Below are 60948 nucleotides of genomic sequence, written 5' to 3'. Positions count from 1 at the left end.
CATGCATTTTAGTGCAAAGATAAAAATCTGCTTTGATGATAACATGATGAAAATATCTGCAATCATGTTCCCAGAGCATAATTTTCAATTAGATGATTGATTATTCCTCTGATTGTTCATCAGCCTGATTACTCATCTTTTGCTCTTCTACTCATGCAGATATTGCCCCCACATCAGCCTTTCCATAGTGGTAAGATTGATTGAAAAAGCTCTTCATATAGATACTTTGGAAAAACAAGGGTACAAATGACTTGACTTTTTTAAAGAAAGATGATGTCATGTAGACTGCTGTGCTTGGATGGGGCAAGACAGGAGATCATCTCAAGTCTGATGATCCTCTAGAACTTCATAGAAAACAAGCCATGATCTTCAGCCTTTCACTTTAGGCAGAGACCTGCTGGGTAACGAAGTGTTTCTGCAGGATTAATAATGTTAATTAATAATGTCAGTACCTAACAGTCATGTTTCCCTACAGCAATGCCTCTACCTATCTCCAAATTGTCTGGGCTGCTGCTGATGTTGAAACAAAAGGTTCTTTCCCGCCCAGGGTATAAGCGTCACTCCTGCTATGGATAGTCATGGTTTTTGTGATCTTTCCAGTACAAGGCTCTGCTTTTTCAGCATGCTGCAGTAGTTTTTGAACACCAACAACCTCCTTGGCAAAGAGGGGCATTTTTAGCCCCTGGTGCCAACCTCTCTTGTTCCAGTAAATACATTTGTTAAGAAAAGAAATGCCATCAGCAGGGCAACAGGTGGCATATTACAGCCAATCATTAAATGTTATGATGAGGCAGAGGCAGCATGTGTGAGAGTGAGAGAAGAAGAAGTGAAAACAAGGTGGACTAAGCTGAAGGAAAATACAGTGGCAAGCATTTTTTCCACTATTGCACATATAGGGTACTGAAGTAAAACCCTGGTGACTTTGCAGTGTTGGGTAGGGTACTGCCCTGGAAATGCATTTGCCTATTGTGCTCCTTTCTGTTTGCTTAGAAGGAATTCAGAAGGGATTTGCTTTCTCTTGTTTCACAAGCCCCATGCTTTCACACTGACCGAAGTGGATATACACCAGCTGGCCACGTCCATCACGGCCGCCGGGTGGGAGAATTCCTGATTATACTTAGATCCTTGCAGACCCTGCTCAGTCACTATCAGAGAAGCTCTGCTCACACACCACTGTCTGAAATGCAGCCCTCCAGGAGTCCCACACGCCTTGCCTGAAGGAGACAGATGCCTTCTGGATCAAACATGAATGACCTGCTGAAGGCGTCTCTGGTGCACGTCCTCACGCTGGCAGCCCTCAGCCTGGCTGAAATGCTTCCCAAAGGTTTGCTTGGAGGGATTTTTACCCTGCTCTGCGTCTATCCCTTGCTGAAAGAGTTTTTGCAAAGGGGAAGGTGTCTCTGGTAGTGGTGGGGTGGGTTGTGTGGTAGAGTTCCTGAAGAGGACAAAAAATGTGTTGCTTTTGGTGTTTGCTTCACTGCTTTTAGAAAGATATTAGTGGAAATAACCTTACATTTGTTTCTGGAATTGAAAGGTCTTTGTCTAGGAAGAGCATGTAGTCCCATTGTAATGGTCAGGGGAGAACTTTGGGTTCAGCCTGGGTGGGATGGACATTTTTCCCTGTACTCAAGGGAGGATGCAGGTTTTAACAGTTGGTAGCACCCATTGCTGCATAGCCCAAGATTTGTGATGTTACATAAATCACATAGAGAAAGTAAGTAGCTATAATGTCTTTACAGAATGCATGCGTAAACAAATACGTGTGGTTTCTAGTGCATATGACATGGAATTTAGTATACCTTCTTCCTCTTGTGTCACACATATCCACAGGGACACACACACACACACTTATAGCAATGACTAGAACTGAAAAGAAACTGTTTAGAATTTTGAGGTACAAAGTGCAACAGTGGTCTTCCGGATGTACTGCCTGGTAACCCTGTGGACAAAAGTTTTTGCTGCACACCGATTGTCAGAAGCCATTTATAGCATACCAGAAACTTTGGAGTTTTAGAAAAAGAAGAAAACACAAATGAAAGAAGATGCTAGTACTTACCAGTTAGGTCAACATCACTGTTGACACAGCAGGGCTGTGGTCTTATAATTGTTAGTCAGGTTGGCCTCAAAGTTGGGGAAAAAAAGGCCTCTTCTTTATAAAAAACCTTTTAAAAAAAAGTTCATTTTTTTCCTAAGTTACTGAAGTAAGTTGGTGAACCCCTGTCTTTTTGAAAACTGTGGTAAGATGGGGCTGGAGAGACAAGAAAAAACAAAGAGGAAGGAGACTGATTTTTTCTGGTTGCACAGTGCAATGAAGAGATATGCATCCTTTCCTAAAATGTTACAGGCGACTGAACTGCCTTGTTCTCTAAGAGAGGTTGAAACACAACTATAGTCCTGTCAAGGTTTTGCAACATGAACTGGAAACATGCTTAAGCAGTTTTTGACAGAGGAACTGCCATGTCTCCAGGCACCTGCAGTGATGCAGGGCAGATTGGCTCTGCTTTGTTTGCCTGGTTTGTCTCATTTTGAAAGTGTGAATCAAAAACCAAACCCAAGCAATTTGGGAGCTTCTGATGGACTGGGAATAGAAGTGGTTTTAGCTTTCTCCTGGGCCCTGTCACTGGTCTTGGGTCATTTCGCTATTTCAGGAAACCATAGCTCAAGTAGCAGAAAACTGCACCTATGTCGCTTTGTAGTTATGTAAATTAATTGATTTGTAATGTTAATTAAAACCACAAGGCTACCTAAGAAATGTCAGAGAAGCCCAGTGGGTGCACACAGAAAGGTCTGGACCCATTTCTGTATGCTGACAGATACGTCTGTACGTTGTTAGGATTTTATTTTCCTATGTTAAAATCTGGTAATGAAGACATCATAGTTTTTGATCACTTTCCTGAGAAAACACAGACTGGCAGCAACACCTGAGCTTTTCAGGTGGCTTTTAGAAGCAGGTAATATCTCAGCCATTTTGGGGCTCTCTGGTCACCTCATGAGAAAATGGCGATACGCTCTGCCGCTCGCTGTCTCTGCAGGCACACTGCGTGTCATGAAACTGCTTAGCTGCTGCTAGAGAATTTATTTTTACATACATAAAAATGTATAAACACATACATTTAAATCTGACAGCCCTTTTTTGCCCAGAGAATAAAATACTGTTGTTATGCATATCGGCTCTTGGTACAAACCAAACGTTACTCCTTGAGAGAATGGCGATGCTTATCGTGACAATGCAGCTATAAAACTGCTTGCTTTGAATTTTGGTTACTGTAAAAATGTACATTTCTCAGGGTCAAAAAAGGTTCCTACCAGAGATCAAGGCATGAGGACAACAGCAATAAAAACATATTATATAAAATAAGATTGTAAAACTCCCTTTCAGCCAGGCTTAATGTCACCAAAGCCCAATAAACTCTGTCATGAAATAGCAATGTCCCCTTTGAAGTAGACAGGATGGCCATCAGTGGAGGTTATTCTCCTAAAACAACCTTCGCTAGCAAGGAAATTTAGACTTTATGAAGATTTTCCATTTGGTTCCACTGATGGGGTTTATCAGGGATTCAAGACTGGTGATTACTTTCTACCATCTAGTGTGTCCCAAAACGACCCAATAAATTGAAGTCTGATACAACTTGAAGCAATGGTCTCAAACAACATGTCTGATAGGACAATTTTAAACTAATGTTTAGTCAATATAATCTCTAGTGCTACCTTAGCAATAGTTTTAAGATTTTTATATAACTATAGTAATTATTGATTATGCAATCTGAAGTCGTGTTACCTAGAAATGCTATTGAGACAGATATGCTCTAATCACATTTCTAAAGTGTTAGGGCTTTTATATACACCTGATAGTGGAAGCCAATCCTATCTTTCTCTAACTTCATTCAAGCTGAATTCCAATGACATTCTAATTTTCACTGCCATGTAAATTCAAAAAGCGTTACAGCAAAGGCTTTCTATTATTCTAAGTCACTTAAACTGAAGTATCTTGAATTTTCCCTTTCTGTATTTTTGGTGGGGAAGGGAAGGTAAAATTGATGAAGGTTATTTTTTGCTTGTATCTAAATCTTATGATACTTAGGAGGGCCAGCAGATACAGTGCGGGCAGAATTTTTCTGTGAAAAGGCACACAATGTAGATACTGCTGCAGTCAGTGAGGAACAGGAAGATTATTGCATCCGCTCTACATTTTCAAGGTAGTATTTCAGGAACATGATATGAAACTAGTTCATGTCAGCACAGCTGTCAGTGAAATCTAGTCCAACAAATATTGGATGTGTGTCCCTTACAAACGTAGATTAAAAGTCAGGTAAGTGTCTTTGGAGGACAGCAGCAGTGGCTGCAAAACTTACCATACACAGAAAAAAACATTAGTTAGGCATATCCTTTGATCCCTTCCAGCTGTGCTTCAAGTCTTTTATCAGAGCAACGGGAAATTTTTCTAAAGATACATTCAAATAATGTATGACAACAGGTCTCCGACTATAAGCATCAGACAAAGGTACTAGGCCTTTAACCCTACTGCTGCATGATGAAGAAAGGAAGAGGATGTGTGTTAGTTACGCCACAGATCTGGAAGACCTCAAGGGCCTTTATGAGACTGGCTTTGAAACACATAGTGCTGCATAACAGGCTAATTTTTAAAAATTTTTTGTTTTTTTTTTTAAAAAGAAGAAATACCGGAAAGGAACAAATCCCTTTTTAGCATTGAAGAAGCCCAGATCTCATGCCCTGTGCATCAGCAAGAAGACCAGAAACCCACTCCAGGGGATGGTCAGCTTGTCTTCAGTTTTTCTGTTGTTCCTTACACTTCCAGCCCATGCAATGCCAGAGGGGACCACCTGACCTGTATCCTTGCGTTATGACACCTGGAACCTTGCAGGAAGGGAGGGTTAGAAATTGGGTATTGTTGGACCTGCCCCATGGTCAGGTTCCTCTGTTTTGCCCCTACTGTGAGAGCACAAGGGAAATGGCAAAACCTGCAACACCAACCAAAGGCTGCAACTACCAATGCAAAAGGACCTGGTCAGAGTAAATGCATGGAAGGGGAGAAAAGCACCTCTGCACAGGGGAAAAAGCCTTGGGGTGATGCTGCAGGGACATGGCTGCCTTTGATAAAGGGGTCTGGCAGGCTTGGTGCCTCTCTCCAGGAGGCATGAGGAAGTTTTGTCATTTGCTCTTCCTTTGCACAGCTCCATTGATCAGCACTCCTCTGGAAACTGTGGATGCACTAGTAGAGGACGTCGCCAAGTTTGTCTGTGTGGTGGAGTCCTACCCTGAGCCGGAGATTACGTGGACACGCAACAGCATTCCCATCAGGTAGGGACCAGCCCCAGTCCTCTCCAGCATCTCCTGCCAAAACCATCAGTGCTTTCCTTCATGACAAATGACATAACTGGAAACACCAAAATGGTCTGTGGAAGGGAAGAGGGTAGGTGGCTGTAATCATACAGGAATCTCTGTTATTTAGGAAGAGGTAGCAGCACCTGGGGCTGCTCTTGCAGATTTAAACACCTGAGCTTGGAGACTGTTGGTTTCTGCTGAAATGGATTTGCTCTCTGGCTTCAGACAATCTGCTCTGTTCCTCAGTTTATGCAGTTGTGAAGGAAGAGAATGCTGTATAATATTCAAGAGAAGAATTGACAGATTTGTTGCTCAAGTGTCTGTGATGTCCTGGAATACTTTGCATGGAAGGTGTCGTATCATGGCATTCTTGTTTGCTTCTACTTCTGGAGGTGACCATAGGACCTTGGCTTCAGCACCAAGGTGTCATGGAAGAAGGCAGCCTTGGAAAGCTGTAAATTGCTATCACTGATTTGGCTCCCCATTGCAGTAGATAGGCAGGCTCTTGCAAAGCGGACTGGGGCTGGTCATCCAGCTCTGAACTAACACTGCATCTGTCACATGGCTTCATATCAGTTTCTCCTTCTAGATCACTGATAGTGACTCCCTCAGTAAGGAAAAACTACAGAACAATCTCTGTGTAAGATAGTTCATGCTGTTTCCCACAAGAGATGTCCTTGTTAGGCAGATGGTCACCTGAAGGATTGTTCTTGCTCTCAGGGTTAAGCATTCAAAGGGTTCTTGAACCATTGTCTCAGAATACTGCAAAGATGTCAGCAGCAGCAGTAGGTCTTACTGCTAGGAAGATTGTTTTAGAAGAGGAGAAATGCAAACTGCTCCACATATGCATGCTAGCCTTTGGAAATCCTTTTCCATTTCCTGTGACAGAATCTCAGCAACACCCCCCTCCAGACCCTCTGTCCCTGAGGAGATCTGAATTTCCATGGATGTTGTATCCAAATCAGGTCACCATCCTTCAAATTCTTTCCTCATCAGTGACGCCATGTCTGCAAATAAAACTGGCATAGGAAGCCATTCATACAGGACCACAGAGGTCACGTATCGTTGATCTTTAAAATTTGACTGTGTTATAATACAAAAATCTGTTCCTCACCCTGGTCCTCACTTCGAGAAACCCAACACACCTTTCTCAGAGTAATCTTGCAATGAGACACAGTGTCTTTTTCTTAACATTGACCCAAAAGGAAAACATTGATCGAAAAATCATAGAATAATTTGGGTTGGAAGAGACCTCTAGGTCATCCAGTCCAACCCCCCGGCAATAAGCAGGGACACCCTCAACTAGATCAGGTTGCTCAGATCCTCATAAGGCCACACTTCAAATATCTTCAGGGATGAGGCCTCAGCTACCTCCCTGGGCAACCTGCTCCATTTTAATACTACCCTCATGGTAGAGAACTTTCTCATAACATTCCATCTAAATCTACCCTTTTCTAAATTAAAACCATTGCCCCTCATCCTATCACTACAGGCCCTTGCAGACAGTCCATCTCCAGCCTTCCTGCAGGCACCTCTCAGCCTGTCTTTGTAGGAGAGGTGTTCCAGCCCCCTTATAATTTTCGTGGTCCTCCTCTGGACTTGCTGCATCAGATCCATATCCTTCCTGTATTGAGGGCTCCAGAACTGTATTCCAAGTGAGGTCTTATCAGATCAAAGTGGCAGAACCACCTCTCATGATCTGCTGGCAATGCTTCTTTTGATGCAGCCCAGGATGTGCTTGTCCTACTGGGTGCAAGCACATCCTGTTGGCTCATGTCCAGCTTTTCATCCACCAGCACCTCCAAGTCCTTTCCTAGAGGGCTGCTTTCTAAAACCTCATCCCCCTGCCTGCACTTGCAGGATAAGGGTGGATTGTTCCAATCCAGATTTAGGACCCTGTACTTGGTCTTGTTTGAACCTTATGAGGTTTGCTTGGGCCACCCTCTCCAGTTTGTCCAGGTCCTTCTGGATGACATCCCATCCCTCTTGCTTACTGACAGCACCACTCAGCTTGGTGTCATCTGCAAACCTGCTGATGGTGCACTCTGTGCTGCTGTCTATAGCACTGATAAAAATATTAAACAATACAGGCCCCAGTATGGACCCCTGAGGAACATCACTTCTCACTGGTCTCCATCAGGACTTTGAACCATTGACCAGTAACCTCTTGATGTGAACATCCAGCCAGCTCCTTATCAGTTCACCCATCAAATCTGTATCTCTCCAACTTGGTGAGTAGGATATGGTGGGGGACTGTGTCTGCCTTGCAGAAGTCCAGATAGGTCTTTTCTTGACTCGTTTCAAGTCTCCAGGTTGAAGCCTGCTGGCATTAAACTGTAACTATCCTTGTATTCTCTTATCTTCAGATTGCTTCTTTTCTTGGGCAAATTTCTTTTCTTGGTTGGCTTTTTTCTTGGTTGTGTATTTCTGTTACCCCCTGACAAAAAAAAAAAAACAAACAAACAAATCCCTCAGGAACACTCCTGGATGCACACACATAAATGCTTGTTGTTTTTTGGTTTGTATCTTTTTTCCACTACAGTAAAAATCTTTGCATAACTACACTTTCACTACACTTCATCTGTGTAGTGAAAAAAACTTTTTTTTTTTTTTTTTTAAATATGAAGAAGTTTTTTTTAAAAAAACTTCACCCAGTTCCCATATAGACAACCCTTCCTTTGCACCGAGTGATTACACCTGGAAAAGGATCCAGTTGGATAAGGTTACTTATGCTCATGACTGCCCTTGGCCAGACAGAAACCCAACCATGGTGGCTACTTCCTTGAGCAACACCTGAGCACTGAAAGAATTCCTACCACACCAGTGGCAGTCAGGCATGGTCTAGTGAGGACCAAACCAAATACTAAGTTCCAACTCAACCCTCTTTGCTGGTTGGAAATAAAACTGATTACCATTTGTTGTGCTGGCAGTGTCCTGCAGATACGAAGGCAATCCCCCCCTGCAACGTCCTGCTGTCTCCTATCCCTTGACAATCTGTGCTGTGCCCTGCAGGCTGTTTGACACTCGGTACAGCATACAGAGGAACGGGCAGCTCCTGACCATTCTGAGTGTGGAGGACAGTGATGATGGGGTGTACTGCTGCACGGCAGACAACGGGGTTGGAGCGGCAGCACAGAGCTGTGGGGCTCTCCAAGTGAAAATGAGTAAGTTGGAATGTAACTTCTTCCCAACATCACGTGAACATGTAACCGATAGGATGAGCAGACCAGGCCACAGGGGTCCATGTTCAGGGCAGACACATGTTCCCATGGGGCTGTGTGCAGTCTCTTGGGGCAGAGACATGGCATGTTGGATTGTATCTTAACTAAAAGCTGCTGTGATTATTCACTTCCAATAACAAACACTTGTGCTAGGATCAGGGGAACTACATAGCAGAGGAAAAAAATACTATGCTCTGAAGAAAAGCCTTTGTACAAAACTTAGTAGAAAGGATTCTGATAGACTTAGACCTCTATAGCAATATTGCATAAATACCTTGTGAATTTTAAACATAAGATTTTAATAATCAGGTTTATGCCTGAGGATGGTAAAAACAAGCAAATGCCATTCAGCTGTTCTTAATAGAAGCCTTGAAAGATCTGGAGGACTGCTATGTAATTCTCATCATCCCATGTGGAAGGCAGAGGACTGGTTCTTGCAAAGGGCTATATACGTGCTGAGCCTGGTGAAGCTGAGCTCCCATGGCTGCAGTTATTTATGCAAACACTTAAAAGGGCAGCTGAGATATCTCCTGGCTAAAGCATCTGTTTGTAGAAAAGGCTTCATTTGAGCTAGTGAGCATAACCCTCCAGGTTTGGTAATTCTGGGCCTCTCCAGTACCCTGGTTGCCTGCACATGGGTGCCAGGAGGTGCTGTTCTTTTAAAATCATTTTTCTGTTGGTTTGGTATTGTTCAAGGGAGGCAAAACTTCAGATCTCCATAACAAGAAGGTCTTCTTCCACCTCAGACTAAACCAAGTCATGGTTTCCTTTAATGGGACTTTTCTTTAATTCTTTAAAATTTTCCTTTAAATTAAATTATCCCCGTATTAGCTTTCAGGCATATGTTTTTTTTTCTACCTCCTTTTCTACGAGCATTGTTATAAATCCTTTAATTAGCGACAGTAATTGAGTTTATATTCCCTCTTGCTGATCTAGAGAGAAGCGTGGGTTAAAACTATTTAAAAATGAATTCAATCCAGGTCTGAGCTTTCACACAATACTCTATGCACTGAAGAATGTCAAAACCTGGAATGCAAACATTCTTCAATATTGGAAATACTTTTACCTGGATTTAGATTTCAGTCCAGGCCCTAATTCAAATGAATGTCAAATTCCACTCCTGAAAAGATATAGCTTATGCCAGTTAGCTGCTTTTATGTCGATAAACTGAAACTTTGAATGCTGTACTGAACAAAGATTTTTCTTTCCAAGGCAGCACATGACCTACTAAGAACATTTGCAACAATACACAGAAAAAGCAGCAGAGATTTTTTTTTATTATTTTTTGAAATTGTCTTGTACTGGTATCAGTTAGCTTCTGTTCAAATTTAATTTTTGACTTTCAAAATTTTAGGACCCAAAATAACCCGCCCGCCTATAAATGTGGAAATAATAGAAGGCTTAAAGGCTGTACTTCCATGCACTACAATGGGGAACCCAAAACCTTCTGTTTCATGGATCAAAGGAGAAACAATTATAAAGGTGAGTAGAGAATGAAAGTTAGGCAGTGCTGACTATTCACTAAAGGTACTGTGTTAAAATCTTAGCACCAATTACTGCATTTGTAAATTCTAGTTTGCTAGGAAGCTAACATTTGGGAATCCAGGCCTCCTCTCATAAATGTCTGCATTTGCAATGACTCTGGCTATAAACCAAACAATTTCTGTGTATTTATGTTTTATATTATATGTATTTATTACTACTAGGTGTGGCCAAATATTGCTGCATGCACTTTTGAGTGTTCTCTTAAAAAAATCCAAAACAAACCTACTGAGCTGCTTGGCTAAGCAGAGGTTTTGAAGATGTAATTCACATATCTGCAAAAAGAGGTATGGATTAGAGGGTCATAGAGATGCTGAGCAGGAAGAGCTGGCCCCAAATCCTTCAGCTGTAGGACAACACAAGTGATTTTTGTGCATATAAGCCAAGCCTGTGCAAGTGGGTGCTTGGTGCTGCCTGCGTGCAGCCTGCATAAAGAGCTCTCACCTCAGTTCCTCCTTCCTTTGGCAGGAGAATGCTCGCATTGCTGTCCTTGATTCGGGAAATTTAAGGATCCATAACGTCCAGAGAGAAGATGCAGGACAGTATCGATGTGTGGCCAAGAACAGCCTGGGCACAGCCTACTCAAAACCTGCAACAGTGGTAGTGGAAGGTCAGTAATACTTGTACTGGGCTCCAGCTCCATACTCCAGCTCCTTGTTTATTGAATTAATCTGAAGATCGCATTGATTTCAACAAAAACATCCTAAGGGGTGACACAAAATACAGGAGAGGGAAAAGGATAGGAGAGTAGAGTGAGGAACAGGGTAAATTTGTCCACTGTGTCTCCCATTGCTGGCTGATGGTGAAAGGGAAGATCTGTAGAGGGCCATTTCTACAACTGCTGTGTCTCTGGTGGAATATTTGTCTGAGTAAGGATAGGCAAATAGGTTTTTCCTTCTGACTGATCATTTTTAAGATGCCAGCTTGGTTCTTGTTTGAAAAGTCCTACCAGTCCAAGGATTATATATACTATGGCTTGTTGAGATGGAGAAGTAGAAAGCTGGTAGCCCTAGAAACTTCCTGCAAAGAGCTTAATCAGAGAGAGCTGCAAATAGTGAAGTATTTTGCAGCATTATATGTGTGTGTCCCTCTCTCCCTGTCCTCTGATTTTTCCATCTGAAATGGTTGATTCTTCAGGTAAACAGAGCTTTTCTCTTTGAGGACTTGAACATTTTCTGCCCACTAAACCAAACATTGGATTGATTTTTCTCAGTTTCTGGGCTTTTATGTGTTCAGTGTCCATCTCTTATTTACAGAAGGTGTTTGTTTTGTGGTATAAATCCTCACTAGTTTCAGAGAGCTGAGACCAGCAGGCTGCCAGGGAACCCAAATGTAGGCGCTGAAGCATTCAGTGTTCCTGAATCCTGTAGAAGAAGTTGGGCTAAGCAGGGTTCTGTGGAGGCTTAGGAGGGATGACCAACTCAGTAGATGGACTAATTTTTATTTCTCATTCAGAGCAACAGTACTGCAGAAAGTGGAGAAGGGTCTCTGTTTGCCTACTAACCTTCATAAAATTGTTGTAGGCTACATTTGGCCTGGGATTATCAGAGCTTATTTATGGTGCAATCCCATGTCTAAGAGAACCATTGACCTCTTCATGTGACCAGGGTCAGGTGTATCAGATTCAACTACAAATTACTGTAACTCTGTTGTTATCCTAAAAAATACCTCTTTTAATTTTTTTTTCCTTTTTCCAATTAAGTATTAGATGTACAGGCTTCAAGTATTTTAGGAAGTCCTTACATAGCTTCAAAACAGGAAGGCAGCAATACTTACTGCCTTTTCAGAGGCAGTAAGTAAGTACATTCAGAGCTGTACTTCTCTTGATCTAAAAGTGATGAGATAAACTGAAGACACTTGAATCCATCTGTGAACAGCTTGGATCCTGGATTTTGTTTTGGCCTTATCATAGAGACAGTGGTCAAAGGCTTGTCAAAAATTAACTGTGGATGGCAAATAGCTGGTGCCATGCACACAAAGTTCCCCTCTATGTTGAAGGGCCTCAGGCACCAGAGCAACTTAGGCAATCTGAAAACTGCACCAAAATCCAGGCTGCTAAGGTTGATGTCTTCTTGTGTCCCTGTTTCCAGAATTATGCAGCTCCCTGGTAATTCAAGGAATGGCAAAATAATCCACAAATATCCTACTGGCAAAGGAGAGCCTGTGTGTGCTTTTTTTAAGATGAGGAAGATTGGGTCTTAATTAATCAATGGGATCTCAGTCCTCCCACACAAACTATCCTCTCATGTTCCATTCATGTGTTGGATGAACAAAGCAATGCTGTTCTCCAGGCTGGCCTGGGTTTCTCTGGTAGGGTACCCATCCATATAATATACCTCATTTCAGGCTGCCACCCAAACTAGACTGATGTGTGTTTGTTTTACTTTTTTGCCCTTCCAAATCCAAAGGTAACAATCCTGACTGCAGCTTGCTGTGTGTACAGATCCCTTCCTCTCCCAGGATTTTAGATTAATTTTCACAGATGTTTAGCATACAGGCATATACACTTAACTGTGTATGCAGGCAGGTATGGGCACACACATGCAATACCCTCACACACTCCTTTTTATAGTGTTTTTAGTACCCCATACCACCCCCTCCTATCTCTTGTGCCCTATTAGTATCAGCATTTTAAAATAACTCCAAGTAAAAAAGCCAACCAACCAAACAATAAAAACCTACTTGATGCGGGAAAATCACAGTTCAGTCAGTCAGTTTTGAGCCATTCTTCCATGTAACTTATGAAAACATGCTGTTTGTTACTTCTCTGTGGTAACACTACAATACTTTTCCCTAAATCTTGCTGCTACCATTCACTGGAGTTGCCACCTGTCATAGTGTGGCTTAATATTAAAATAAAATGACTAAGCATGGCCTGTTAACTATGAATATTTAATCCCAAAGCAAGTGGCTATTCAAAGAGAGCTGAAAATATTTATGCTTAGCTAAATCTAGGTGATGTGGGGTCATGTCTTCTGGAAGTGATTTCTAATATTCTGTTGTGAGGTTCCATTTTAATGGAATGGTCCATCGTTAGTCCTGCAACTAGTTTCAGGCATTGTTCAAAGTGCAGAGAAAGACTGTCAGACTCTTGAAAGACTAATCCCCTGACTCATGCGTACAGTCAGGCTCCTTAATACATGTCTGGTCAAGGACATACTTAAATGACTTCCTGAAGCTGGGTACAGTAACTACAGCAAATCTCAGAAATGTAAAATTATCTGCTGGATCCACTCATTCAAACTGATGACAATGTTGGCTCAAGCATCGATACCACTGAGGAGCCTTCCAGTCTTACTTGTAGTCTGGTTTCAGTGGTCTGGGGTAAAATGGCTAAATGGCTTGAAAAAGACTGCTATTTAGATTTTCAAAATATTTTTCTCCCTCCCTTGTCTGCTTTACTCAACATTTATAATTATGTCCCCTATTTAATACTTCTGAAGCACAGCTTTGATATTTTTAAAGATTTATTATTTTTAAAACAAAGTCAAAATAATTTGAGCAATTATTTTAGAAGAAAATCTAGGTACTGCTATTGTCAGAAAAGAAAAGCAGTTGTCAAGAAAGCAGTGTGGGCCTTTTTAGTGGAAATGATTTTATTTTTTTTAATTTTTTTTTTTTTTTTTTTTTTTTTGACACATGCCTCTGGCTTAGTGAGGGGACACCTGGGTCAAGCAGAGTTGGCTCCTGCCAACATGTGTTGGGTGGCACTGTGAAGTGATCCTCCATGGGTGAGATGGTTTCCAGCTGTATCATCCAGCTCCATGGCTGTATTTAATCAGCTTTCCCTCATTTGTTTCCTTTGCCAAATGAGTAAGCCCATTCAAGTTTATGGAAAAAAAACTAGTGGAAGTATTGTCATATGGCAGAAGTGCAAAAGAGAGAAATAAGACTTTTCCACACTGCTCTGCAAATAAAGCCAAATGAGCAAGCATCGGTTTGCTGCTTCTATTAAAAACAGTGTGTAAGGATGACTTCCTGTTGCTCATGTATGTATGGAGATGGCTTTAAGAGGTATTTGGTACATTGACACAACAAAAGAGTATTATAATCTTGGCTGTTGGTCAAGAAATGTGATTTTAATTTCCTGAAGTTCTGACCTGCAATTTTATATTAATTTTCTATCATGTTAAGCATTTAGATGACTGGCTGTTTAATTACTACATTATCAGTTTTGATAAAGAACACTTCTGGTAACCCTAGAAGAAAGGAGCATTTGTTAACTTGGTGAAATACACCTTGCAAAATGATTTATAAAAATTTCTTGTTTGCTGTACTGATGCCCAAATTGAATCTGTGACTGAAAGATTCATAGATGAATTCAAAATTCAGGACTATCATAGAATAAAAGCATTTGCTTGCTTGCCTGATCTGGAATTCACACAGATGTCTGAAGGCTGAAGTTTATTGACAAGATGTTGGCTGAGATTGCTGAGTTATTCCACCCAATTTTACCTGAAGATTGCTGCTTTGGAAATAAATAGGAGAGCAGCCATTGGTTTTAGTAATGTTGAGAATGCAGAAATTCCCATTGATGTCAGTGGAAATTGAGGGCAGGGTATAGACTTTTAGGTTGTGCCAAGAATCTATTTCTTGGCCCAATCTGAATATTTGAAAGCTATTGGTTTTGCATGACAGGCAGCATTAGCGAGACATTCATGTGTTTTTTCCTTCATGCATTGGACAGCAGTTTATGTAACATGGGCTGTAGAACAAAAAGAATTTTAGTTTTTATTGCTACTTGCAGTGACATTGATACAGTCAGTTAATTGGAATAGTTCAGCAAGAGCTACGCAAGAGCTCATCAAGTTCAGCCTAGAACTCCACCCCTCTGTGGTCTCCACAGACTGACATGGAACAGCAATATTCTCCATACCCATTACATAAAAATTGTATAACACTGAAAGAATAAATTGAAACCCACAGGCTCCTGCCTGGTAAGAGACATGGCAATATTCCTGTTATGAATATGCTTGTTATGCTTGTCACACAGGAAAAGCTGCCTGATAGGGTTTTTTTGCTGCTTTTTTTTTTTTTTTTTCTTTTTTTTTTTTTTTTTTTAATGTATGTTATAAATTCCACTGAACAGTTTCACTTTCAAGCCCTTGCTATCTTTTTAAGATGTTAGGCTTATAAACAATACTCAGACTATATAAAATTCCTGCATCAAATGAAAAAGTCCTATTGCAAAGCATCCGTAAAATAATACATCTTGTGATGACTTACAGACTGACTCACCTGGATTCTTTGTTCTGGTAGAGTTTTTTGCTCTGTTTTGAGGAAAGTTTACTTCTGTCCTTGGGGGAAGGAAAGAAACACTTTATGAACTGGTAGAATGAGTTTCTCTCCTATATGTTCTTCATTCTTCAGAACAAAAGAAATTGAAAAGTTGACCATAAAATGTGTACAAGAGAGAAGTGACAGCTGTTCATAGATGAGGCATAAAGCTATAAACCATATATTTCTTTATCAGCCTAAATTCTAACTTCAACTAGGGAAAAAGCATATTTCTGGAAATGGACTCATTGCCATGAAAATGTATGAAGGGTTGTAGTAGGCTAAGCACTGATGCAAACAAAGGTAGAAAGGTCTTCTGCAAAATGTCCTTCCATTCCAACAGAAGAAAGCGTGTGGAAGTCCTCTGCTGTAGGAAGACAATTCTGAACAGTCTACTGTGCTTTTTAACTTTGCATACTGGGAGTCTATGTGCAGAATTCCTTTTTAAACAAAACAAAACGAAATGAAACAAAACAAAGTATCTTTTTCTTTCCCTGAAGCTGAAGAACAGTCTTCCTTTTGTGCCTTTCTAGTTGTTACACTCCTTAACTGAAACCTCTGATGCTCCCAATTTGCCCAGTGATGCATTTTAAACCTTGAGTAGGAAAGAGAAGGGCCATAAATGCAGGCACTATGACGTGAATGGAAGGAGTTCACAGACGTTCCTCTTGGTTTTGTATTGAGTGAGATGCACCTCCATGTTGTGATTTACATGAAATTGAGCTTGATCTCCAGCCTGTGGCACCAAAGAGTTGTGGAATTCAGGAGTTTTGGATTATTTTGTGTGATAAGGTTTAGTTTTGAAATCATCACTACACAAAAGCATGTCTAGAAATTAGCAGTGACAAATCTATCAGGAAACATGCAGTCTAATTAGCTAGGACAAGTGCTGCAAGATTCAGTGTGCTCATCAAGAAACTGACTGGACTTTCCATGGATTAAATAGCTTTTTTTTTTTTAATCAGATCATCTCTATAATTTCCATCTGACTGAACAGGGCACTGATTGAGGGCTACTGGTCCTTTTTTTAATCAAGCAGTTTTGGTCATCCCTCTGTCCATGTGTTGCTGCTCAGCTTCTTCCTGTGATACTTTGTGACAGCACTCAGAGCAAACAAATCAAGCACGGAAGCAACTCTCCTCATGCTTTTGTGTCTCGGACTTTGCTTATATTTGTGTTCCAACTCTGGTAGATAGAACTCCTTTTCCTGCCCACAGTTTATTGCTTATTACTAGCTACTAAAATAATACCCTGCCACAGGCCACAAAAATGTTTCCCTACAAGCCACTTCTGGAAACTGCCTTAGCCTTAAAAACAGCAAGGTTTTCATTGGAGAATCATCCTTTCAGAGAGAAAGATCTGACAGGACATGGGTAGAGTCCATTTAGTTTATTGATTTTTTTTTTTTTTTTTTTTTTTTTTTTTAATAATCTTGTGCAATTCATGTAGGCAATAACTGGGACAGTAGACTAGGTGACAATGGAAAGCAATGCCTAGGTTATTTAATTAGAAGGCTGTGCAGACTAATATTAATAAAATTTAGTTTCCTTCAGATGTTTTGCAGACATCTGATGTAGCCTTAGGATAAATTTATGTCACAGATAAATCAAAAGACAAGAAAGTCACACCCTAATTCAAGTAAGAATGAAAGTTTGTGTGTAACCCAGTTCATCTGCAAATTTGGATTGACCACATTCCAGAGATGGCCCCTATTTCAAATGAAAACTGGCTCCAGATGTGCCACGCAGAAAGTTTTCTGCAGTTTTTTGTCAACATGTCTGTACTTGGTGCAGCTGAAAGAGGAATACGAAGAGACCAGCAAAGCAAAGAGTCAGCACTTACCTTGACTCTTGCTGCCTTGGACATAGGTAAGCTACTGATGTGAAACCCATCTGGGCCACCATCTAAGGTAGGATGCTTTGGATGAGATAGATTGCCAAGTGGGAGTTGGATAGGTAAGTTTCTAGTTTTTATTCAAGTGCTAGGCAAAATTTCCATGGGAGAATTCTGATACTGACTGAGGAAGAGGGTTTGCCTCTGCCATGTTCAGAGACAGCTCGGGAAAGAATTGCCTTCTCTGCCTGCAGTGGTGCTGTGTATGTATCTGCAGCAGAGTCCTGTGGCAGCAAATGGTGAATAGTGCTGTGTGCTGTTAAAAATTGCAAAGGCCTTCCGGGGGAGGAGAGAGCATTACAAGGAAAGAAAATTGTACCCAGCTTGCCTGTAATTACGCCAAAGTAATTGACTGACCTCAGTGGGGTGGCATGGGTGTAACTGAAAGCCCAGAATATCTCATTAAATCTCCTCCTACCTACTGTATTCATCATAGTCATCCCGTGGTTCTCACATGCAGCATATACAAGCATAGCCATAATTAGAAGGTAAAAGGGCAAGCCAGAGGAGAAAAAAAACAGCCCCAGAACTTCAGCAAATGAGCAAACAAGCACGAGCTATTTGGTTTATTCCTGAGACTTGTTCTGCTGTCACACAGGTGTGAGGTGCATGCTGCCTAAGTTGCTTTTGCAGGGCAGATTTGTGCCCTGAGAAGCTGCAAAGCAGACCTCATGGGAGAATGAGGTTTCTGACAAGGGACATATGAGCAATTCTTCTTCAATGGTCATTTTCCTTTTGCAAAAACCTCTTTCCCCTAGGAGTTTGGAAAGACACTAAAGCATATACAAATTTCTCACATCATCTCATGGATTGTGGTTTTAATGAAGGAAAAAAAAAGAAGACATTGCTGACAAAATCTGTCTGGCTTGTAAACTGTGTTGGGTAGTGAGTAAGCTGTGCTTCCTGCACAATAGCAAAGAGATTAGAGGATAAAGAATAGCTAACAGATAAGGGGGGCCAGAGCAAACTGAGAGAACTGTCTTAAAGTGGCTGTCTTTTTACACAGAGCAGCCAAGGTAGAGCTGTGGCTGAATGTATGACAAGGAGGGTCTTGCAGTAGAAATTTTATGGATTCTATTTAAAACATCCAGCTTTAAATCTGATGCTGATGCCTTCTCTCTTCCAAAGACCTCTTCCATCTTTCCCATTCAGGTAGCCATGGTGGAGGTGAAAGCCCAGCTCTTATATTTCACTGTAACTGAATCTTCCTTTCTCTGTAACTCTAGGTTTTGCTTCTGGCACTCACCATTTCTAGTGTCACAATATTTCTAGGTCGAGTGTGCCTGTGCTGTTGAACAGAAAGCATCTGCTGCTGTGCCTCTCTGTATAAGAACATAGCCCTCACAACTCTGAAACTGAATGCCCCAGGTGGCCCCAGGAAGACCATCCCACAAAGAGCACCTCAAATTAGGATTTGAGAACAGGGAACAAAGATGGATCTCTATGTTAGGAGTGACAAGCAAAGTTTTCAGCATTGAAAAACAGGAATGCTCACATGAGGAGAGCAGGGAACAGGCTACTTGCAAACACCTCAAAACAGGAAGCATCCCAGCATCTACTGCTAGCAGCACTTAAAAATAGATGAAGGGAATTACTGTTCATATGGTATGTAATTAAATTTATGGCACTGCTGTTACCTGATGGCTGGATGCTGCAGGGTTTATTTCAGTTTTGGGTATCACAGTGATCCCCATAATTTCCTGTTTCATTCATGAGAGAAAGAGAGAAGGAGACTTGAGTGCAACTGTGCAGATTTCAGTACATGCAGGCACACTGGGAGCCTCAACAAAGGTCAAGATGAGTTGTGATAATGATTGGAATAAGCAAAAGGGTTGCTTTTTGACTCAGGACACTGGGAACTTCTTCCCCAGTTTCACATGCACTAACAGGTAAATGCAGAGTTAAATGGCATGTGGTGTTCCTTCATAATATACAAAACCAGAGCATGGGGAGGTTTAGATGATTTTTTTCTTCAAAGAATCCAAACACATATATAAGACCAGTACCAACATGAAAAGAATTTCCTTATTCATTTCCTTGGGAAGTAATTTGAACACATTATCCTCGCTTGTCCTTGAATCTGGTGTTTGCTCTGTATATAGAAATGAATACTAGTACAGAACAGGTTTTATATAGTTACACAGGATATAAGCTATCTACTTACATTTTACTTCTGGCTATTATAGCTTTGCATATTTTCATGGTCTGCTTTTTGGATTCCAGAGACATCTACATGCAACACAAAGTCTTTAACAGCTGAGAAGTTCCTGTGCTGGCTGGTGCATTTAACATTATATGAATTCTTCTGCTGATACAGATTGTCCTACCATATATAAATCTTGGAGCTTGCCCCAGAATAAGATTAACTTGACAAGCTATTGCCTTGCAAAGAAAAGCTTGCTTTGGTGCTAGATGTTGCAGTTTCCTCCATCTCCTTTCCATGCAGACTTTGAATTGTCCCCTCTGTCCATCTCACAGCCTCAGGCTCCAGGTTGACTGTCTGTGTATTTCTGTGCTTTCTGGCCTGTGCCTCATAATGTGTTAGAAAGACTACAAGCACCTAACGTCCCAAATCATGTGACAGAAGCCAGAACAGCTTAGAGATTTTGAAATTTTGTACAAAACACAGATATTTTAAATGCATTGGAGGGTTCTTCTCTCAGATTACCATGGTAACCAGGTGAGAGGTTGGGAGATGATGAAGAGCTGCTTGCTTACATCCCATCTGCAGCTTGCTCTTTTGTGGCCCATACCTAATAGTGGTGTTCTTTGAGAAAAAATACAGTGCTTGTGTGCATTTCCTACTGCATTTGTACATGTTTTTCTTTTGATAACCTGTGTATACGTGGTTCTCTGGCAATAAGCATGTTTGGATGGAGATTAAATAAAAATCAGTAAGCAATCTGATAGAGATAAGTGGAAAAGTATATCAGCTATGATTGTGGCATTTTGCTTCTCTTTGTGATCACTTGGTAGGCTTGCAAAAAGATAAATATTGCAGTTTTGATAAGTAATACTCAGATACCAAAGCCCAATAGACCTGGCTGTTATCACAGGATTTATTTACTGACCCAGAAAATTTGGAAGGGAGTGGCTGAGTGGCAGCACACCTTGAGCAGTGGCAAAGCTACAGCATGAGCTGTTCCCCTACAGATCTATGTGGTGAGCCATGTGCAGAGAGCATCCCTGCTTCTGCAAGAGGGGTTGCTGAGTGTGCTTACTGAGGAATTTGTTTGTTCTCCAAGCTGGGATTTGGTCCTGTCATGTCATCTGTGGAGACTGCCTCTCTTGTTCAGCACTGGCTCTTGGCATGCAACTAGCTGCTGCACACAGCCCAGTATGGCTCTCCAAGACTGCTGATCCAGGAGCACCATGTGGGGCCAGTTCTCAGCCCTGGTATTTAAAAAATGGTTAGGATTTTACACGGATTAATTTGAAATGTCAGAACACACAAATGCTGTGGCTTTCTGTGTTTATAAACGTATTTGTCAGACCTCCCCTGATGTCTCGCCAGTGGGAAGGAAATGGTAGACCCTCTGCTTGTTACCTCTCCTTGACTGCCTGGTTTAGACTTGTCAGGAAGATTTAATGGATGTGAGATGAATGAATGTGAATAAGGATTTAGAAGACTGTGTTTTTTATTGGCAAAAGACTGCAAACATATTGGCACAAGTTCATGGTTCTTCGGAACCTATGGGTGGCAAGCATAAATGATTTTTTACGGATTAGTAAGCAAAGCCCAAGCCAAGAGAACTCCTTTGTAGAGAAGGATTCCTTTAAATCTGTCATGCTTTGGGTACAAAAAAGCTATGGGAACATCAGTGAATGTGCATTAAAAAATTCTTGCAGTTTAGCTCCTAAATGCTTACACATGAACAGGACACAGCACAGTGTCTTTTACAGTGTATTTATATCAGGAAAGTTTCCAGGGCGATCTGTGTCTTACCAGTTCCCCCAGCAGTGTAGAACATTGGGTGCCATTTACACATGGGAGTTACCTTTCCCACTGTGTTCTGCAGCTTAGTGGAAAATATTTTCAGTGTAATACCTGTCCATAATCACACAAGAGGCCATTTTTTGTGATAAAAACAAAACAATCAAGGGAAGTCGAACAGGTTTAGATACTGGACTTGGCAGTATGGATGTGCTGGGTCTGGCTCACGTGTGGGACCAGGTTCAGAGTGAGGTGGGAAGGGAGTGTTCATCCACTGTCACCAGGCAGCTGCTGGCAGAGGTTTAGGTCTTGGTGGCCTTATCTTGGTTTGGTCTATCAGATACTCTTTACAGTAGCCAGGACTAGAAACAAACCTGGACATGAATATGTAGGGATGTTGACAGGCTGGGTTAATTCACATACATGGGCAAATATTGCTTGAGTTCTCAGCAAGCTGAGGTTCACCAAAGCCAGAGGAGGCTCTGGGAAAAAAGAAAACACTCATTCCACACTCCAAAAAACACTGTTTGACAGGGCCAGGTGTATCGAAGCCAATATTTAGGCTTATGATACCCTGGCTTATGAACGTTCTCCTGCAGTGAGGATGTGCACGTCAGGGTTTCCATTGAGCTTGGGGCATCACTTTTTCCATTACTGAGAGCACCACATCAGATGCCATCCAAGGTGCTGTCTGGATGAGAATGGCTCGATCCATCCTGCTTTAACAAAAAACCCCAGACCTTATCCAGTCAGTGGGGCAGTCATCTGCCAGGACTACAGGATCAGGCCCCAAACCCTGTAAATGAAACATAGCTCAGTCAATGGCATCAGGAAAACAAAGTCACCTGGAAAGAGTTATCCATTCAAAATGGGGGCCGGAGCAGGGGGGGGAACCTGCTTTAATCTTTTTATAGTGTAAAAAGTTCGTGACTGAATTAAAGCCCTACTGTTTGGACTGGATGATGTTACCCAATTCTCAGAAACGAGAGCAGCTGGCTGTGGTGTAGATACCTCCTAGCAAGTCCTGCAGAGCCCAGCACATCATTTAGCAGGGCTGTAAAAGAAAGGACATTTATTAGGGAGCTTGGGAGTGAAACTTAACATGCTGGGTTGGCTTTTAGCTGGCCGGATTTAGTTTCCAGCTTCTCTGTTTTATTTTCCACTTAAATAAATAAATAAATGAAGCTTTCTTTGACTGCCTTTCCTAACTGTTTTTTGGAATGTCTTTAGGTAAATCCCTTGCTGAAATCCTGAGAGATCTTGATGTGAATGTTAACCTTTAGGTGATGTATCTAGATAGTACCAGGTCCTGTCAAAGTCCACTTCTGGTAGATCTGGAAAAGGAGGGCAAGTAGTTAAAAATTGCCTTATTGTTACAAAGTGTCACCCTAAGGCAAAATAAAACAAAGTCATGTTCTGTGCCCGCAAAATAATGTGAGTTTTATAAACATTTATTGCCATTTCCTGTTCCTTTTCCTGCCTTTCAAATGCCTCTCCATTCCAGATGCTTAGATTGGCACCATCAAAGTTGCCATTTATTTCTTGACTTTTCCTCTTGTCTTTCTTTGTTCAATGCAGTGGGGGAAAAAAACCCCATATTTTTAGGCTCCTCCATGTAGCTACAGGACAGACTTGCTTGCTCTTGAGGTTACCAAAGTAGACCACAACTTCATCCTTTCTGATCTTGCACTGGTGCAAGGTGACTCTGGCTGCTCTCACACAGCCCATCCTCGCTTTCCTACATCACCTAAGTCTGCCAGCAAAATCTGTGTGTTGATTATTCACCCAAGATGGTAGGGTTGTGAAGTAGCTCATGCTACCTTTTTTTTTTTTTTTTACTTTTTAAAAATTTCTTTCTTTCTTTTTTTTTCCCTGTTTCCCAAAGCAAGAAAAAGCCTTTTGGAAAATGTGCCAGCCAGTGGTGCTCCCAAGCCCATCTTCACCTAAGGAATTCAGTTCTAATCCCAGGGAACTTCTTGCTTCAAGATAACATAGTGTAAAAAAAGCCACTTTATTCTAATCACAGTATCTAGAGCTAAGTGTGCAAGGTAAAGAGCTAAACTTCAGTAAAACAATTTTTAAATACAATTATTTGAAATATTAAATGTAAATATTTGAAATGTTTAAATGTAAGTATTTAAAGTGTTAAACCTGTACTGTCAGTTAAGAAAGTTCTGGAAATGCATATGATGATATGGAGGGTAGCAGGAGCTCCCATTCTTCCAGATTTTGGAAATAAGCTTATTTCCTTAGAGGTTCACTTTCATTAACCATCTCTGCCTGTGCTAGGTAACACATCCACACTACATTCCATGAGAAACATGTGAATGCTTAGCAGCTGTGGTTGAATTTTTACCCATGTATTTGGTCTTTTAGGCTTGAATGGCCTGACTTTTTCTTTCCCTCTGCTGCTGGATGAGCCCTCATGCCAGCAGTGTCCTGCGCTACTACAACAAATGCTGTGATCACCTCCACCAAGGGGACCCCAGGTGGTAGGATGCAGCTTTCTGGTCATCCCACAGCCTCCATGTGTGAGCTGGACCAGCCACAGAGCTTGCCATGGTCACCTCCACAACTACCACAATTTTCAAAAAGTGCCTTCTTTTTTTATCCTGGTGGGAAGACCCTTACAGATTCTGGGAAAGCAGGAGGTACAGAGGAGGGCACTTGTGCCTGTGTTCAGCACCAGCTAACGGGGTGCTGTTAATTCGTCACTTGGGTATTAATTAAGCTGTGTGAGTTCCAGCAGCACACTGAGAAACCAACAGCAGCATGAGAAAAGCATTAGGGACTGTGTTCCAGCCCTGAAACATAATGTGCTGACTTGGAGCCACGTACACATAACTACTGCCAGGGGACAGACCAAAACTTCAGTATTTCTCCAACTGAAGTATAAAAGTAATTATGAGCTTGGCCCAGGGAATTCAGGGCTGAATATGTAACCATCCATTGCTCCCCTATTTAAGAGGGACAGGGATTTACTTGAGAGTATAACACAGGGCTATGAGGATGATTAAGGGACTAGAAAAACTGCCTTATGAAGAAAGGCTGAGGGAAGGCTGAGAGGGGATCGAATTAAAGTGTAAAAATCTATGAGGGCTGGGCATCCAGAAGGAAGGGAAAATCCCAATTTACTTGTGCCCTGGGATGAGAGGCAATGGATTCAAGATAGAGCACAGGAAGTTCCAGCCCAACATGAGGAAGAATTTCTTAACTGTAAGGGTCACAGAGCCCTGGAACAGGCTTCCCAGGGAGGTTGTGGAGTCTCAATCTTTGGAGACTTCCAAGACCCATCTGGGTGCATTTCTGCATGACTTGCCCTAGTTTTGGTCCTGTTCTAGCAGTAGGGTTGGACTCAATAATCTTCAGAGGTGCCTTCCAACCCCTGACATTCTGTGATTCTGTAATGACCTGGAGTGAAACTTCAGGCAAAGGCTGCATTTCATTTAATTTAATTTCATTTAATTTCATTTCATTTCATTTCATTTCATTTCATTTCATTTCATTTCATTTCACTTATCATCCATCAGGAAAGACCCTGGATGGCAACTGCAGTTTTCCTTGTTAGTGGTGGAGCTACATACCCACTGCCTCACTGCTGGGCAGGGGGGATGCAGCAGTAGCCAGGCTGCTCTGCTTTGACTTTTAGCAACTGCCAGCAAGCATTGACATAAAGAGACTGCTCAGAGACCACAGAGGAATTAAGAACCTGAATATAATATGTATCCTCCCACCCTTTTCACTTTGCTGACATTAAATTTGATCTTCCTAGAAACCTCTGCCCAGGGACATGTCGAATAGCTGTCATCATCATCATCATGGCTTGGCTTCATGAACAAAGATTTCAGAAGGGCTCTCCCCACTCTTGCTGATTGCTGATGAGGCCAATGCAGGACTGGAGTGAGGTTGCAAAAGGCCCAGCAGAGTCTCCTGTGAGGGGACAGCCAAGGCAAGGCTCTTTCTCTGCTGTCTTTTCTCCTCCAGACTGATTCTCCCTGTGTTCTCAAAGGAGGCAGCAGCATTATGGATGGTGTCTCCATGTCTGCTGACCACTGATGGCCAAAGCTGAGGAATTGTTTCAGGGAGTCCTTGTATCTCCTCTCTGGGGCTCCTCTCTTGCAGCAGCCGGTGGCAAGTTTACCACAGAGCACAATCTTAGGGAGGTGGTGATCCTCCACCCTGGAGATGTGCCCTGCCCAGGACAGCTGTGTCCTCAGTATCATGGCCTCAGTCCTGGTGCCCCCTGCTTGTTCAGGGACAGGAACTTTGGTTACTCAGTCAGTCCAGTTTAGGCGATTGTACGGAGGCAGCACTGATGGAAGCATTCAAGGAGTTGCGGGTGGTGGTGGTAGATGACCCATGATTCAGACCCATATAAAAGAGTAGACAGTGCAATGGCTCTGTAGACCAATCTTTATACTTTTCTTCAGTTGTTTATTGCTCCAGACTCTTTTATGAAGTCTTCTGAATGCTCTGTGTGCCTTTGTTAATCTGTTGGCTATCTCTCTGTTGATCTTGGCATCTGAGAAAGTAATGAGTCCCAGAGAGCTGAACTGCTGGGCTAACTTAAGCTCTGATTCACCTATGGTGATGTGGGGATGATGGAAGTCTTCCTGTGGTGCAGGCTGGTAAAGAACTTTTGTCTTCAAGTTGACTTCCATCCCAAAAAGATATGCAACCTCTGCAAAGCAAGATGTTATGCACAGCAGAGCTGCTTCTGTATGAACAATGAGGGAGGAATTGTTAGCAAAAAACAAGTCTCTCCTAAGGAAAAAAGTCTTCTGCACAGAAATGTGCTCCTAGTGTTGCCTACCCACAAGAAAAAGCTGGTTTGGGGCCCTTTGTTGAACAAGTTTCACCCCCTGACCAGGCCAGGACTGGGTGGAAGGACTATGTGGAAAGCACATACACTTTTATTTCAATTGAAATTTTGCAGATTAAGCCTTCCCATACCAAGTGGTGGGGGTGTATGTTCAGTTTCTGAAGGGGCCCTTGTTGGTCTCCTAATTGCTTTGTACTTGAAGGCTCCATCTGGGAGCAACCAGTGGCCAGTGCCAAGAGGTGTATTGAGCAAACAGAGACACAGAAGATTGTGACATGATCAGATATGCTGGTAAGGGGAGCCATAGAGGCAGCAAAAGTGGCAAGCAGGATGCCAGACTTATATGAAGACTCCAATAGAAAAACTGGTACTTACTAAAATTTCTGATGGAGACTGTCAGTCATTGCTTTGCAGCCCAGAAGATAGACACTGAGCATTGCTAATTAAGCATGAGAAACTGGAGTAAGAAACATCACACAGCTATCCAGCCTGCTTCTACACAGATGTTCAGACATCTGCATTAAAAATGTTGGGTCAAAACTCAAATGTGCCACCTGGGACATGTCTCTCTTCTCTGGTTTCCTCTGTGTGGTCCAATTTCAGCAGCTGAAATACAACTTGTGAAGGCCATCAGGGAGGAAAAGTCTCCTAAAAGCCCCACTTTCTGCCTACTATCTCATCTTCCCAAAGTCTTTGCCAGCCATTTCCCCATAACCTAATATTAGACTCTCTCCCCTCAGGGTATCTTGTTGTGGCATGGAAAATGCCAGGGCTTGCAGGTCTCCATGGTAGGTCCTAATTGCTGCAATCATACCAAGGAACTTATCTGACCCTTAACCTTCACTGTATATGACCGCTGCTGGTGACTCCCCTTGATGGCTCTGAACAAGTTTCAACTTGTCAACCTTGGCAGGGCAGTGTGGTAACTTGCTATATATTTACTGTCATCTGTCCCATCTGCACACTACCAGGGAGTTTGTCCTTGGCTTTTTGCACACTGCTTCCTCTGAGGAGTCAAACTCAGATAATGTAGAAATTTCCAGTGGTAAAATTCTGGTATGTAAGGTGCAGAGCACAGCCATGATGATCACTTTCTTCTTGTTTCTCCTCAAAGACTCACTCACTGGGAACCCTGAGTTATGATTTGTTTCTATTCATGGGGTTGTGACTTTTTTCAAGACCTACTGGAGAGGAAACAAGTTCTGTGAACACAGCCCTCAGCTTTACATCACTGTTCAGCCATCACCTTTGTTTTCTCCTGCAGTATTTGCCAGAATCCTGAAGGCTCCTGAATCCCAAAATATCACCTTTGGGTCTGTGGTGACATTGAGGTGCACAGCAACTGGCCTGCCAGTCCCCACCATCACCTGGCTGGAAAATGGGAAAGCTGTAAGTGACTCTTTTTTTCATGCTTTTGTCCCTGAAATGTTGCTAGCATCGAGACTGCAGCCCAGGAATTACATGGGGCTGGGAGCCAGCAGCCATGATTTCTATTCCTGCCTTGCTTAGTGCTTTGCTATGCAATCATGTTGAGCCCACCTTGCTTCCCTGGTGCAACTTTCTGCTCTGCAAAACACTCTCCTCCTTCTTCTGGGTGCTGTGAATGTTAATCTGTTGTGGTATAGAAAACCCTAGATGAAGGATGTTTTGGATACTTACAACCTTCCTCCAAGCCAAGGTTTCGAGAGAAGCATCTTGGGCTTGAGTATTTCTGCACCCCCTTTTCCTCTCTTTGCTCCTAATGTGATAACAGCTGCATGGCAAAATTGATTTTTTGATAAAATAACAAAAACTGAGGTAGTCAAATAATACAACATGCCTTAAGGCAAAATACCTGTGAGACAGCACATACACACAGTATATTTGCAAATGAACAGATCTTCAGTTTTCTAGACTGACATAGGTGACACACTGAAGTATGTCATCAACTTAGCAGGCACTAAGAGATACAATTCCACTGCTTCTCACAGGAATTGTTCCATGGTCTAATTATCCTGAGCTTTAAAATAGGTGCCTGCTTTGAATTCATCTGGCATTCATGCCCATGTGTGTGTTGTTGCTATGGCTTCTCTTCAGCTGGACTGAGGAGCTACTTGCCACCCAGTACTGACTCCCTAGGTGTGAGCACTGCACCACAGTCACAGCATCTCTGCAGCCTGAGCCTGCCAGGGCTTTCCTCCACTCTTCACACAGTTATGGTCGACAGATTTTATACTCTTTGTGAGCTTTCTTTGAGGATGTGAGCCCCAGGGCATGGTGCTGTGGAGATGTGTGGAGTAGCTGCTGCCTGCAGGCTGGCAAATTGCCTCTGAACTTTCTCATGATCCCTTGTCAACACAAAGTCCTTCTGACCACTGACTCACCATGGCCATTCCTGTGTGGATTTGCTTGTCCAAGAGGACCAATAAATCCCCCTGCTGAAGTTCCTTACTTCAGAAGGCTATATCCATCCTGGTCTGTATCCCCTCTTTCCAAGGCTAGAGACATTAATGAGCCTAGGCTACTCTTCAGGCTGTCGTGCCTTCCTTATGTCCTCTAACCCCATTGTTTCCTCCAGCCTGATTAGGAGTAATTTTCTACGTTCATTTGAGGTTGCTAGGGAGGACAGCAAAGCAAGCAGAGCAGCCTCTCCAGACCCCTGTGGGTCCTTGCTTGCTCCTGGCAATAATTATTTCAAGGCAACTGCGAGTGTTGTTCAAGACTTCTTCTCTGCTGGGGGAAGTCTGTGGTCCCTGGGCAAGGGCAGAATGTTTCTGGAGCACAGAATTCTGTTCTGCCAAGCTCCCACAGGTATTTTGGTCCCACAGAGAGCTGAGTGTGAGATGTGCAAAGCACAGTCCCAGGAAGGAGGTGCTCCAGACTGTCCCACTGTTAACATGGCAAGGAGACCTTTATCAGAGCCCATCTTTGGGGAAGTCAGCCCAGGAAGTGGGTGGACTAGAATGCATGCATGCATTTGAGGTCTGGCTCAAAGAAGCAGCAGTGACTCATGTGAAGATGCAACAGGCCTGTGGCACTGCAGTGCCTGAAAACTGACCTGTAATTGTCCTGAGGCTTACAGAGTGGGAATATGCTGAGGTTATTGAGCTGCCTTTGAAGAGAAGCATGGAAAATCCTCTGCGCAGCAGATGCCTTGCCTAACTAAACAGAAAGATTATTCCTTTTCCTTCTTGCCTCCTACCAATGGGTCATCAGGGACCTTACTGAAGTTTTCTGCAATGCAAGGAATGAGTGAGCCAGGTGTAAAAGTGTAAAAAGTTTTCTGATTTGGTTGTGCCTGAAGTGGCGTTTTAAAGGCTAAAAAATGACCTGGGAACAAAATATATCTGAAAAGGGAAGGAAATAAGTTAATTCATTGATCAATTGAGGATCTCAGCAGAGAAAACAACATCTGGCTGTTGTAGAAGTCCTAGGCTCAACTACCTCACATTTCCTCACAGGCACCAGGATTTTGGAGGTGTTCACCTCTGACATTCCACAGTACATGTGACCAAGTGTGCTCCTCATACTGCCTGCAGATGACTTTCCCTCCCATGTCCTGCTCTAAGAGGAGCAATTCTGGTCCCCTGTGCCCACCAGGCACAGTAGAGCACTGCTGGGAGCAGGCAGCTAACGTGATGGGGTACCCCCAAGGCCTGGAGGACAAGAAGGGAGAGGGCTAGGTCAGCACTTATGGTTCGGGCAAGAAGACACTTCTCCTGGGTGTATGCTGGGAAGCAGGAGCATCCTGCAAAGAAATTTTCCTTACCACCAGGAAGGTCCCAGCAGTGTCTTTATGCTGAAAGGTTTCTGATGAGAAAAAAAATATCTAAAAGTAATTTTAAATATCACTGTAATAAAAGAGAATGTTGTGAAAAAATATACCCTGAGATCCCACCCATGTGAGCTGTCTTCATAGCATAAGGCCAAAAAAATATTCCTGGTCATTTCATTTGCACAGTGACCGGCCTACCACTCATCCCTGATGCAATACTTACTGTGTGGGTCTGGTTATTTAGTGACTATTTCTCATGTACGTTCCCCCACTACAAGTAGAAGTTCAGCTTGAGTGAGGCAAAAGAAATATACCATCTTCAGCATTTTCTTTTCATAGGGAAGCCTATCTGCTTATTGAAGACATGATACTAAACTGATGCAATCTTTCTTGCTTTTTCAACTACCACTCTAAGTACATTCAGGAGTAGATCTAGATCCCTTTGACATCATGTTTCTAATAACTTCCATGGAGGTCAGACTGACATCTGTAGGCTCTCAGACAGCTGGGATGGGTCTAGGAAGGTCTTGACTGTCCTTAGGACCAGGTCTCACTGGTGGAGTTCATGGGAAACTGCATTTCACTTCAGTTATACCTGATGGTTCCTATTAGTAGCGTAGAGCAGAGCAGGCATTGCTGCTCCTTCCTGTTGCCTTTGCAAAGTAGAGTCTTGGTGTACCATGTCATTCTACTTTCAGGAATGCCACATGAGCAGGAGAGATTTGAGGATAAAATCAGGGCAACTCCCCAAAATCAATATGCTCCAAACTGATCTATTTGGGAGTTTCTGACTTGGGAAAAGAGCTGTCCACACCACATTTGCAGCCCCTTCCATATTTTCAGGTGCTGAAATAAGAAAATCTGTTACCTTATGGTGTTGGAACCAGAGTGCTTGCTTTGCTCATGACTGCTTTGAAAGTGGAGCAGTAGTTACATTAATCCAGAATTGACAACTTTCAAACTATTTTCTTTTCTCCTGTATAGCCAGAAGGGTTCACAAAGCCACGTCATGCCCTTCTTTGCTAAGGCATGAATAGGCACACAGTCTGCTCAAACAGGTCCTGGAGCAATTAACCAGCTTGATCACTTGAGCAAAACTGAGACTACAGCCGCCTGGAACTGAAAATTATTTGCAACAGTATTGCTGAAATGTGAAATAGGAGGTCTTTAACATTTGCTTTTGTTTGTGAAGTCAGCTGCTATGCAAGCACCAATCTTCAGCTCTCTGCCACTTCTATCTGCTACATCTTTCTCTGCTAGTTTCAGTGCTGGGGGCTCCATCTCTTAGATTTTTCCTTGGTTTGTTTGCCTCTGTTGGAAACACCACAGCAGTCAACTTTTCACTCTCCTAGGTTTCTGCAGGTTCTATAGCAGAAATTGTCAAGGACAGAGTGGTTGACTCCAGACTGCAGGTGTATGTCACCCGACCTGGCCTGTTCACTTGCCTCGCCACAAACAAACACAGCAAAACTTTTGGAGCTGCAAAAGCTGCAGCAACCATCAGCATTTCAGGTATGCTGGGAAAGAAGGGGTCATTACTTTTTTAACCCATGCAATCTCAGTCCTAGCTTCCCTGCTAGGGAAGAGGAACAGGGTGTGAAGTACTCCAGAGGAGCAGGGAAAGCCTTGGAGGGATCACAGCGTGCAGAGGGATAAACATGAGTACAAGTACATCACCCACCAGGCTATTTCCTCATATATTCTTACACTTCAGAGACTGGCACAGCTGTCATTTCCTGAATGTTTGATGCCATCTTGTACTTTGTGTCCCAGAAGCACACTTGATAAGTTCATCCATGCAGAGGAAGTTGTGGCCATGACCCAGAGCTGGTGTCACCTAACAGCAAGGTGAAAATAGCTTTTGTGAGCAGCTTGGCTTCTCAAGGGGCTTGCATCGAGTTTGCTGTCAGAGCTGTATCTCACTGTACCTGGGGCAACTTCTGCTCTCAAGGACATCTTCAAAATGGGGAAAGGATGATCCAAAGAAGAGAAATACCTATGCTCTGAACTAGCCGGCATCATCTGTGACACCAAGAGAAAGGTGCTAACTTGTGGCTTCCCTCTTGGGACAAGGAGGGGGGTTTAGTTAGAGCAAAGAGGAATCAGCTGGATCTCCAGACATGCTATGATAGCTCTGGTCCTGATGCTAACTAAGCATGCACCTCACCCTTTCTCTCTGTGCCTCAGGTTCTGCTGTTGAGAAAATGATCATGCCCTTTATTACCCTGGGCATTGAGACCTAGCAGCAAGATCTGCCCCATTAGAGATGCAGTACTGGGTACCATATTTCACATTGTCACTTCTGCTTTTAACCCCAGCAAGGCTCTGCCCCACAAAGCAGGGAAGGAAGGTGGTCTGGGCTGGTGGGAGAAGCTTCACTGCTGTCCTCCAGGCTGCCTGTGCTCAGCAGGAGAGCAGCCCCCTAGACACAAACAGAAGCCTACCTCAGTGTTATCCCAGCTCCTGAGTGTCCCCAGGACAAAGGTGTCACCATCCTTGACTGATGCTCAGTGTCTCCTCCTGGTGCCAGCACAGATGTGCTTCCCATGGTGATGTTAGATGAGGACACAGCTGTGTGCCTGTCCTGCTCCACCATCCCTGGTTTATCCCACATGGGACTGCATGCTGGCTGCATTTTGGTTTAAACAGAGAATGCTACCTGTGGTCTATAGAGGACCCAAAGGATAAGGGTAAAGGCATAGGTTTAGGGTGCAATGGTCGACCTCAGCAAGAACTGCAGTCAACAGTTCACTTCATCCTCCCCATTCCCTCTCCGTATATGGCACCCAATGTTACCCATCTCTTCTCCTTGTGAAGTTGCTAAATAAGAATAGAATTTAGCTGCATCCATTTCAGTTAGTTTATAGGTCTTATATGGAATTCCTAGCACTGAATTCTTAATTCCTACATCACGGAGGGGGCAATGAAGTGCCATTGATGTCTTTTCCATTTCTTTTTTTCTCCTGGTTCATCACAATTCCTGGACCTGGTGCCTCCCAGAATGGAGGTAAGCATGACTTTCTGTGACTGCCTGGGGGGACTCTTGGGGCCAGGGATGATGAACTAATGGGATTTGGTTAATTTTGCATAAATGGAGTGGGTTTTCAGATTCCAAGCACACAGAAGAGGTTCATCTGAAGGGAACACTGAGCTGCTTTATGCAGGCATGATTAAGGACTAAGCCCAGGTAGATAAGGATATGTCTGCATCAAGCAAACAGTAGATCACACATCATTAAGGGTATTTAAAATGCAGTAGTGAGCAGAATATTCTGGAGTACATTCTGTTCACAGTTATACATCCACTTCACTGACCTTATGAATTTTCAGGCAAAAGCTTCATTGAAATTAAACTCCTGTCTGTATGCTGTGAATATTTTGATTTGGTTGGGACCAGATTAGGTCAAGTGAGGTTTAGATATTTGTTTCAAACAGGGTTATTGAAGGGTAAAACAATTTGCCTGTAATCAGACATGCACTTTTGCTTTTGCTTGTTTTGCCTGGTGTTTTTTGTTTGTTTGTTTGGGGTGGTGTGGCTTGGTTTGGTTGGTTGTTTTTTTTTTTGGGAGGGGGGAGGGGAGTTGTTTGGTTTTGGGGGGGAGGTGTTAATACTGGACAATTCAGCTGGCTTTATGGTGTCCTAGGATACCTGTTGCACTGGGAGATCCGCCTGACAGGAAAACAAAAATGGTTAGCCTGGGACGAGGGCTGAGAACTATTAGCCCGCACACCTCTCAACATTTGCTTCATGAAATCCCCTTTTTGTGAGAAGGTGCTGTGAGAAACAAATTGCTGTTTCTCCCTGCAGTTTTTAAAAAGGCAAAGAAACACAACATTAGCACTGGTACCTTTTGTCAGGCTGCTTCTGCATCTTGCTGGAGTCACCTGCACAGCTGCCCCATGCACCTGTCCCCTCTGGTGCCTCTTGGGGCACAGGAAGGACACAACTTTTAGGTTAAGCAAAGCAGGAATCATCAAGAAAATAATAATATGACCCCTGCCATGGCTCTAGCAGGGTGCTGGGGGCCACGTGGTACTGTGGGAAAACCTGTGCTGTGCCAGGGAGATGATGTGGGCTGTGGGATCAGTGCAGGATTCTGGGGCTGCCTGTGTCATACGAAGGGCTGCCTGTGGTGCCTGGGGTGATGCAGGGTGTTATTTTGATACTACCTCAAGGTATCAGCACTTTCCTGTATTTTTTTAGCTGATGTGTCAGGTATGAAAAATAATAATTAGAAAAAAACAAAGCCTGACATGGAGTTCAAAGCAGTGCAGCTAAATCCAAGGCAGAGAGTGTTGTCTGAAGAGAGTGGCATCTGAAAAGCAGAGATTTAAGCATCCTGTATAATCCCTTGTCCATGTATCTCCAGCTTTTCAAAGAAAACCAGCAAGAACCCCCAGGGCTGACAATGGGTGATTATTTGGACAGGAGAAAGAAATGAGAGTCAAAGATACAAATAGCTCTGCTGGCTACTTCAAATGGTTGGCATGTTGTGAATTGAACTCCCTGACCCCAGTTAAACTGACCGAATGAGCAGTGGGGACAGCTGCACCCAGCCTTCCTCCCTCCCTGATTCATCCATCTCACACACACACAGGGAAGGCCTTTTTCCCAGGTTTTTCCCCCTGTGCTGAGGGCACTGCATCCCACAGGCTGCCTGAGTGGAGGGCACATCCTAACCACAGTGGATGCTGCTGGGAACATGTCTGACCTGTGCATGCCCTTGCCCTCCTGCTCCCTTCTGATGGCCATGGGGAGGAAGGGAGGGAAGGCTGACAGTATGGTCCTGCTAGATGCAAGAAACATGGGGAAGATAAATGGCCCATGAAGGAGATGACCCTGCTGTGCTTTTTATTGCTCTGGTGTAGCTCTGCTCCTGTGCTTAGTAGCAGGAGTTTGCAAGGTGCAAGATTTGGAGAAGACAGGAAAGAATTGGCCTTACAGGGAAGCACCAGAAAGAAAACTGTGTGGGCTTGTGCTTTCCTCCCCTGTGCCTCCCACCTAAATGTGTGTGGAAGAGCAGCAGGGTCAGGAGTGGTGCAGGAATTGAGAAGAGGCAAGCAGGAGCCTGGCTGGTCTGATCTTGCAAAGAATTTCCCAGCACATGTTGGATGGGACTCACTTGGCTCCTGCTTATAATGTCCACCCGAAAATAAACTGTTTCTAGTCAGGAGAGAAAAAAATCCTGAGTTATCACAGGTGTGCAGAAAGCAGCAAAGCTCATCTCTACTGCAGGGATGCAGGAAAACAATGTTTTCTAATCAGGGCCTGGGTGCAGGGTGAGTGGCCATACTAGGTCACAACTGTGCATGATGATTCAGTCTTTTTGCCCACTTATACTGCTAGCAGTATAAGTGCCCACTATACTGCTTATACTGCTAGCAACTCCAAGCCAAAGCCTCAGCTCTAGATCTTGCCAGGCAGGGCCTTGCACTCAGCATTCCTTGCAGGAATTTCATTTTTGGGTGGTATTAGCAGTTCTTAGTGGCTATAACCCTCTACCCTCTCCTCCAGCCCCTGTTAGCTTTACAGATGCCAGCAAACTCAAGAAGAGAGCCTGGGCATACTGTTCCTGCAGGTGTTAAGGGCTGTGAGCTTACTGTATCTGCATGCTCTTGTCCTTGACAGCAAGCTCTACAAGGGTGATGCAGGCTACTGCAGCACGTACAGAGGTGAGGTGTGTAGTGCCATCTTGGCGAAGAATGCTCTTGTTTTCTTCAACTCCTCCTATGCTGACCCAGAGGAGACCCAAGAGCTGCTTGTGCACACGGCCTGGACTGAACTGAAAATGGTGAGTTCATTCTGCCAACCGGCTGCTGAGTCTCTGCTGTGTAACTACATCTTCCAGGAGTGCAATCCCTCGGGAGCTGGGCCAGCTCCAAAACCAGTGTGCAGGTAAATTAAAAAATAATGCTTCTCTTTCACTTCCATTTCATGGGGATGTGTAGGCAGCAGGGGAGTGGTGAGAGTCTGACCAGGCCGGCAGTAGCCCAGAGGGAATACGGTGCCTCTAGATTTGCATGGGTTTCCCCTTTGGTCTCCTCTCTATGCACCAAGACCTGATCCAGTCCTCTCTTTGATCAGTGCCAGGGTGTGGACTGACTTTCACAGCCAGACGTCTGTGTTATATCAGACTTTTAGTGGACAGCATTGAAAAGAAATGTACACTTGAATGACATAATTGATTTAAATAATTATTATATTGCTATAAGTTAAACTAGCTCAGTATGTACTCGTTATTATCAAAAGTGAATGCTTGTTTGGCATTTTGACTAAATATGGTCACAGTGCATGCAACAAATGAGGCCAAGGCAATACCCTCACCATTCAGTACTTCCCACAACAATGAAGATGAAACAAAAAGAGATGACACCAGAGACACTGCCAGTGTAAATGTGCCTGCTAAACCAAACACCCTTCTGGCCCTTATATCCTCCATTATGCAGAGAACTGTGCACTAAAAGAGGTCTGGCAGGGACCCTGAGGAGACCAAAGCATCTCCCAATACAGCTAATCCACTGCTGACAGGTGTTTGTGCAACATATCCCAGCAGCAGACACTGCCCCTTCCCTGTGCAACCTCCTGAGCAGCCTCTCTGATTGCTCCTTGTCCTCTCACCATGGCCACAGAGATTAATTTCTTCCCTTCCTATTTGCAGTGAGATTTTTAATCTTCCCCAGGTTCTCAGACTAAAGTAAAGCTGTTTTTTCCAAGCTCTGCTGATAGCTCTTTTGTTCCAGACTCTGAAGTTTCTGCTCCTTATCTTTCCTAAAGTGATATATATATAGCCTCCAGCCCAGACTCTGTTATTGTTTACTATAATGGAACAATCGCTCAGTGTGCCTCGCAGAGAACAGCCGCACATAGATGTTTCAGGGTGAAGCTTTCTTTTTTTTCCAAACAAAACTACTGGCCACAACTGATTGATGTCCATTTTCAGCCCCTGGTGGACTGTTGTCTGGTCAACACCCATTTTGTGTTTGGGCAGCTGACATTCCTGCCTAAGTGCAGTACTTTGCTGTTGTCCTTCTTGAGCCACATCTTACAGCAGTTCATTCAGATTTGTGTTTATCAGGAGACCAGTCCCAAATCTAATGCCTCAGCTGAAATACAAGCCTTCTCTACAGACATGGAAAGTACTCTGCCAGCTGGACTTAGGCCAGATGTAGTTTATTGGCAATTATTTTTCCAGCTATGCAGTGACTTTTTAGGGCAATCAGCAGCATATTGTCTTTGTACTCTGTACCTTTATGTTTGTTCCTCCTTTCATATCTCTAAAGCAGAGGCATAGAGGAAAGCCCTGTTAAAAAGTTTGAATACTCTTCAGTATTTCTCTGCCAGCACAGTAATGTCACATCTCCTACAAAAGAGGTGCATATGCAAATATCCACAAACAATCACCTAGCCAAGTACTGAGCCTTTTTTGCTGGTGCACTCCTCCCTGCTGCCTTGTTGATCAGCTTGTTGTTGTACCCTTTACGACCCCATCTCTCTGACTGTTTTCAAGATGTGTGACAGGTATTTACATCTGAGCCACAAATGCACAGCACATTTGCCGGCTAAGGATTTTGCACAGTACTCCATAAACCATTTCAGTGAGAGGTGGGTTTTGCTTTGTTTGCTCCTGCTCATGAGTGGCCCTGCAGGATCAGAACTCATGGTAATTCAACTGAAGAGCTGCACTTCTGGTACACTTTGGAAGTCAGAGTGATTTAAGTCAGCATAAAACTGCACTTGATCTTGAACTAATAGGCGCAGCATTTTCAAATATGTCTAAGTCTTAGTGGACTTGGCTGGCATCATCTTACTTCTGATACATGAGTCAATGTCATGGGCTTTTTTTCTCCCCTTTAGTAATTTTATCCTGTGATTTCAATACACATTTAAACACAGAATTTTTTAAAGACAAGAGCAGAGGAATGGCATCCTTCCTGTTTCCTGTTCCCAGAGCGCATCAGATAGACAACAGTTTTTCTGAAGGCCTAATCCAATACTCCTTTTAATAACTCTGACATACTATATGTACTTAAGAACAGCTGAGACTTCTGGGGGCTCTTGAACACATTTCACATGGTCTTTGTTACTTTCCAACTATCTTATCTGGTTTTTACTGACAACTTTATACCCCTTTGCAGAAACTAGCTAGGCTACATCAATTTTCAGCTGAAATACTTAGTGAGTAAGAATTTGACAATCTCAGGATGGAGAATTCTCCCAGCTTCTGAGGGACATATTTTCCTTGACATGTGTTTTTATCTTGTTATATGTTCTGTACACCATTTTTTATCTCACCGTGTAATTTTTTATGTTTGTTTTGGTTTGAAAGCTGGGTATCAAGAACAGCAACTGACAAATGAACTGAGTAAAGCTTTCATAAAAATAATCAGGGGGTAAAATAAGATGGTATGAAAAAGAAGAAAGCAAGTTAAGATAAAAATATTAATGTAGATGGAATCTGATTAAAACTAGAGTTTTCCCTATTTAAATTTAAGGGAAAGTAATGCCTTATCTCATAATTCCTGATTTCATCTGTCTTTTGCCTCTGGCTGTTTCTCTAACAGCAGAAGAAAACCCCTCAACTTCTGTTTTGACCATTGCTGGCATGAAGTGATCAGGCTGCAGGGAACAGATTTGTTAGGAAACTTCTCACTTTGGTAGTGTCTCTGTGAACCCTTCTCTTCTTAAAATAGTCTAAAATGCTACTGACCCACTCATCCTCTTCTGCTGCTACTGTTCTAAGTCCATCTGTCATTTATCTGACATAAGATTTCTAATAATAATCTGATGTAATCTTTTCATATGATCTCATCAAACTCTTACTGCTCAGGATTAAGTGTTATAACAATAGTATGAGGCCTGACTGACCATCCCACCCTCTGGCTGCCATACCACACTCTCAGAGTGAATTTGTGGGTGAAGAAAACCTGCCTTTAGCACTGGTGCAGACAAGATTGCAGAGGAGAGTTCTTTTTTATTTTGCAGTTGCACACTGAATGAGGGGATTGTTTAAGGATGTTCAGGCTTCAGGAGTGAAGGAAGATAATGGAATCCAGATCTTCCAAGTGTCAGCCAGCTCTACAAATGCAATATTTTCTCACTTCCCTATCAAAACATTTCTTTCCTTCAGAAGGTCATTGTTGTTCCACATGTTGTTTAACACAAAAAAGATAAACTGCTCCATCTGGCTGCATTCAGGCTTTCATAGAAATGAGGAAGGAATAAACCAGAACTGACTAAAACCAAGTATGGACCAGCTGGGCTTTGATGGTTTTAACCTGAAGACTCAAAGAGCATCCATTGATGTTGCAGGAAAGCTGATTCCCTCATGGAATTCCCAACGGACTCTGTCCTTCAGAGTCCTTTAAAAAGTTTGCAGTGTTGGTAGTCATCACTGAAACTTCTGGCCATCTGCTCCTGCCAAAACTGCTGGCAGACTAGAAGCAAAGAAACTGCATCAGCCGTGATGAGTTTAAAGCCTTCACTACAGACCCCAGATGTACCTTTCTGTAACACTGTCCTCTCCCACTCAGCAAACGTGGTTGTCAGGAAGGATGTGAATCTGTAAAGGACTTTAGCAGAGTGCAGCAATAGTAAACTCTGCAGATGACCTCAAAGCTGGCTTTGGAACTCTGGCTCTCAAGAATGAGTACATAAATAAGAAAATCCCCAACTGATTGACTAATGCAACAAATGCTCAAACTTTTCAGTATGATACAGGCTTTTTTTCTTTTCTATTTTTTTCCCAGAGTAGGTGTTTCTACCTTGGTCTTCTACACAACAATTTCTAATCTAAGGAACATTTAAAAATCCAAAGCCAGTGTGTATTTCACATGGTATAGAGTTGACACATTAGGTAGGAGACAGTTAGGTCTCTTGTTTTACCAGGCTCTGTAAAAGTTCTGCTTCACACAGCTGACAGATAAGAAAGGTACTGAAAGGTGCTTATGGAAAGAAGAAGGTAATTGGATAAGTAATTTTGTGAGATTAAAAATTTTAGACAAATAATTATTTTAAGAAGATTAAGAATTGTTGCTCACCTTCTGTCTTTAATACATGACACTTTAATGTACAATTTTCAGACACAAGTGAGATATGAAGGATGTACTGAAAAATGCTAAGATAACTCCCAAATGTGATGCTTTTTAGTAAAAGAGGGTGAAAGTTCTGTAGGGAAATATGGGAAGAAACTCCTCACAGATTGCAATGTGTGTTGTGTTTTGAGCATAACCCTGCTTCATTAAACATGTAGCTTTGTGGGTTTCCTAAAGGAAGCTGTTATGTTTTATACAGTTTCCTTTATGGTTTATGAGCCAGACAGACTGGCATAAAGAGGCATAGCTCCCTTAATGGATTTCTGTCAGCCTGCATAACCCCTACACACCACTGCTGAGTGCAGCTGTTGTTGTCAAGCCATTGACTGCTGTATTTCATTGTTTTTACAAAATAATGTAGAGAGAATTGCCTTGCTGTAAAGGATCTCTACTGCTTTAAGGAATGGCTCTCAATGGAGGAAAACTCTCAGAAGGGGATTTACAAGCCAGGGCTGATGCTGCTCACTCTTCCTGAATGCAACAGGCTGCCCAGCCTGCACCAGGACCCCAGTGCCTGCACCAACATCCCTTTCTTTGGTAAGGTGGCACATGTTGGCCACTGCTCAGAGAGCAGTGTGGTTGGTGAAGGGGTGGGGGCGGGTGAATGCCACAATTTGCAACTCAAGTAAAGGTGGGTGCTCCCTCATTGGTGCCTTTGCACAGCACTGTGGCAGCTGCTGTTTGTCTGTGTTGTCTGACCTGGACGTGGGGCAGATCCCACATGCAAATAAAGCCTTCCTCTTGATGGAGAGGGTCATAACAACTTCATGGATAAAACTAGTCCTAATGATGGCAAAATTGCCCTCCAGATGCCATTGCAGAGAAACAAGCCTTTTTAGAGCTGTTGGGAGAGAACTCTTCCCCATAGCGTGCTCCTAAGCAAGGACCCAGTTTTACCACATCCTGGACAACCCCTCCTTATGTCTTGTCTTGTCTGTTTACAGATTTTAAGAAGGAGAATATAACCAGTAAGTAGATGACTCCAGATTCTATATTTTTAGAGCTGGGCATGATATTCTTTGTTGAAAATGCAGCTTGCACAGCATTTTTGTGTTGCTCTGGTCCTGGCTGGCTGGATTCAGATTATCACCAGGGAATGCCTGGGCTTCCACACCCAAGGCATGGGAAATTACATTTCCAGCTCTTCAGAGCATAACAGAATATGGGCTGGTAACTGCTGAAGGTGATGATAGAGGCATGATGTTTTCAGGTGGTTCCCTCCCCTCTAGCTGTTCCCTGTTCATTCTACCCATTGATTCTAATTTTGTTTTACACATATTTGGTATTTGTTATTACTACTGAAGTCATCCCAACCTTACATATGCTGTTACTGACATTGTTGCCTACATCAGGCTGGCCTTGCAAGAACTTACCCAGAAGGTCTTAGATCTTTCCTCCAGTCATCTCTGAAGTCTGGCCATTTCTTGTGTAACCCTATCACTACCCATGGCAAGATCCAGCCATTCCCTGTGGAGCTGCTGTGGCTTCCATCTACCACCCACGCTGCTGCTGGTCATGGTTGTAACATGCATATCTATCTCTTCCAACTGACACCCACCTGCAGTTTAAAGCTCAACCATTGAACTTGTCCCATTGGCAGAAGGAAGAACCTCCTCTTGCCAATCCAATCATTACATCTGGAAAAGTTCTCTCAGATCAGCGGTCCAAACTGCTGTGTTTCTGAGCAGGCCAGATTTACTCCTTCTGCATAAAGAGAGAAAATATAAAAGGTGAATTCAAGACTTTTGGGGAATTCTTTTTCATGGCAATGCCTCAGCTCTACCTGGCCACCTCAGTCCCTGCCACTCAGCTCTGCACACCTGGGAGATGAGCACTTCAGAAGCCTTGTGTGCTCCAGCACCACTGCCTAATGCTTACAGCCCATGGCTGCATCCATCCCCTCCCTGGGTAGATAAGCACACCTGGGAGGGATGCCAGCAAATATCTGGTGCATTCATGGGATAGTTTCAGCCTCCCCTTGGATGTTTTCAATTTCAGGACATGGCCTCTGTCCCCGGTGTAACTGTGTGGCCTTTTTGTACAGCCATTTGGTCATGTGTCAGGGAGACATAACCATGTCGTTTTAATGATGTTGTTCTTCTTTTTTGCTTTAGAGTCACTGTTATGTGCACAAAGGTTTGGGGAGCATGAATTGAACTGTTTTCCAGCTTGCCCATCAAAGTTATAAATTGGAGCTCAAAGTTATTCAGATGGATCACATGTATTATTCCTTCTGTCCTCATTGTAGCAAGACCATGTATGATAGTATCTGCATTTTCCAGGTTGCTAATAACCAGGAGTGTTTCCTGAGTATTGCTGTGGCCCCTAAATCTCTCCATGTTGGTCTTCCAAGGTGTCACACAAATGTTTGTTTCAGATCTGTGTAAAAGATTTTTTCATGTTGGTGACCAGCTCAGTCATGAGGCAGGTTTCAGGCATTACTTTCCTTGCCTTTGAATGTGAGACATCTAAAAGTGCTGGGCTCAAACACACAGTTGCTTTCTGGGGCATTTTAAAGGGAATTTACACCTCTGCAGAGCTGCAGGTGCAGGTCATGTGGGAACTTCTAATTTGTAGATGCGAGGCATAAAATTTCAGCTTATATATCAATCAAAAAGGTCCAAGTTATAGCACTTTACTTTGCATTTTGTGATGGGTTAAATGTACTCATGAAGTCCATGGCTATTCCTATGCTGAGGTGTTTGCATATCTTGGCCTACAGGACTTGATCTTGTGTTTGTACTCACCCAATTGGAGAAAATGTTGTCATTGTTGTATTTCTGCCTTCACTACATGTGGTGTCTGGTGTCTGGTGAAAGTTTAGGAGGCTAAGGGTCCCACAGCTGCAATCCTGAGTGCAGTGCATGGCATAGGAAAATAAGAGTGGAACTGTCTGCTCTTGATGAGTTCCTTCTGCAGGAGAAACAGGGCAATCCATGAAGATAAATGCCTTTGTCTCAAACTTAGATCAAAACTTACACAAAGCTTTCAGGAAGCTGAAAAAGATTTCCTTAAAAAAATAATCTTTATTTTAGAACAGGTTAGGTTTCCCCTTTTTTTGTTTTTTCTGAGATGCAAGTTTAAGAACTCAATAGAAAATAAGATTATGACAACAGCGTTTGCTGGCTTGTTAATTTATCTGACAAAGTTAATGCAGTGGACCCTAATGCATGTTGTCAGCCAGATTGGTGGCTGTAAGTCAGCAGTGTTTAAGTTAGATAAGCTAGCATGTGTTAAAGTGTGAATGGCTGCATCTCCTTTCTTGTCTTCCTGCTTCCTAGATTATGCCAGCATGCACTAAAGTCTCCTGTGAGGACAGGTGTTGTCTACATTTATGTCTTGGGAACATGCATATCCAGTAAAAAAAGGTCTCAAGATTTTCTGCTTAATTTTTGTGCAGACTGGTAAGCCTTGTGTTTGGAAAGTGAACTGCACATTCTCCATTATAGAGAACATTATTTTATACTGATACTGTTCATACAAATCAGTACTTTCCTTCAGCCTCCACGCATGCTGAAAAGCATTGGCTGTTTCCAAACATGTAGTCTAAGAGAACAACCAATGTGTAGAGGTAGGGAGGAGGTATACTGCTGTGGACCTTATCAATCCCAGCCCTCTATTGTTTACCACATGAATGAAGGTGCTTTCCTGTTAGTGCCTTCGTAAGCTGGGCTGAGAATCATGCAACCAGGACTGCAGTTTGCTTTCTGCTTTGGTTTCACATGTGTGGCTTCGCTGTGGTTCTGCTCTGCACATCCTAAGGGGAAATGCTGTGTCCTGGGTAGATGCAGTGCAACTATTGTAGGGGCATGGCCTATTTTTCCAGTTCAGAAGAGGTTCATTTCCCTATTTGGAATTTTACCAGATTTGATTTTATATTGAGCCCAAACTCCATCTAAGTGTGAACAGGGGTCTAATCAGTTCCCTGCCTGCAGGTCCGGCCCTTTTATCCACTTGCTATCTGTTGCTAATTGCCACATGCTCTCATGATGTTTAATCTTGTGAGTCCCACTGCAGGACATGGTCTGAGATGTCTTGACCCCATGTAATTTTTCCCCCCCCAGGGACTTGCTACAGTGGCAATGGACAGTTTTACCAAGGCTGGGCTAACATCACGACCTCTGGGATTCCCTGCCAGAAGTGGAGTGACCAGGTATGCACCAGTGTGAGACCTGCTGAATGGAGTCTCATGCTCAAGTTCTGCTTTTCCTAAGAGTTTCCCAAAGCTGTCAGCCCAGTTACAGTGGAAGGGCTCAGCAGAGCACAGGTTGCCTTCATTCTTCAGTTCAATGATGTTTCAGACCCTCTTCATATTTCAGTCTGCAAGTTTCTCTTCTTATGGCAAGATGCATTGTCTGTCACTCTGGCAGGCTGCTGAAGGGTTGTTTAATTTCTGCCTTCACTTGCACCTTTCTTTTGTCATTATTTGTTTTCATAACACCAGCAGGAAAAAATATACTCAAATACTAATCCAGTTTGTTTCTTTCCCAAAGGCTCCCCACTTTCACAGGAGAACTCCTCAGGTTTTCCCTGAGCTGTCTGATGCTGAGAATCACTGCCGCAATCCAGGAGGTGAGAAGGAGCGTCCCTGGTGCTACACAAAGGACCCATCTGTGACCTGGGAATACTGCAGGGTCTCTCCCTGTGGAGATGGTAGGCAGCTGTAATTCATTATTTCTGCCACTGTGGTTGCTTCTGGGCCATGCAAGGTGTCAGCACCCTGAGTGCTCATGGCCACACCTCTCTGTTCTCTCTTCTGGATTTGGCCAGTGATGGTTCTTCTCATAAATTTGCTCAGCACCTTTAACCAGGGAATGGAGACAGGCAAATTGAGCACCTCAACCAAGACTATACTAAGGCCAAAGGATGAAATAAAATTTCCTGTGGTATTATGAGGAATGGATTTGCTGTACTTTATTTTGAGAAGAAGCAAGGGTTTCAGGCATAGTTTCCAAAGTTGTTTTACTTCTTGTGGCATTTTTCAGTAATCATAGAACCATAATGGAGTGGTTTGGCTTGGAAGGGACCTTAAGGATCTCTTAGTTCCAAATCCCCTGCCATGGGCAGGAACACCTCCCACTGGGTCAGGTTGCTCAAGGCCCCATCCAACCTGGCCTTGAACACCTTCAGGGAATGGGCAGCCATAGCTTCTCCAGGCACCTGTGCCAGTGTCACCAACTTCAGTGGAAAAAAATTCTTCCTAATATCTAACCTAAATCTCCCCTCTTCAAGTTTTAAACCATTTCTCCTTGTCCTCTCACTAAACAACCATGTAACAAGTTCTACGCCAGTTTCTTGTAGGCCCCCTTCAGATATTCGTAAATTGCTACAAGGTCACCTCAGGGGCTCCTCTTCTCCAGGCTGAACAACTCCATCTTTCTCAGTCTGTCTTGATAGAGGAGGTGCTCCAGCCCTCTGAGCATTTTAGTGGGCCTTCAGCCATCTTCCATGAGGTCCATGTCCTTCTAATGCTAGAGACTCCAGAACGGGACACAGTACTCCATGTGGGGTCTCACAAGAGCAGAGCAGAGGTGGAGAATCATCTCCTTGACTGTCCTTCTTTTGATGCAGCCCAGGACCTGGCTGGCTCTCTGGGCTGCCAGCTGACATTGATGGTTCTTGTTCAGCTTCTGGTCCAACTGGCCCCAAGTCCTTCATTTAGAGTTGTCCTCAATCTTTTCTGCTCCCAACCCGTATTCATGCATGGGATTGCCTCGACCCAGGTGCAGAACCTTGCACTTGGCCTTGTTGAACTTCATGCAGTGTGCATGTGCCCACTTCTCAAGCCTGTTAAGGTCACCCTGAATGGCATCCCTTCCCTCCAGTGTGTTGACTTCAGCAAACTTGCTGAGAGTGCACTCAGTTCCCTTGTCCATGTCACCCACAAAGATGTTAAACAGCACTGGGCTGAGTACCAGCCCTTGAGGAGCACCACTCATCACACATCTCCATTTGGACACCGAGCCACTGATCACAACTCTTTGGGTGTGACCAATCAGACAGTTCCTTATGCAATGAGTGGTCCATTCATCAAAGCCGTACTGTTCCAGTTTAGAGATCAGAATGTCTCATCAGACAGTGTTGAATGCTTTGCACAGGTCCATGTAGATGATGTCTGTTGCTCTGCCTTTGTCCACTGAGGCTGTGACCCCATCATTACAGGCCACCAAATCAGTCAGGCAGGACGTGCCCTTAGTGAAGATCTGTTGGCTGTCACCAACCATCCTTTGTTATCTGCCTGCTTGAGCAGAGTCTTCAGGAGGATCTTCTCCATGGTCTTGCCAAGCACAGAAGTGAAACTGACAGGCCTGCAGTTCCCTGTGTCTTGTTTTTTTTTCCAGTTTTGAAAATGGGGGTTATGTTTCCCCTTTTCCTCTCAGAAGGAGTTTCACCAGACTGCCATGACTTTTTGAATATGATGGGCAGTGGCTTTGCAACTTCATCCACCAGTTCTGGGGATGCTGATGTTCCCAGTTAAGGGAACTGGAGGTGCTGGTGGATGGAAGAATGACCATGAGCCAACAATGTGTCCTTGTGGCCAAGAAGGCCAGTGGCATCCTGGGGTGCATTAGAAGGGGAGTGGTTAATAGATGGAGAGAGCTTCTCCTCTGGCTCTACTCTGCCCTGGTGAGGCCACATCTGGAATATTGTGTCCAATTCTGGGCCCCTTGTTTCAACAAGGACAGGGAACTGCTTGGAAGAGTTCATCACAGAACCCCTGAGGTGATTAAGAGAATGGAAAATACTAATCCCTAAGGTCTCTGTCAGCTTGTATTTGAATACTCTTGAGGCCAACAAATGTGATCTCCCATCTGTAAGTCTTGCAAACTGATTGCTTACCAAAATCATGTTACCAGCTGAATGGGAACTGCGTCTTCATGTCTACCAGATCCTGAGTTTTCATATTTGGCAAGCAGATAGAGATTTTGCTTCCTCTTGCTTCCCCAGTATGATTGTCTCAGGCAATCAAATGGTTATATCTGTAATGTTAGTAATTCCCAGGGCATCAGGCTGGCTTCATAAATACCTTTTAGCGAAAGCCTATAATGTAGCTGAGGCATAACCTTCTGACTTTTTTTTTTTGCATTACAGCATCATTATCTCTAGGAACAAGAAAACCAACTGGAGAGACTCCAAATGTACTTTTTCCTCCTCCCTTTTCCCCTACATACTCTATGAATGTTATCATCTCAATCATCTCCAGCTTTGCTCTAGTCTCAATCCTTGGCATTGTCACCCTGGTTTGCTGCCGTCGACGAAAGCAGTGGAAAAACAAAAAAAGGTAAAGCTTGGGACGTAAATGAAGGCAACAAACATGGGCTTGCCTGTTTCTGAAAGCATTTTCCTGTGAACACTTGGTAGGGGGGAGCAGTCCTCCCTTTGTCTGTGGCAGCCCTCTGCAAAGTCTGGCGAGTCCTTGTGCTAGAGCAGAAGGCCATCTGGTAGTTTTTTAGGGACATGGCATGACACCTTGCTGCAAGGTTCTTTCAACAGCCTTGCTGCACCTTCCTTTTCCACCCTGGAAGAAACCATCCCTGGAGGAGATGCAGATCTCCTGGTTGAGGGCTGTGCACACACTGACTGAACACTGCTCCATCGTTTCAGAGAGTCAGAGACACCGACACTCACCACTCTGCCCTCTGAACTCCTCCTGGACCGGCTGCACCCCAACCCAATGTACCAGCGGATGCCTCTTCTCCTCAACCCAAAATTGCTTAGCCTGGAGTATCCCAGGAACAATATTGAATATGTGAGAGATATCGGGGAAGGAGCCTTTGGGAGAGTCTTCCAAGCAAGGTAAGTGGTCTGTGTCTGAGTCCTCTGTATCTTGGAGATACCTGGGAAAATCTGGCAGTTGAACAGTGACCTCACTGGAGATTCATTCACCCAAACTAAATCACATGCACATCTACTGAATGGTACACTCAATCTTGAATAATTGTTTCTGTTGTCCATTGCTTCTGGTTGGTATATTTTAAAGTATTGCCACAAATGTATCTGCTGTTCTTTCTAGTGGATGCAATATCTTACTCACATACCAAAGTCTGGTGTAAAAGCTCAGCTAAATTTATCGTCACTGTTTTTGCCAAGAGTATTGCGTGTAACATGTGACCTATTGTGAAATTCTTGTATTTTCCAGTATTTGCAAATTGTCAATGTGTAGTTTCCTCCATTATAACACCAGCACTGTCCAGTAACTACCACAGAGGGCAATGTGTCATGCTACAGTTAGGTCCTGACCCAGTTTCCCTTTGATTCAGTAGCAAAAGCAAACAAAAAAACCCCCTAAAAAACAATCCAGTTAGGCAATATTTTATTCTGTTCCCTTTAGTTACTGATTGTTCATTCTTGGAATTTGCAGCCATTGTTGCTTGTTTTAAATTTAAAGTATTAGATGAAATCCCTGTTCTGTCAAATTTCATGGGAGGTGAGATAATGTGCTTCTTCAAATGTGAAAATATTTAATTGAAAAAAACAAGAGACATACTCAGTCTAGCTTAGGTTGAAATGGATAGATGGTGTCTTGTTAGCCTTGACCGAGACCATTAATTTTTGCCAGTTCTAGTCTCCTTGGAAAATCCCATCTCCAAATTCCTGAAAGGAAGTGGACAGATTGTCCAGTTCAGTCATTACTCAGGATGATTTTCTGTGTGCTTTACAGTTAGTAAGTCTGGGACATGGCTGATTTTGTACCTGTATGTGGCATAGTATATGATGACCTCAAAAAACCCCAGGGAAACAGCAGAGTCCCACTGGTGGCCAAGAGCTGCCTGGTAGAACTGCTCCCATTGACTTTAAAGACAAAGGCAGTCAAAACTGCAGACAATTTCAGTACTTATACTTATGCTGTTAATTTGTCTGCTAGGAAATGAATTACATGTGCATTGAATATGTTGAGTGGGGAATAGTGTCATTAGCTTTGATTGTTAGGATGGCAAAGCCAAAGAGATCTGAGCTTGAAGAACTAGGCAGCAGCTGGCCCAGGGCCACAAGACAGACCTCATGCCAGCCCCAGCACAACACTTGGATGCCCTGCAGAGTATTGCCTTCCTGCTCACCTTGCAGAGGTCTTCTGCCTCTTTGGGCCTGCTCTGGAAGCTTCAATAATTTTAGTGCTGCATAGATCTTTCTGAGTTCAAAATTACTCTCATTGATGTTGAGCACGACCACTCAAAGATTATTCATGTGTCATGGGGTCAAACACGTGCTAAAGTGGTGTTGAGACCTTTCATGTGGATTTTACCCACCTCAGTGTTGCCATTTCTTTTAATAAATAGTTTTGCTATGGTCAGTGGAATCTGTGACAAAAACAGAAGAAGAAAAATTAAAAAAGCATCACATCTTCTTAGCCAGCATTTGCAAAGTGCAGAGTACCTTACTCTGCAAAACATCTCTTTGTAGCTCAGAGAAGAAGCCACAGAAATATTGCTTCTGAGAGTCTTCTTTATTGTTATCAGCATCTGTATCTCTCAGAAGTCTCTCTAAAGCCTAATATTCTCAGGGAACACTTAAGTTACTGGCATTTCTGTGCACTGCTGGCAGCTTAGTGCAGACTTCTGATACAGTTGCACCAGATGTGCAACCCTCCAGGCTGCTGAAGCTAACACAAGTCCAAACATTGCCTTCCCATCTCAGATGGATAAAATGTACTGGCCTACGTGTGTTAAATGGACATCTCAAGCTAAATTTAGCAAGCCTTTTACTTCTCCTGTCTCATGTTTCTCCTTCTCCTGTAAACACAGCTCTGAGTCTGATGCCAGCAACGCCTTTGCCAGTTGGCTTTCTGTGAGTCCTGATTCAGTGTTTACTCACTCGTGGGTCAAGCAGCATGTTAGGACAGGAAGTGTCTGGCTATCATTTAGCAGCTTCTCCTGAAAGGCTGCTGTCTTCACTGGGGCAGCTTCACACTGGAAGGGATGAGGAAGTAAGCATTTCCCCTGACAGATGTCCTTAAACAAGATTCAGGATCCGGTTTAGGCTCTGCCCCTGGGAGGACCATGCTGGCCCCACATGCCAGCAGAGCACCATTCACATAAGGTTCAACAGAGCAAACCTTGACCCACATCTGGAGCTGCATGGTCCAGGCTAAGTCTGAAGCCTGGTTTTTGCTTAAAGACTGGGTGTAGGGTCTCTGTTAGCAGGACAGTAAGATCCCTGCTGCAAAGGCACAGACCATCATCTCTGCAAGAGATAAGGCTATCCCTAAGGTCAGAGTTTCTCTGACAGAAGTATCCTTATGTTATTTTCAGGTGCAAAGGGTGTTTCTCTGACCTGCTGTCTCAAATATAGGTGAAAAGCAGTGTGTATGTTAGTTAAAACAGCTCACAGCAAAATGGGTCCCTGCCACTGCCAATTTGGAAAATGTTCCTGCCAACATTAAAATTTCTCAGAAGTACAGGGTAAACTGTACTCCTTTACTCCTGTAAAGTCTCCACCAGCTTCAGTAGATGTTAATTGCAATGTTCTGTGCATCTGTAATGATGAGGATGAGTGACAGGATATAATTGCAAATACAAGTTCAAGCTGCTCCTTAGTTTTTCAGTTACTGCTCTGCAGAGAAAACCTGACTGGAAACTTAAATCCAGGCACTCTCTGTAGATAGGTTTGGGATGAAATCCTTAACTGCACCACTGGCTAGTTCTTTGAACGGCAGGTTCCTAAATGTGGCCAGCGCTGCATAAATCCATTGATGGTAAAGAAGGTGAGGACAGATGCTATTTATACCCTCCATTTCTCGTAAACATTTATACAATCATGAGAGAGGAAAAACAAGGTTATTTTTCTGGTTCCTTCTCAATTCTAGAAGAAATTTACTTATTTTCTAGAAAGCATTTTATATTCTGGTGTGCTGCCTGAATTCTCCTAGTTAATTTCAGAATCAGCAACTTCCCATTGCTCCCCTGCAGACGTGCCCCCATCCCTTTGTGCAAAGACTGTCTTTTGTGTACCAGACGGGTGAGCTTAAATGCTCTCGGCCAATACTGCAGAGTCTGTCACTGTTTCAGATCAGTGCAATTCTCCCAGGTCTAATAAGAACTAGGCACATGAGTTACCTTGGGTGAAATTATTTACTGTTTCCTGAAGGACCATCTAGATGTTTTGTGCAGCTAAGTCTCAATTGAGTTAGGTTTAGGTTAGCTTACATTACAGGATTTCAGTGAAGAGTAAATGGATGGCTGTACTTCAGGCTTTAGCCTGGAGTTTCTTTCCCTGAAACATGCAAGATGGAGCTGTGCCTGCCCTTGCTTTGGTATTGCACCAATCCTGCTAGCAAGTGAAGAGTGATTATCTACAATGAGGCTGTTTGGAAGAGATAAAAGCCCTCTTCTTTTTACTTTTAAATGCTCTAATGGCTTCTTCAGTCTTAAGTCACTTAAGAAAGTGATGAGATTAGACAGCAGCTGGTAGGTGCTGGTACTTCTCTCTTACTAGACCAAAACCTTGCTGCCAGCACACAGGGGGTAAAAAGGAAGACATTTTGCTGGAACTGAGGCAGGGGCAGACAAATGTGGAGACTGCTCCCTTGCTCCAGCATGCCAGACCTCCTTGCCTGAGCTTCAATCTGGCCACCTGTGAGATTCCTTTCTCCGTCGGCACCCTGCCATCTGCCTTTTGACATTTACAATACCCAGCTGCATCTGTTGCAACTGCCATTTGTCTGGAGTAGTTGACAAGGAAGCTGGAAGTTTGCTTTAGAAATTGGAACCTCCTCTTGGGGCTACTGGTCAGTAGAAGAACCTGGCATTTGAGCAATGGGAGAGCAACTGGGCCAGTGTAGTAAAATGAGATGCAAACGGGCGCCGCTGTCCATGGCATCTGTCTGGGTACCTCTAAGGAGTGTGCTTGAACTGCAGGACCCCTGGGGAGAATTGGTGTGGGCAACAAAATACACATCTGATTTTTGGTGCATGTTTGAAGAGTAGAAGGTTATGCTTCTTTGGCAGAGCTACCCCTGAATCTTTGGCAATTAAACTTGTTGAGGGTACAGTGATATGGGGGTAAGAAAACAAAATGAGAGTGTGGTTGCTCTTAAGTCAGGAAGCTCTGTTTCTTGTGGATCTGTGTTTCTAAGCTCTAGATGAAGATTCATCTGTGTCTATTAACAAAATCACCTTGTCCTTCAGACAAGGAACTTGTATGCTTTGTTCTTTCTCTCCTGTAACCTCTTTTTGAAAAACTTTTGGGAGCATAACTATCTCCTAGTTAGAACAGCTCCATCATGTTTAATTCTGCTGGAACTATCTAGTTGATTTATAAATAGTTGGATTTCAGGCACACACACACAAGGTATGGCACATGCTGCATTGAAAAGAGATTCGATATTTTAATATAAGTATGTTTATTTTTAACTCTGGTAAGCTCGGTCATTACACCACAAAAGTGGATTTTTTGGACTGAAGAGGCCATCCTGCCCTCCATGAAGTTTCTGCTGTGACTTCCAGTACAGAGAGAGGTTACTGCTTACCAAACTATTATTTCAATTATTACCAGTCATGGTAAAGAGTCTGTAAGGAGAAAAAATAATGATAAAAAAAATCTATATTGGATTTAGTACCCCTGAACTAAATTATATGTCTTTGTACTATGCAATGAAGACAGGCGTGAGAGGTGAAGATAGTCTTTCATGTTCCTCCAGTCAGTGCTTGGGGTTTCTGTGGATGTTACTTTATTTTCTATTATTTTCTGTAATTTTCTGTTATTTTGTGTTATTTTCTGTAATTTTCTGTTATTTTATGTTATTTTGTTTTATTTATTCCATTTAACTTCATTTCATTTCATTTCATTTCTTCATTTCATTTCATTTCGTTTCATTTTATTATTTTGTCAGCCTCTCTTACAACAGCAAAAGCAGAGTCTACATTCTGTGTACATTCATCCGTCGCTGATGTTTGCCTTTTCTCTCTGTCCTTGCAGGGCTCCAGGGCTGCTGCCATATGAGCCTTTCACAATGGTGGCTGTGAAAATGCTGAAGGAAGAAGCATCTGCAGACATGCAGGCTGACTTCCAGAGGGAGGCAGCCCTCATGGCAGAGTTTGACAATCCGAATATTGTCAAGCTTTTAGGTATCTGAACGAGACACCCATACACAGGGTACCACCTTCTGCAAATATGCTGCAGGGGTGTTGGGGGTGTAGGGGTGACACATGCATGACAGGACCTTAATGCAAATGGCAAAGCTTGTTTCCTTTGCAAACAAAAATACCTCTTGCAAAAAAAGTGAGATTTTTTATGTGCCACTGCATTGTCTGCTAATTATCCACCAGAGCAAGTCTCAAACGTGTAGGTCTGATGCTGCAGCCTTAGTAGGATATTAACATTGTAATAAATGCTCCTCCTCTTACTGCATTAAGTGGGCTGCAGACCATCTTGCTGCCCAGTTCTGCTTCCAGTTTAATAATATTGGCACAGGTGTCTCACAGGGAAGGAACAAGCTGGGATTTATTTTGTGGATACTTAAAAAAACCAGGCACAAGTCTTGTTAGTTTTATGGGTCCCACTTACTGTTGTCATGTCTGAATACTCACCAACAGTAAAATAAAACAAAATGAAGCAAATGAAGAAAAAGAAGCCAACTGCAAAACTGGTCTCTTCCTATCCTTCCCAGCTGAAAGGAAGCCCCAGTTTGTTGGGTTTTTTAGGAAGCATTGTTGCCTTGGCTAGCAGTTCATTCTTTGAAGAAAACTGCCAACCAAATTTTATTTTGGTAAATTTTTAATATTTAACTGAAGTAGATGTTGCCAGTCACCTTCACTGGGCAGTTCTACTCTAAGTAGCTGTATGTAGATCTGATTCCTGTGAACAAGCTGCTAAGATCCTAATTAAATTCATTAGGAAGCTTCACAAAATTTGGAAATATGTAAATCCCAGTTTTGGGAAAGATAGGTTATTGCAAATAATTTGGCTACAGAAAAGGAAAGTAGGAAATGCCCCCAACTCAAATAATCATTGTGTTTACTGTCAACACATTTTATGTCAGGATAGGGCTAAGGTACAGGAACAAACTTGTTTCATATTGTGGGGGTGTGAATAAAACAGCCACACTTCTGAAGACAGCTTAGATGATAAGTCTCTCACACACACTGTTCATGCTTGTCAGATCCTGCTTTTATCAAGCTGGAAACAGCTATCTGCTTTTCCTCAAAGATTCAAGTGTTCAAGGTCATCAACAAGAATTTCAGATTTCACAATAAGCCGTATTTCCAATTGCTAAATAATGGTCCTAAGAAAGCAAAACACATACATTTTTAATGTTGTATTTTGCTGCTTGGCAATTTAATCATAGGCATGAAAATATTTTTGCCTTATCTCTGTATGCTCAGTAAAACTGCTGGGAGTTTACCAGGGCCCAATACTGGTGTTTGTCCCCGGTAAAGCTGGTGTAGGGACAAAGAAGTACCCTTCAGTGGGACTAGATTCTATCAGGTGTGGCAAGTACCTCCTTTCTGATGTCTGTTTTTAATTTGTCTTTCATTGTGGAGTACCTGTTCTGCCCAAAATTAATTCTGAAACTAGCATTATTTGCATGAGCTATTAAAAAAAGAAAAAAAAACAGAACAAACCAAAATCTGGAAAAACAACTACCATACAACAAAGCTAAAAGCCAGAAAAATGTCTGGGTTGTCTAGTGATAATGTCTTTGCATTTCAAGTATCTCACTTAACCCGTGAATGTAGCCTTTCTGAATACTGCTGAAATCTTCCTGCATATGTGTAGTCCTTACACCCAAAGCAGTGTAATATAAGTACAAAACCCCAAATATTTTAAAATACACTGCAATTAGAGCTATAGAAGTTATGTACAAAAATATGTCCTTCCATATTTTTGCCCCCGGGAAGAGGCAAAACTTCTGTTAATACCAACATAAGCAGGATCGGGCTTTTAATTAAACATAGCTCCAAAAGTGTACCTTTTTTCCTGGGACATCCAGACAAATCTGGCAGCCACAGAACACTCTGGCATCACCCACCAAGCGCAGCATTACAGCCCTGGTGAAGGAGCTTCAAAGACAAAAAGAGATGCTTGCAAACTTGATGTTCTTTGCATGTTTCGCCTTTCTGCCATTTCATGCATTCTTAAAAGTCTCCCCTTTGCATCAGCGTTTTTGGAATTTTTTGCACAGCAGAACCCTCTTGGCTCACCCTTAGGTGATCTGCAGGGTGCATCTGTCTTCTTCCAGGTGTGTGTGCAGTCGGGAAACCCATGTGCCTGCTCTTCGAGTACATGGCCTATGGGGACCTCAACGAGTACCTGCGTGACCGCTCGCCCCGCAACCTCTGCAGCCTGGTGCGTGGCAGCCTGGAGGGACGGGGCTGCCTGTCCAACCCTCTGGCATTGTGCTGCACCAGCCAGCTCTGCATTGCCAAGCAGGTGGCTGCTGGCATGGCCTACCTCTCCGAGCGCAAGTTTGTCCATCGGGATTTGGCTACCAGGAACTGCCTGGTAGGGGAGAACATGGTGGTCAAAATCGCTGATTTTGGTCTCTCGAGGAACATGTATTCAGCTGACTACTACAAAGCCAATGAGAACGACGCCATCCCCATCCGCTGGATGCCCCCCGAGTCCATTTTCTACAACCGCTACACCACGGAGTCCGATGTGTGGGCCTATGGAGTGGTGCTGTGGGAGATATTCTCCTACGGCATGCAGCCCTACTATGGGATGGCTCATGAAGAGGTCATCTACTATGTGAGAGATGGAAATGTCCTCTCCTGCCCAGACAATTGTCCCCTGGAGCTCTACAACCTGATGCGCCTCTGCTGGAGCAAGCTGCCCGCCGACCGACCGAGCTTTGCCAGCATCCACCGCATCCTGGAGCGCATGTACGAGAGAGCCCTGGCCAACCCCATTGGCCTGAGAGATGCGTGTGGAGGGTCCCCTGTGTCCCCCCATCCAGACTGACTCTGACCAGCCTATGGGTCCTCCATCAGCAGCTCCATGCAAAGCCCCCCTTTAGGGGAAGGAGAAACAGCTTGTTTCGCTGCTATGTGAGAAGTGTGGACTGCTCTCCTCTGTGGTGGGCCATATCTCCCTGGGTAGGATTTTACCTCCTGAGCAACAGGGATAACCCCCTGGCCACTAAGCCTGGACTCCTCAGGTTGGCAAGGGTGCTGGCATATATTAGGCATTTTCAGGAGCATAGAAAAACCCTAGGGAAAACAAACCAATATTTTGCTGGTGTCACTTCCCTTTCTAACAAGTCCCTCCTTGTCCTTCTACATTTATGCTCTTGGCTTTCTCTTTTCTTCCCTTCCTTATGTGTTTTCAAGTCCAATATATATATAAAAAAAAAAAAAGGAAAAAAAAAAAAAAGATTGCAGAAATCAATCTTTTGGGGGATATTCTTTACTATTTTATTCTCACATTCTCACTTTTGTAGAAAAAGGATGTTTCTTCAGCCATAAGCTATTTTGTTTTTCCTTTTAACTTCCATCTCCTCTTTGACACTGTAGAACATGATATTCAGGAGCCTGCAGGACACACCAGCAGCTGCCTGCACCTCACATTACATGGGCAAGCAAACTCCTGTCAAGCACAGAGTTGGAGCACTTGTTCCGTTTTCAAAAGTAGCAAGTCCGCAGTGAGGTCCATTCAATGTTTAAGATCTCACCCAAAATCTTGCCTCAAGCATTACATCTTATTTTTCCTGCCTTTCCTGCAACATTTGGTGCTAAAGCAGAAATTCAGCCCAAAGGCCTGGACCTTCACCTGGTAGGTCTGCAAGGTGTATTTATTTGCCTCTGCAGGAAGTCTTCATAGAATCATAGACTCTTCAGAGCTGGAAGGGACCTTTAGGATCATCTGGTTCTAGCCCCCCTGCCATGGGCAGGGACACCTCCCACTAGATCAGGTTGCTCAGAGCTCTGTTCAGCCTGGCCTTAAAAATTTCCAGAGATGGAGCTTCCACCACGAGTCTGGGCACCCTGTTCAAGTGTCTCACCACCCACATGCTGAAGAACTTCTTCCTAACTTCCAATCTAAATCTATCCTCCTCTGGTTTGGAACCATTCCCTATCACTACCTGACATTCTAAAGGTCCATGTGGGATAAAGCTTGATGCCTGTAATGTGATGTGCTATAAAGTCCCACTTTGAGAAAGCGGGACTTCCACAAACCTGGAAAAATACCAATTTAATTGCACTTTCCTAGCACAAATCCTCTCTGCAACCCTGCCTTCTGCTCAACATGCAGTTCTATAATAGTAAATAGTGTGTTTTTTCCTGTCCAGCATTCCAGATTTTGCTTTATAACCATGCACTGAAATGTGTGGTGACTGCAGGCTGGGATGGAAAATGCTTTCTCTGTAGTAAGGAGAAAGAGATCATCTCAAGATTGACTCTTGTAGCAGCTCTCTGCAACATACCCTCCAAAGATGATAATCACTTCTGCATCGTGATCCAACAGGAGGGCTTAGCACGTAAATGGTGAGGTACTTGAAGGATTAATTGGTAGAAAGAACTTTTGCTGCCTTGGCATATAACTGGATGTTATGAAGAGATTTTTATCCTGTTGTACACTCTTCAACTTGCTAAAAGCTGGAGGTCGAATTGCTTTCTTTCTTCCTTGCTTGCTTTCTTGCTTTCTCTCTTTCTTGCTTGCTTGCTTTCTTTCTTGTTTCTTTCTTCCTTGCTTCTTTGTTTCTTTCTTCCTTGCTTCTTTCTTCCTTCCTTGCTCCCTTTTTTCTTTTTGTTTCTCTTTTTTGTTTGAGACCTGCGCTTTCTGCAGTGTACATTGTACAGGATGCTACTCCAGAGATTTTTAGACTTTCTGTATGACTGTCACATAACTGTAATTATTTTGTGTGGGAGTAAACAAAGGGGTTGTGAGAGAGTAGAAGGGGGAGGGAAAGATATTACTCAAAAAAGTTGTTTGGAAAAAAAATTATTTTGCAGTCCTCAGTTTGCATTTTAAATAATCCAGAGAAAGAGGATAAACAAACAATGAACTTTTTGGTGCTTCATTTCCCATCCCTACTGATGACAGAGGAAGCCTTGGAGTCAGTCACATTGGATGAGGACCCCTAGGAGATCTGCAGCATGTTGGATGTACTCATTGCTTCTGCAAGTGCCCTACCTATTGCATTTGCAGCACATATGCAGTTTTATCCTGGCTTAAATATTGTGAAATATGATGAACCAAATAGCATGAAATTCCTCTCATGTTCCTGTGGCTCAATTTAACAGCTGAATTTAAAATGAATGTTAAAAGCTTAAATTCCATACTTGGCTGGACACTGCCTGCAATGTGATAAAATCTGGTTTAGAAGAGTTGCCTTTCAAACACATTCTGAACTAAACTTAACTGTCTGGTCTAATTTCTCCAAGGAAATATAAAAATTATTATTCTGTGATTGCTTGTCATACATTTCATGAACGATGGCTTTGAAAGACATCCCAAGCAGAGATGTACATTTCTCATTATCCCAACCTGTGTAACCCATGTGTGCAATATTTTATAAAATAAACAGATTCCAGAAATTCTGACCTCTCTGTTCTCTCCATCTTAGCATACTGGATTTGTTTCTGAAAATGGATGCATTTTATTTTATTAAAACAGCTTTACTACAGCTTTAATATCACGATGGTTATATGGTAGGCAATTGCAGTTATGTCAGCCTATTATTTGTGCTGAAAGGCAGTCTTTTTTGTAGGCTAAACTGGGTGCTATAGGGAGACATTAAGAAACTTCAGACTGAAAGAGACTCTTCAGATGAAGAATCTGGTCAGGTTGCTCTGGAGAAGGGGGTTTTACAGGATAGTATTCAGGTCAGAGCAGAGGAGTTCCAGGGTCTCAGCATGACAACTCCTGGTCCTGGCACTATAGATGAAAGGAAGGGAGAAAGGAGGACATTTTTACAGCAGCATGGGTTGGAATCCCTCAAACATTTTTTTCCCAATGTGAAAGATACCTCATGTAGATGGGAATGACGTCCGCTTCCCTCCCAGTATCTGCTGGCCTTTTTGTCTGGATCCTGATCTCACCCAAAGATGTGTTGGGGATGAAAGTATGGTCCAAAATCAAAAGGGAACTGAGTCTGTGACATAGATTTGTCACTGCTAGGTTTATCTAAAAAATTGTAAATCTTTTTTTCTGCACATTGTTCTTGAACATGATCTAATTCAGTAAGTCTATGGGATTTTTAACTATTTAAAATTCTTAACAGATATTTGACAGTCAGAAGAGGGGACTAAAATCTATCTAAGTGCAATTTGCCAGGAAAACCATGAAGTATATGATTCCTACTTTTATTATTATTTAAGCTTTTCTTTTATCCAAATACAATGCAAAATATTTCCTGCACATAGTGTTTCTTGAAATCTTAGAAAAAACCTGATTTTTAAATACAGTAATCACTGAGAAAATCAGTAATCAACTAGGAAAACAGTTACTTTTTCTTGTTTTAATTGGGGTGAATCATATTAAAAGAGCTGGCTGTAACATGCCAAGTTTTATCAAAGCAGAAGGAGAAGCAGAAGCCTCATTTTCCATGACAAAACCAAGTGATTTTTTTAATCTTTAGAGATGCAATTCTTTAGCCTGGGCTAAAAAGTTGACCCTATGACAGAAACTATTGTCTTCATCAGCATGATTGCTGCTGGGCTCCTCTCCCTCAAAACCTCCCTGAGGTTACCCAGACTGGCCAGCACATGCAGATATCCCCAGTGTCATGAGCCATCCAGGGTATTTTGGGCAGTGCAATGGTAATGTCAGTCATCCTGTGTGATGCAATGAGAGAAATGCATGGCAGGGGAGAGAGCAGAAGCACGTGATGGATTATTTCATTTTACTGAGCTTTTATGTTTGTTTGTTTTCTCATGATTGTATATGCCTGGGTCTGCGTGTGTTTGTATGGGAATGGGCAGGGTGAAGAAACGTCCTTTTTGCAGGGTGGGAAAGAGGTTTCAGTCAGCCCTGGGCACAAATTTCCCATTGTGTATTTTAAAACCTTCACTTCACACATTTCCATTCTATTTAAAATGTCTAATCTTCAGTTGGATGTAATGACATTTTACTTCCTCAAGGAAACTTGAGGTCCTAAGAGGTCTTTGTAAAGTCCCTGACATCGTGACAACATGGGAGCTGCTGCCCTTCTCTGCTGCCAGTGTGGAGATCTGAAATACACATGAAACTGCTTTTCAAATTTCACTATGATTCAGAGAGTCTTAGTAGTTCTCATATGCAGGACTAGGATGTTTTTTCTTATTAGCAAGACAACAAAAAAGGAAAAGAAAAAGAAAAATCCTTTCCATTTTCCAACTCCACCAAAGACATTGTATCTGTCGTAATGATGCCATGGATGTTTTTCAAGTTCATCAATCTTGGGAGACTCTTCTCCACCTCGTACTCACCTCCACTGTAAAGGTGATGGAGCAGCTCCTTCTGGAGGCCATGTCTACTTGAAAGAGAAGGTTATCAGGAGCAGCCAACATGGATTTATTAAGGGGAAATCTTGGTATACTAACCTGATATCCTTCTACAAAGGCACGACCAAATGGGTAGATGAGGGGAGTGCAGCTGATGTCATATACCTTGACTTGAGTAAAGCTTTCAACGTGTTCTCCCATAGCACCCTCATAACGAAACTCAAGAAATATAGGACAGAAGATTGAAATGTGAGGTAGATTGGTAACTGGCTCAAAAACAGAGTTCAGAGTTGTGATCAGTGGCATAATAAAAAAATTAAATTAGAGGCCTATGGACAATCATGTTTCCCAGAGATTAGTACTGGGTCCAATTTTGTTCAATATCTTCATCAATGACCTGGATTAACCTGATGGAGTGTACCCTCAGCAAGTTCACTGATAATACCCAGCAGGGAGAGGTGGCTGATACAGCAGAAGGCAGTGCTGATATCCAATGAGATCTGGACAGGATGGAAAGCTGGGCAAAGTCAGCCTCATGAAGTTCAGCAAAGAGAAGTCCCATGCACCTGTGGAGGTATACCCCCAAACACCAATACAGATTAGAGGATGTTCTGCACCATGGAGCAAGCAGCTCCATGGAGAAAGACCTTGGAGGCCTAGTGGACAGTAAATTCTCCATGAGTCAATGATTGTTCTCTTGTGGCCAAG

The 60948-nt window shown here is 43.0% G+C and overlaps 1 protein-coding gene across 1 annotated transcript; it reads left to right on the top strand.

The window, feature by feature from the left end:
* Positions 1–1245: 1245 nt before the first annotated feature.
* MUSK (muscle associated receptor tyrosine kinase) lies at positions 1246–55777 on the top strand. Its single transcript, XM_008495854.2, has 17 exons — positions 1246–1324; positions 5193–5319; positions 8356–8507; positions 9919–10046; positions 10575–10716; positions 27297–27421; positions 31139–31298; positions 32787–32793; positions 35415–35681; positions 40239–40414; positions 40822–40845; positions 43942–44030; positions 44371–44530; positions 46970–47159; positions 47483–47674; positions 52793–52941; positions 55056–55777. The coding sequence occupies exons 1-17, from the start codon at positions 1246–1248 to the stop codon at positions 55775–55777; spliced, it is 2889 nt and encodes a 962-aa protein (XP_008494076.2).
* Positions 55778–60948: the final 5171 nt, after the last annotated feature.

The sequence above is a fragment of the Calypte anna genome, chromosome Z (genome assembly GCF_003957555.1).
Source record: "Calypte anna isolate BGI_N300 chromosome Z, bCalAnn1_v1.p, whole genome shotgun sequence".
Taxonomy (NCBI): domain Eukaryota; kingdom Metazoa; phylum Chordata; class Aves; order Apodiformes; family Trochilidae; genus Calypte; species Calypte anna.
The sequence above is the reverse complement of the archived record's forward strand: the minus strand, read 5'-3'. Positions and strand labels throughout refer to the sequence as shown.

What these genes read in the sequence shown, in the direction of transcription:
- MUSK (XM_008495854.2), top strand. Translation starts at nt 1,246, where the DNA reads ATGAATGACCTGCTGAAGGCGTCTCTGGTGCACGTCCTCACGCTGGCA. An exon ending in GGCTCTCCAAGTGAAAATGA is followed by an intron (nt 8,508 to 9,918) that starts GTAAGTTGGAAT and finishes TCAAAATTTTAG; the next exon opens with GACCCAAAATAACCCGCCCG. An exon ending in CACCAACATCCCTTTCTTTG is followed by an intron (nt 40,415 to 40,821) that starts GTAAGGTGGCAC and finishes GTCTGTTTACAG; the next exon opens with ATTTTAAGAAGGAGAATATA.